Source organism: Zalophus californianus, chromosome 15 (assembly GCF_009762305.2).
Source record: "Zalophus californianus isolate mZalCal1 chromosome 15, mZalCal1.pri.v2, whole genome shotgun sequence".
Lineage (NCBI taxonomy): Eukaryota > Metazoa > Chordata > Mammalia > Carnivora > Otariidae > Zalophus > Zalophus californianus.
Genome location: NC_045609.1, coordinates 49,264,749 through 49,336,837, shown reverse-complemented (window position 1 = coordinate 49,336,837; position 72,089 = coordinate 49,264,749). Strand labels below are relative to the sequence as shown.

The window sequence follows — 72,089 nt, the reverse complement described above, 5'->3', positions numbered from 1 at the left end:
AGAGAAAGACTTATATGTGTACAAAATAACGGTTGGTACAATGAACAGATGGAATATGAATGTAAAGATGAAAATTATAAAAGATTTTATAAGAGGAATTGATAAGAGAAGAAGTTGTTTGAAAAAAAGAAAGATTTAAAAAAAAAGAAAAAGAAAAGGGAAAGACTGTGATCAGGCAGGAGACTAGAACAAAGCCATACACTAGTGATTTAGGGTATATTTTGATATGTTAGAAGAAACTGTTTCTCAAAATTTTAAAGAGAGAACAACTTATATATATATATATTCCAAAAATAGGGGTAACTACTATGAAGGGATAGAATATGACTCTAAAAATGAAAAATAAAAAAAAATTTAAAAAAAACGGGATTGATAAGATGTTGGTTGAAAAAGGGAAAAAGAAAAATTTAAAAAAAACCAGTTAAAAAAATTAACTTTGAAAGACTAATGAATCATAGTAAAAAAGCCATGAATTCTATGTGCAGTATTCCCCTAGCGCTGGAGTTCTCCCGTTCTCCTTGATCGGTAAACTTGGTCTTGGCTGGCTGTTTGTGCTGATCTTCTGGGGCGCGGCCTGTTGCCGTGGGTCCCAAATGTCTTTGCCGGAGGCGGAATTGCCTTGCCCTTGTCGTCCGGCTAAGCAATCTGTTCGGGTTTGCTCTCTGGAGCTTTTGTTCCTTGCAAGCTCTTGGTACAGCTTTGGAGGATGAGAGTGAAAATGGTGGCCTCCCAATCTCTGCCTGGAGGAGCCGAGAACTCGGGGCCCTGCTCCTCAGTGTGCCCCCAGAGAAAAGCAGTCAGTCACTCCCGTCTCCCCAGTCTCTGGCCGCACTCTGTGCTCACCCGGCCTGTGACCGAGCATTTCTATCTCTGGCACCTGACCCCGTGTGGAGTCTCCAAACCCAGCAGATCCCTGTGGTCCGCTCCCGCGCTGCTCCTCCCAGGGGGAGGAAGGGGGGTCTCCCTGGATCTGCCACTTGTGGGGTCCCTGCTGGAGGAGCCGTGGCCTGACTGTGCCGCGGATCACAGGTTATGGCAACCCCGAGCTGAGAGCCCGCGCCTTGGCTCCGTCTCTGCACCCGGCTTCCCTGCTCCGCTACCTGGGAGCTCTGCCGCACTCAGGCATCCCCCGTCCTTCTGTGACCCCGAGGGTCCTGAGACCACACTGTCCCGCGAGGGTTCCACCCCCCGCTTAGCCACTGGAATGACGTCCCTCAGCCGAGCCAACTTTTAAAAGGTCCGATTTTGTGCTCCACGGCTCTATCACTTGCCAGAAGCGGCCGACGGAGGCCCCCTCCCCCGCCGTCTCTCCTCCCGAATATCACCTCGGATTCACTTCTCCGCACGTCCTACCTTCCAGTAAGTGGTCGCTTCTCTGTTCAGAGAGTTGTTGCTACTGTCTTCTTCAATCTCCTGTTGAGTTCGTAGGTGTTCAGAATGGTTTGATCCTTATTCAGCTGAATTCCTGAGACCAGAGGAAATCCAGGTCTCCTACTCCTCCACCATCTTGCCCCCTATTTAGTGACATTTCTGTGAAGAATGTATATCAGTTACTTTTGGACCATCTACCCTTGGCACAGTATACCATAGGTGCTCAATAAATGTTGGATGAATGAATTGATAGAGCTCTGTGGCCAGGCTGAGGGCCACAGTGCCTGATGAGTCTCTTCACTGGGCATTTCATATGTTCCAGCCCAGCCCTGTAAAGGAAGAAAGGGCCTGTTTCCCAGCTTGTGGGAAATCTTCAGGTACCAGCTGGAGTCATGGCTCCCATGTTAAAGATTCTCTCCTGGGCAAAAGGCCCTTTCACCCCAATGTTTCCAAATGGAGTGTGACTCAGTCTTGGCCCCCCAGGTCTCCCAGAAAGGAGGGCCCACTCCTGGCCCACCCAGGAGAAACCTTGCTGCAATTGCAGACAATTTGCAATTCTGCCCTCCCATCCTGACTCCTGCTTATACCTTAAGGCCTATGTGCCTTTGCAGGTTGTGTTTCAATCTGAAACATCCACCCTGCATTTCCCATTGGAAAACCCTAATCTGATGTCAAGACCCACTTCCAGGTACACTTTTTCAGTGGATCTTCTCTGACCCCTTCTGGCACCTCCACTGTACTCCCCTGTACTCCTTGCACTTGGTGTAAGAAAGCATCAAACAAAAGCCTTGGCCATCTGTTGGGGAAATGTGTTCTTGGATCTGTTCTACTCATTAGACTACAGATCCCCAGCCTGACCTCAGCCCTCAGTAAATGCTCCTTGGAAGGATTAATTGGTAGGATGGGACTGGCCTGCCTCTGCAGAGGGGCAGAAGGCTTCATGTTCTCTAACCACTGGGCCATCCAAACACCCTTGGGCAGAGGTCTTCAAACCTGACAGCACCTGACCTTGCAGCTCTAGAGGTAGAGAAACAGCAGCTGCCTGGAGCGGGGCTGGTACTACCCAGGGAACATGTGCCCTTGCTTTGCTGCCTAGGATACCAGAGGGTTGCTAGAGCAGAGAGAAGACAACGATATTTTGGCATGTTTCCTAACCATGGTTTATGAAAGGGAAAGTCATCTTTATTGCATTTATTTAGAGAAGGGGGTTATAAGCACTTCATCTGGTGTGCACTTCAGAGCAGCTGTTTGGTATTACCAAGGAGAAAGACGAGTGACTTGTGCTCCTTGTTCCAAGCCAGAGAATCCAACTCAATAGACACAATGGCGTCTCTTGTGACAGGCAGGGCTCTTGGAGCTGGGCAGTTTTCTCCCAAATCCCTTCAGTCTATGTCCCAAGATCTTTTTATCTTTTAACCCTAAGGCTTCATTTAGCCAATAGCTATTTCTTGATACTGATTCTGGGGTTGGTCCAGGGCTGGACTGGAGGCTGGAACTCAGAGATGTGTCAAACAGAAGCTGCCATGTTGAAATGGATTTTCCACTATGAGAGGGCACAGGAGAAAAGGTTTAGTTACAAGCAACAGACACTGATTCTGGCTAGCATAAGCAGCAAAAGAATTTGTTGGATGTATATAGAGACACTCCCAGAATTCATGGGAAGGCTGGTGAGCAGATTTGGAGAATTGACTGGAACCAAGGGAAGCTAAGTAATAGGAAACATATCAGCCATGGGAGCCATTTTTTTTTTCATTGACACCCGTGGGCCTTTGGCTGTCCTGAATATTTTCTCAAGTGTCCCTGAGTGTTTGAGTCACTCTGTCAAGATTCAGTGTACTAAATGGAAGCAACAGATTGGCCAAATCGAGGCCATCTACCTGAACTCTAGGAGAAAGAAAGCAGGGAGGAATAGCTGGTCTTTTGGATTCCTTAGGGGGTGGCAGGGAGGAGAGCCCTGCCCACAGCTAGCATTTCTGTTGAAATTTCTTCCTTTAAAATTTTTCTTATGGTTGTAGAGGAGAGACACTTGGGATCTTCAAAAGTAAGGATGATGTTCTATTTCTTAAGCTAAATGTGAATTTTAGTAAGACACTATCCAACTCAGTCAGTGGGATAAATAAATATATTACTCCCAGGCCTCACTAGAAAGCAAGCCTTAGATGCAAGCTGTGGGAGAGTCTGTCTGTCGCAAATCCTAGATTGTGCAGATAGATGCCTTTTAAAGGTGCTTGCATTTTGAATGTTTTATTTTCCAGTGACCTCATTTCAAATTCAAATTTAAAGTTCCCAGTGGTCAAGGTTATCTGTTTTTCTGTGTACTGTTAAGGCAGAGTGTGCTCAAATCTCACAAAGAAATACTTTGACCTGCCATTAACTGGAAGAAACACATTTTTACTCTTAAGAAACCTGAAGTCAAATCTCTGTGGGTTTTCTAGCCAAGTAACAAGGATTTGAAATCCAAAAAGATGGTGGTCCTGAGCTGTCTAGTCATATCTTTCTTTAAATTACTTCTGAACCACAAAGTTACTCTGTGGAGTGGAGAATGATTGCCAAGCTTTTCATGGTGTTCTCACAGCCTTTTCTTTCATAAGTATTTGGTGAAAACACCTCAAGAGTGCACATCTGATTAATATCAGAAACATTTTCAGTGTCACTCATTGCCTTTATTAACTATCACCCATTTTCCCCACCTGGATAACCCAAACTTACAATCTGACTGAGTGTCATTAGTTTCAGTCACTGTGGCAAATATTCACTTACTCAACATATATTTTGAATGCCTACCAAGCTCCATAGCCAAGGTAATGAGGACAAATGAGACCTGATCTTTTCCTGAAGATTATGTTCTGTGCAGAAGATAGATCAGCAAAAGACAACTAAAATTCAGAGTGGTAAGAGCTCTGAATGGATTAATTACAGAGCACCACAGGAGTATGTGCCAAGGATGTCTCTACTCCAGCCTGGGAAAATTGAGGCCAGTGGCCTAGGCTGGGGTGATGAGAGTGTAAATAGAGGAGAAAGGAAGCCTGGGACAAAGTGTAGGGGGCAGAACTGTTTGGAACCTCAACTATGTGGATGTGGAGTGGCAGAGATATGGGAAGAAAAAGACACAGGGAGACCCGTTTGGACTGCCTTATAAAGAGATTCCTATCTTGACTATAAAAATAGGAAGATGAACCATTTCAGGAATCGGCATGGAAGAGAATAAGTTTAGTTTTTAAAATACTGTTTTTGTTGTTGTTGTTGTTGCCAGAGTAATGTTTAAGAGAAACTTTCCAATTGAGATCTTAAATCCTCAGAGTGCTGGGAGGGAGATTTATATTTCAAAGTCATCAGAGTATACATGACCCATGAATGGATGAGTGCATTCAGAGAGACTAGGTCCAGTGAGATGATAGTTATTTTAGGACAGGGCCAAAGGCACACCTACTGCTAGCAGATGGGTTGGGAAGGAAACATCCTCAAGGGAGGCAGAGAAGGAGTAGTCTGCCAGAGAACAGTCAATATTTTGTCAGAATTTTTAGCTCCCTGGTAAATCTCTATTTATAGAATGTGGTGGCTATTTGATCTGACTCAGAGCTCGTCTAAGCTCAGCTGGGGGTGAAAAATGGGGAAGACAAAAAGGAAACCTACTCTCAGGACAGTATTGAACCAATACCAAACTGTTGGCAACATCTCAGCTACCTAAGGCTGTGATTTCATTTAAGGAAAACTAGACCCTGATTGGGAATTTAAAAAGAAATTCTGGCAAACTAGACCACCATAGGGAATTTTGAAAAACTCTGACATATTCCTGGAGATCTAAAAGCCAGCACACATGCACAAAGGCTGAGGCAAGGAGAAGTCACCCGTCTAGTTTACAACAAAAAATTATGAGACATGTAAAGAAGCAAGAAAATATGCCACATACACAGAAAAAAAGAAAAGAAAAAAGCTGGCAACAGAAAATGTCCTTGAGAGGGCACAGATTTTGTACTTACTATGCAGAGAATTTAAATCAGTTATTATAAATATGTTCAAATAATGAAAAGAAAGCATGCACAGAGTATTAAAATAAAAGTATGACAATGATGCCTCACCAAATACAGAATGTCAATGAAGAGAGAAATTGTATATATACATAAATAGAAGTTTTGAAATTGAAGTGAAAAAGTCACTGGAGGAACTCAAGAACATATTTGAGCTGGAAAAAGAAAGATTCAGTAAGCTTAAAGATTATCCAGTCTGAGAAGCAGAAAGAACAAATAATGAAGAAAAATGAATAGAACCTCAGAGGTCTATGGGACACAAGCAAGCATACCAACATATGCAAAATAGGAGTCCCAGACAGAGATGAGGAAACAAAGAGACAGAGAATAATTTAATAAAGTATCTGAAAAGCTTTCAAATTTGATGAAAAACATTAATCTACACATCCAAATAGAACAAAATCCAAAAGATCCACCATAGACATATCACAGTCAAATTAATGAAATTCAAAGACAAAGAGAAAATATTAAAAACAGTAAAAGAGAAGCAGTTTATTAAGTACAAGGAATACTCAATAATATTAACAGCTGGCTTCTCATCAGAAAACCAGAGGTCAGAAAACAATGGGATGACATCTTCAAAGTATTGGAAGAAAAAGCCTATTAAGCAAAAATTCTTTATCTAGCTAAACTCTCCTTCAGATTGAAAGGAAAGTTAAAGCATTTCCAGATAAATGAAAACTAAGAATTTGTTGCTAGCAGACCTGAAAACAAAAACAAACACAAAACAAAACAAAACAAAACAAAAACCAAAAAACTAACCAGAATTCTTTAGGCTAAAATGAAGGGACACTAGACAATAATTCAGGCTACACAAAGGAAAAAGCAGCAGTAAAAATAAACCATGTATTATGAAAGACAATATAAACATGTTTTTGTTTGTAAATCTTTACTCCTCTGTCCTTAAAATACTGCATTAAAATAAATATGAAACTGTATCATATACATATAAAAATATAATTTTATATATAAACATAAAACATATAAATATAAACCTATATAAACATATAAAATATAATTTTTATGAAAATAATAGCAGCCAAGGATGAGGGAAGGAATGAAGTAATAGTGGAGCAAAGTTTTATATACTCTTAAAATGCTATTTGCAATCCCAGGCCAATGACTGAGAAAATAACTTGGAAAAGTCTGGTAAAAGAAATAACAAAGGAATTAAAATGCTACACTAGGAACTGTCTATTTAACACCACGAAGAGTGAGATATCAAGCCAATAGAGAAACAATAGCAAAAGATATAGGACATATATAAAAGAAATGGCAAAATAGCAAACAAGAATCTCACATTATAATCAATTACATTATTTATAATGGATTAAATGCCCAAATCAAAAGACAGAGATTGGAAGAATGTATTAAAAATTATCCAACTGTATGCTAAGAGAGACACATTTTATATTTAAAGACATAAATAAAGAATAGAAAAGATATACCACACAAAGAGCATACAAAAGAGAACTTTAAGACAAAAATCATTACTAGATACAAAGAAAGACCTTATAATAATATCAGGGTTAATCCATTCAGAAAATATAATGATTGTAAACATTTATGCATGTAATCACAAAGACTCAAAATACGCTATGCAAAAAATGACAGAATTGAAGAAAGAAATAGACAATCAACAATAATATTTGGAGACTTCAATACCCTAATATCAGTAAAGAATAAACAACTGGGCAGAAGTTCAACAACAAAATAGAACACTTGAATAACTCTATAAACCAAATAAATCCATCTTGAAAAAAACACTATAAACTATGTAATTGCATATGAATTATTCTCCATATGCCAGTCCGCAAAATATGTCTTCATAAATTTAAAAGGATTGCAACCATACATTTATTTTCTCCACTTCAAAGGAATGAAATTAGAAATGAACAACAGAAAAAATTTGAGAAATCCCAAGTTTGTCTAAATTAACCAACATATTCCTAAATAATCAATAAGTCAAAAAGGAATCACATGAGAAATTTGAAAAAACAAGTTTGAACAGCTTAAACAACCATCAAGTGATGAATGTAAACAGGTAGTATATCTACTTAAGTTCAAAATCTGCAGGGTAGGGCTGGCAGGCTGGAGACACAGGAAGAGTCAATATTGCAGTTCAAGTCTGAAGGCCTGCTGCAGAATTCCCTCTTGCTTTTAGGGAGGTCAGCTTTTTGTTCTATTAAGGCCTTCAACTAACTGGATGAGGGCAACCCACATTATGGAGCACAATTGTTTTATTCTAAGTCCACCAATTTAAATGTAAATCTCATCCTAAAACACCTAACAGAAACACCAAAACCATAAGAAACAAAGAGAAAATAAATAATAAAATGATAGAGGATTTAATTGCTAATTTATCAATACTTACCTTCAATATAAATAGTATAAACCTACCAATCAAAAGAGAGAGATTGGCAGAGTGAATAAAATAATAACTCAAGTAAATGCTGTTTCTAAGAAATGGACTTAAATTGCAATGACATGGGCAGATTGAAAGTTAAATGATAGAAAAATATGCTATGCAAATATTAATAAAAAGAGTGACTATATTAATTTCTGATAAGTAGTCTTTAGCACAAAGAAAGTACTAGAGATAGATGAATGTTACATGGTGATAAACATAGCAATCTACTAGAAAGATATAATGAAACTAAATATGTACATACCAAACAATAGAGCCTTGAAATACATAAGGGAAAAACTGATTAAACTGAAAAAAAAAAAGAGAAATCCAAATGAACAAAATTACAAGATGAAACTTGAGCTAAACCTCACATTTTATACAAAAATTAACTCAAAATGAATCTGAGTTAAATGTAAAATGTAAAACTAGAAAACTCTCTGAAATAAAATAAAACATAGGAGAAAATCTTCAGGATCTAAGAATAGAGGAATAGTTCTTAGATTTGACACCAAAGATGTGACTCATAAAAGGAGAAATCGACACACTGAACCACATCCAAAACAAAATCTTTTGCTCTGTGTGGATGAGAAGACAAACTACATACTGGAGGAAAAAATGTTTGCCAAACCACATATCTTATAAAGAACTAATATCTAGAAGAAAGCTCTCAAACCTACCAGTAAAAAAAACACAATCTAATTAGAAAATGGGCAAAGGGTATGAACAGACATTTCACTGAAGACCATATACAGATGACAAATAATCACATGAAAATATGTTCAACATCATTAGATATTAGGGAAATACAAATTAAAACCCATAATGGGATAATTACTATGTATCTATCAGAATGGTGAAAATTAAAAACAGTGATGATGATAACACCATATGCTGGTGAGGTTGTGGAGAAATTGCCTCACTCTTATATTGCTTGTAGAAATGTAAAATGTTGTAGGCACTCTGAAAAACATTTTGGCAGTTTCACATAAAATTAACCATACAATTAACGTACAACCCAGAAATTGCATTCTTGGGCATTTATTCACAGAAGTGGAAACTTATGTGCATGTAAAAATCCGTATCCAAATGTACAAAGTGGCTTTATTCATAATGGTCAAAAACTGGAAAGAGCCCAGATACCCTTCAATGGATGAATGATTAAACAAACTGTGGTTTATCCACACCGTGAATATATTACTCAGCAATAAGAAGGAAACAACTATTGACACATGCAATAGCTTGGATGGATCTCAAGAGCATTTGCTGAATGAAAAAAACCAATCTCCAAAAATTGCATACTGCATGATTCCATTTATATAACATGCTTACAATGATAAAATTATAGGGATGGAGAACAAACTGGTGGTCACAGGGAGTCAGAGACAGGGAATGGAGAAGGGAGGTGAATGTGGTCATAAAGATGGAACTGTTCTGTATTTTGACTCTGGTCATGAATAAACAAACCTACATGTGATAAAATTGTATGAAACTAAATACACACGCAAATGAGTAAAAAAAAAAAAAAAAAAAACTAGTGAAACCGAATAAGATTTGGGGCTTGTAGCAATGTCAAAATTGTGTTTATGACATTATACTGTCGTTTTGCAGAATGCTAGCATTGGGAGAAATTGTATAATAGTATTTGGGGACCTCGCTGTATTATTTCTTATCACTCCATGTAAATGTATAGTTAACTCAGTAAAAGTTTATATTAAAAACAACAGCTTCCTTTCCAACCAGGGCCCAGCAGAATGGCACCCACAAAGAAGGGTGGCAAGATGAAGTGCTGTTCTGCCATCAACCAGGTAATGACCAGAGAATACACAATTGACATTCAGAGGCACATCCATGGAGGGAGCTTCAAGAAGCGTGCCCGTTGGGCACTCAAAGAGATCTGGAAATTTGCCATGAAGGAGATGGGAACTCCAGATGTGTGCATTGATACCAGGTTCAACAAATCTGTCTGGGCCAAAGGAATAAGGAATGTTCTAAACTGTATCCATGTGTGGTTGTCCAGAAAACATAACGAGGATGAAGTTTCACCAAACAAGCTCTATACATTGGCTATCTATGTACCTGTCACCACTTTCAAAAATCTACAGGCAGTTAATGTGGATGAGAACTAATCACTGATCGTCAAATACAGGTATAAAACTGCCCAAAAGAAGCGAACAAACAAACAAACAACAACAAAAAAGACCAAGGAAAGGTGGAAAATTATAGGGAAGAATCCAGAGAATAATAATTAAAAGATGAGGAAGTCAAGAGGTTTTGATGAAAAGGACAAAATAAAATATATTTCAAGTACATTATTCCAGGAAAAAAACGGTTGTAGGCCATGCTTCCTACTTCATTTACTCTGAGCTCAGTCCCACATGCCTCTGCATGGGCCCCCCCCTCCCCATGGGCCCCATACTACCCAGAGAAGCACACCCACACCTAGCAACTATCATTTGACTATGGAGCTTTCCAGGGCCCAAGGGCCCCCTGCAAAGTTGGGAGAGAAAGTTGCTACCTAGAAATGGGGCCAAACTTGGGGACAATTCATTTCCTATACTTACCAAATTCAGTAACTGATTTCCATTATTACCTTCCATCTTTGCTTTCTTAGGATGCCCAGTTTTAGGTGAGTTACCACCAAGGTTGATCTTCTTCTGGATATTAGGAGTCAAGCCTAGATTTTCAATGGAGCAGAATGGTGTTCCTGAGCCTCCTTTCTCTCCAAAGAACTTGGGAAGGAGAGCATGATTGCCCACCTGCACTATTTGGGATCCTAGGGTCCAAAGTCTGAGTCTTGGGTGTCCATATAGCCCATGAGAGTGGCAGGGGTCGGGGGTTAGAAGACATGTTCTGATTTTCTGTCCCTTTTGGGGAATGACTTTAGTAGTGGGGTTGAGTTAGTTCTGTTTACTAGTTCCAGACAAGTTAACAGGTAAGGGGTTAGAAGGGGACATGGGAGAGGTTTCCAGGCTTGGGGCAGACAGCATAGTGAAGAGATAAGCTCACAGTTCTGGAATCTGCCCAGCTCAGCTGGAGCCTGGACTCTCACTCACAGTGTGACTTGACCTGTGAGATGGGAAGGACAATGCTTATCATGTATCAGAGCCTGGGTAAGCTTCGGGGGTGGGGGTCGGTGGGTAGTTACTTAATAATTCACTTGTGCTCCCTGAAGGAGGACAGGATCAAGGAGGCAGCTGGACCCTAAGGTTAGTTCTGTGGAAAGGCAGCCTCCAGCCAGACTGACAGCGGACGGACACAGGACCCTGGGCTCAGGATGCCCAGGCCCACAAGGCATGACTTCCTAAATCACTTGTGATGACACCCAATCTGCTGGTAAATGTAGTTTCTTGGGCTAAGGCTTATTTTCAGCATGGCCCACTTGCTCCCATCTCTTTCTGCTCTCCTCCAGCTTCTGGGGCTCAGATGGGAGGCCATTCCTAGCCCCCAGAATCGTCTGACTTGTTCCCTCTTTTACCTTCCCCCAGAGTTGTCCTCCGCGGTGCTTCCTTCACCACCCTCACCCCAGTACTCCTGCTTCTCTGTACGTCTCCTTCTAGTCTTCCCCTTTTGCCCCCACATGGTCACGGGGTCCCCGTAAGGGGAACTTCCCTCATTACAGCAGCTGCTCAGTTAAGGATGCATGTGAGAGCGTTTCCACAAGCCCTCGCGGTGGTGTGTGAGCTCCCACTGTGTGCCGGCAGAGGGCTGGGTGCTGGGGCACCTCTCCCTGATCTCCTAATCCCCGTGAGGCATTGTTTCCATGCCAGGAGTCAGGCCTGGAGGGGGTGTGCCAGGAGGACATGTGAGGTGATAACCAAAGGGGCAAACCCACATAAAGCAGAGGCATGATCCAGCTTGTATCCAGAACACAAAGGAAACACCCTGTGGTTGATTTACAAATGCCAACCCGGTGACCCCTATCAGCTGCGGACTGTGCTGGCCTCTGGGAAAGGAAAAGCTGTAGTGTTTCTGCCCAGAAACGCCTGCCATCTGGCAGAGGAGAAACGAGGGGCTTGCAGCTCTGGATTGCTCTGTTCTACTTCCTTCTGAGACAGGAGAGAGGGCTTATTGTCTTGCTTAACTTTCCATGTTTTGGAGAGGAGGACTCAGTACTTGGTTGTCTTCTGACACATGATCCTATTTTTGTCATCAAAGATGTCTTTGCATCAATTATGGACATGGGGAATGTGAATTTAGAAACATTAAATATTTCATCAAGATCACACAGCTAGAGAGCGGTGGGGCTAGGATGTGAGTCCAGGGCTTTCTGCTTCCTCTGAGATGGCCCTTTGGTGATAGGTAAGCACATACTGCCTGGGTGGAGGCAGGGAGAAGAGTTGGAGGAATGGAGGATCATGGGAGCTGCGTGGACAGGAGATGATGTGAATGTGGCTAGGACAACACCAGTGGAGGGGTGCAAGGGGGCTGAAGACAGACACAGAATGTATGAGGGCCAGCCTCCTGCAGCGGCGCACTTGAGTCGACCGAGCACCAAGCACTGAGGACACAGAGATGAACGGCCTCCGTGAGCTCACAGTCCCCTGAGCGAGGGAAATGGGAGCTGATAGCCACTGAACAGCATCACTGACACTCCGTGCGGGGAGAAGCCCCAGTACAGACAAGGCAAACTCAGAGAAGGCTGCCTGGAGGAGGTGAGCCTGGGGCTGACTCTTGAAGGAGAAGTCAGGGAGGCAGTGAGGTGAACCAGTGGAAATTGACAGCTGAATGCGCTTTCCAGAAAAAGCAAGAAGGGAGTAAAGAGAAAGAGGTGGATGGGACGCCATCTGTTTTCTAGTTGTCCTCTGGAAAACTAGAGATCTAGCTGGTTGGAGATCTGCAGGGCTCCGTCCCCCCTCCCCAGCACGGGCAGTGTTCCCGAACCTCCCCCGGTCTCTCCTCTCAGGCTCATCCATCAGGCCTGCCCTCTGGCTTCCTTCTCTGCACTCTGCCTCCTCTCCTCCAGGAGGGTCGGAACCCTCCCCACAACGTTCCTGTGAGGTCAGCGCTGACCAGACCGGGACCAGAGAATCATGGCTGGAGATTTATCTGTCTGATCCGGATATAAGCAAGAGAGGAACAGAGGATATTGTCTGTCAGAATGAAAGACAGGGTCGGCATAAAAACTGCAGAAACCTGGGTGAAGGATTTGCTGTTATCAGAGTTACCTGTTACAAGACGTCTGGTGACCCTCACGAGCTCTAGGCTCACTTAGCCAAAAATTGTGACATGCTTGGCCCAGGTGTAGGGGAAATCATAGTTGGATGGGATGTTGTTGTCTGGGACCAAGAGGAAGCTCAGGGCCTCTGTGACCCCGATGAGCTAGAGGCTCTCCGGTTAGCAAGGATTTGGGCAGGACTTTTGGGATAAGCTACTTGATGAGAAGTGGTATCCTATGGAAATATGGCTCTTTTTGGTTTTCTTCTGTTGTTTTTTTTTTTTCCCCCAGGCAACTTCCAACAGCTTTATAATAAACAGGCTGTGGCTCCCCAGTAAAGACACATAACAGACGAACAGACCGTGGCCAGAAAGCGGCCCAGGCCCAGGTCACGGGGCCCTCAGAGCCTCCTTAGAGCTGAGCATGGGGCCCGGTTGAGGCAGGCCCAGGATCGGGGGCAGACACCAGAAGAGTCCGCTGGCTGAAGCCCATCAAGAGTCTGTTGATCTGGCTCCATGGCTCCTCCAGGTGGCATGGGTCTCCTCCAGGGACTGGGTTGCCTTCTTGGGCCACTTGAGTCCCTTGGCGACTGCGTACACGTGTGTCCCCTGAGACGCCCTACTCGGGCCCAACACCTGGTGTTGCCACCAGCTGTGTTTTCCTCTATTGTGATTGCTCCTCAGTACTGCAGATCCCACAGGAGAATGGACATTTCACATCCTACCTGCAGTGCCAACCTGGAAAAGCCTCAGTCAACCGCCTCAGAAAGCATGCTGTGAGGAACAGAAGACAGATGTCCCAAATCATCGCTACGCCAGTGAAGATGGGATCTGTGAGCCACAAAGTGAGCTTGATAGGCTAACAGAGGGAGGACACACACTCGGTGGGGGAGGTTGGGTAGGCTTCATGGAGGAGGTGGTATGTGGGCAGCCCTGGGGGATGGAGGGGAGTCTGTGGGTGGTGCTGTGGGAATGGAGACAGTGTGAGTGAAGGAAGTCAGATGAGCAGGTGCTGAGGCTGCATGTGGGGGTGGACAGAGACATCGCCCCCCAGCAGGAACTTGGGGCTCTGTCACCTTGGGTGTTTGGCCTTAATTAGGGAAGACCCTTCTCGAACACCCAGAGCTGTAATCCGAGGCTGTTGTCACAGATGGAGAAGAGGAGCTGATGAGGTCTGGTCTGGGCAGTAGGAGCCAGAAGTGAGAGAGAAATGCTGCCCCTGGCACGTGGGGGTGGGGGTGGTTAGGGGCTGACGTGAAGCTGGGATTAGGGGAGAGAAGGGGAAAGAGAGCAAGGGGTGGGGTGGAGTGCGGGGTCGGTGGCTGGACCCTCTGCTGCAGCTGCCATCAGGGATGACGGAGCGTGGTGGGCATCACCCAGCCGGGGTCCACAGGGCCACCCCCCAGGAAACCCTTGCCTTGTTAGCTGCCCGACAGCAGCTCTGCCCTGCTGGAGCTCCACCGGAATAACTTGGAGCCTTCTAGAGTTTCTTCTTTCTCTTTTCAATTTCTTCTTTTTAATTTAAAAGACAATGGGATCAGGGCTAAGCAGGAGAAAGCCGGTGACTAGAAAGTGATGGACGGCTGGTATCCACCCAGGAAGCTCAGAGTCTGGCTGAGGTGGTTCCTCGAAGGTGCGGATGTCCCAGGAGCCAGCCAGGACTCCCTCGGGCAAGGTGGGAAGAGGTCCCCATGGAGGGAGAAGGAGGCATGGGCTCGCCTTCCCACAGAGACAGAGGAATTGGTCAAGAAAACAGGGCTTAGCCTCAGCGACTGGCCAGTACCTCCTGTTCCTGTGGACGCACGGCCTCCTCTGAGGGGCAGGCGGTCTGCGCCCCATGAGCCTCAGTTCCCTGGGTCCTGACCTGTCACCGAGACCTGCAAGGGTGGACCTGATACTATGTGAATATGTCATTATGTCTCAGTTAGTGCAAATAAGTGAGACTGTTTTCCCTGGTAACTTAGGAAATGGTCTCTATCTTAACCAAAAAATCACTTATTACCCCCAAAATGGAAAGACAGGAATAAGAAGACCTGGGGACAGAGCAAGTGGGTTCACAGTTTACAGGCAGCTTCGAGGGCATCTGCTTACCCATCGGCTTTTCGGGGCTGTGAGAACAGACCCCCAGAACGGTCCCTCCACAGACAGCAACTGCAGTGGGACACCAGCTGGTGAGTGGAGAGGTGGCATCAGACCCGGAACGTGCCCTGAGCCCGGCCTCTCCCTTTCCCCTCCAGCAGCTGTTCTGAGGCCCCTGGCCTCCCCCAGCAGCCACAGGAAATCCTCGTCACCAGGCCTGGTCACTCAAAGCGGGAGTTCACTTCAGCCCTGAGGGTGCATAGGGGTCTGAAAGCATACATGGCGCCAGGTAATGGTCCATCACCATTCACATCGTCCTTCACATATATTCGGGCACCTACTGGAGAGACAAGGGTGAGTTTTCCCGAAGTGAACAAAACACACCCAAGATACAAGGAACAGCCAAATGATGTCATCCCCGAAATACTCAGTATGTAAGATTAACATCTCTCTTGAGGGGCCATGACAAAGGAGAGAGAACAGGTCTTCCTTGGAGAGAACACTAATCCAAATGGCTAACATTTATCAATGATTTTCTGGGTGCCAAACATTACTCAAGGTGCTTTACACGACTAACTCCTTTGCTCTATCCATCCTCCGTGGTGAGCTCCTAACTTGCTCAAGCTAGAGACCCAGTCTGACTTTCAAACCTTTGTTCTGTATGGGTCCATAAAAGATGCCGATGGTGTTTTTACGGAGAGCTTACCAGGTGCAAGGCTGAGCCCCTTACATAAGTGGTCATACTGAATCCCTAAAAAATCCTAGGAAGATGTCCCCCCATTTTACAGATGGGGAAACTAAGGCTCAGAGTGGAGATAGAATTCCAGGGAGGGTGGCATAGACACCCAGTAGATGAGAGCATCAGGTGGATGGTGGTAAGGAGATGGGGCGGCACTGAGTGGTGACATGTGTTTGGAGAGACAGTGGGTTTGGAATGTTAGGTGGGTGATATGGAACACCTCTTAGGAAAGGGATTCCCTAGGGACTCCTGGGTAGGGAGTTCACATCCTAGAAAGAGAATTTGAAAGCAGCACTTCCTCTTTCTTTATTGTTGGTGTTAGACTGGCCAGCTGTCCAGCTCTAGCCTCCTGTAATTTTCCGACATGTCCTTCTCTTTGTAAGACACAGGATTAACATTAAAAATCATAGGAGAGCAAGACTTTGCCACAGGACATTCAAAATGCATCGGACACGTGTTGCTGAGCTCTCACCGTGAGCCTGACCCCCATGTCCTGGGACCGCTTAGCGCCAACTGTCCAGGCAGCTGTGTCCCGTTCCTCGCTGGGCTCATGACGACTGCTCTGAGCGGCCTGGGAAAGAAAGGAGCAGTTTCACATGCCTTGGAATTGTTTATCGGTCGTTTTCAAGTTTAAGCCTCAGGCCTGAGTTTTGAGTGGCCAGATGTCTTAAAAAGGTCTACAGATTTCCAAACACAGGTTAAACACGGAGAAACAGAGCAGGAAAAATTCTAGATGTTTGTGCTAGGCAAAGTTGTACATCTGGATATTTAAAAAGCAAGACTTTTAATGGAGCTTTTCGGTTTTCTTGTGGATATTTGGCCTCATGTAGCTGCAAATGTGAATCAAAGTCAGGAAATAATATGTGGATTTGCACGGCAAGTTCAGTGGGCACTGAGCTGGAACTGTCAAAATGAAGGGCCCAAGTGAATGTCTTGGGTTTTGCATTATTGCGAGATGATGACAGCACGTGTGTGTTATATTACAGCAATCTGCCGTGGCATTAATAGTTTCGGTGTGTGATAAATGCAGTAGGTCCCCAAGGAAGTCCACACAGAGGTTAACTCTATCCAAATGAGTTATATATAGCTTGCCTCTCACTAAATTCTAGCAAGTCGCCCTCCACTTTCAAATAACACCACAGTTAGAGCAATATTTTGTATAAATTTTGTCCAAGTGATGAGTGTTTCCAGTGCAGGATTTCATGTTATCCTGGATAATATGTCCTGTGATGCTGAGGGTAATTAGGAGTGAATGCGGAGCAAGCCTATCTCTGGGGAGTTCCCTTGGAGATTATTACATCGAAGCTGTGGAATGGATGAGCCTAATCGGGCTGGATTTGGGAGCCAATTGTGGATCATCTCCAAGGCAGAGAGACTATAGAGTGATCCACAGAAGAAAATACACACTGAAGCCCTCAGTGCTCGTGGACTTGTGGCCATTGGGCTCAATGCCACTCGCTGAGAATAGGAAGATGAATATATTATAGAATGCAGGGCAGTGTGGGAGATCAAAGGCATGGGACAAGTCTGGAGAGGAAAGCTTGGAACTGTATGCTCCACTCTGCCCTGGCCTTGCCCAGCCATCACATACTCCTGAGAGTTACACCCAAGCACCCCCACAGAGGGGTCTGTGGGAAACATTGGAAGACTTCTTCTCGAATGCTCCTCCCTTGTGACCATAGCGTCCGTCTGCTCTGTTTGGACAAGTAAAAAAGATATTTTCTCACCCAACGGGCCTCTGGTTGGAGTTGTTCTTTAAGGTTTCCTGGACTGAGCAGATCCTGAGTGAAATGCAAGTTAGAAGATAAAGTAGTCTGCTCATTGGGTCCTGGTCTCCATGAGGTTATGTGTGCTGTCAGCGCGGAACATATGGAGAGAGCATGTTTCCCTGCAGTGTACACTTGAGACCTCCCCAGCCATCTGCATGCATACATTCACACTCTCACTTCCATCCTGAATTCTTGCTGCAACTTTTGTTCTTTAAACTATTTTTTTTAAAGATTTTATTCATTTATTTGAGAGTGAGAGAGAGAGAGAGCATGAGCAGGGGGGAGCGGCAGGCAGAGGGAGAGAGAGAAGCAGACTCCTCACTGAGCAGGGAGCCTGCTCTGGGGCTTGGTCCCAGGACCCTGGGATCATGACCTGGGCCAAAGGAGATGCTTCAACGATGGAGCCACCCAGGCGCCCCTGCAACTCTTGTACTTGAAGAGAGGAAGTTTATCAAGAGAAAGACCCAGAAATATAGTCTGTCTCAAAGAGGTTTCAGGGGAAACCAAACTAGCAGGATATTCTAATGCAAGTCCTGCAGGACATTCCTGTTGAGGGAGGGCCTAAGGGAGTGTGCCCCTCTTTTGTCCTTCATTTTAAATAGGAAAAGGAGGTTGGATGAAAGTTGAGAAGCCAAGTTCCTCAAGTTTGTTTATGGGAAGGACGCAGTTTATAGGCGAGATTAATGGGATGACTCAGAGGAAACGGATTATTTCTATATAGGTTAGTACTCTTTTTACCAAAGAAGAAATATACGTACGTGGTAATATTCAAACAATATTAAAGGTATTTAATATCTCATTCCAGATCCTCTAATCACGCTTGCCCAGGGCAGCAATTATTAATAGTTTCTTGTGTATCCTTCCAGAAATTTTCATGTACCAGCAAATACAGAGATGTAAAGGCATATGCATATGTGTGTGTATTTACATCTCTATTTTTTTCTGTACATGGGAACATATTTATGCAATTCTTCTTTGTATTTGTTTTTCTGATTTGGTCAGTCAGTTATACTATACATTGGAGAAGAAAGTGGAACTTAACCCAAAGCCATGGGCTTGTGGTGTGCCCATCCACTAGAAATGCAGAACGGAGAAGAGCCAGCCTCGCAGCTTTCCCTGTGACCTGGGGTTTCATACAGCTGTAGAGAGCTTGGTTTGACCATAGTATGTGATATAGCAGCTGCTGTTATAAATGCAAATATGGCCTTAATATTGGGTTAATACAATATGGTGTTTGGGACAGAGGAGGTGATAGTTCAAAACGTCACACTTGAGGAGCACATAGATAAATTGGAATGCATTGCGAGGAGAGCGACCAGAAGGGTAAAGGAGACTAAAAATCGTGTCCAATGAGTTCTGAGTGACAAATCAACAAAGTGCGCCAACCAGCTAACACCCTAACCTCCCAGCTGGACATCCACGAACAAAAAGATCATAAGAGTCTATTTATAATCTGGTTTTGGTCAAGGTGTGAGGGGTCTGGAAAGCTACATGAAGGTAGAAGGGAGGGGGAACATCTTCTATGGGGAATCTTTGTGAAGATTTAGGATCACCAAGAGAGGCCGCTCACGGTGAAGAACAGTCCTTCTGTGGATGGCGTCATTAGCCTTTTACGGTGCAGGTCCCATGGCCCTGAAAGTATTCAAGTGAAAGTTGGATAGTCACATGAAAGAAAGGTCATCATGCCATATTGCTCAACACAAAGAGAGAGTCAGAGCGTGCTTTATTGAAAGCTCACCAGGGGTTCCATGGGCCTTATCCTGGTCATCAGGAGGGGCAGTCAGGAGATAATGCACTGTTTGTCTCAGGACAACTTCCAAATGCTCCGGGGTACTAGAGAGCCTGCTGGGGAGTGCTTCCCACCTCAAGCCTGTCTGTTTGCATCTAGTCCTCTTCCATTGGGCCGGTCCTTGCAAATCCTACACAGACAGGTGCAGGGGTATGGCAGGTGCTCATCTTCTGACCCCATGTCCACGGGAGAAAACAGATAGCAGCCATGCCTCAGGGACTTCTGCAGGAGGCACCTGGCGCGGTAGGACAGACCAGTGAGCTGGTGTGTCTCCAGGGAGGGCAGCGCATAGTAGGAGTTCTCTCCTACAGCTGCATCCTGGGCCTCGGCTTGCTCCTAGCTCCCAGGGCCAGTCTAACGATATTTCAAGATTGGTCTTGTCCTGGGCCAGCTCGTATTAAGACCAGACTTTGTACGAGAGCCAAGAAAATGTAGATTGGCTTTACCATCCTCCCTGCAACCAATGTTTATCTTCAAGATGTAAGAGCCTGGAACATGCTCCTCTTCTCATGCTTTTCGAAAGCATTGGTGTCATTAAACATTCCCAGACTTTTGAACCTCCCAGGCCCTAACCCCGTACGCACATCGTGAAGCTCGGGGAAGGGGCACTGTCCTGCCAGGATACTGACTGATTTATCCCTCGGAGCTCAGGGGGATGGGCCAGGCTGTGACCAGCCTCTGTGCAGAGCTCCTCACTTGAATAGGAACTGTCAGGACGTGTGAATGAAACACAGAGCAGGACTCTGAAAGGCTCGTGGAGATTTATTATTTCAGACCCAAAAGCCTGTCTGAGTGAAGCAAGAAAATCAGCCTTCAGAGGCAGCTCACTGGGAACTGTGATTGATTTAAGTGTGCTGGGCAATCTCTGTTAGCCAGTGTTCTTATCACTTCTGTGCCCCCTCCCCAAGTCCAGTCCTTCAGGCAGCATAGTGATGGAGGGAGAACACAGATAACCTCTGGGCAGAGGGTCCTTCAGAGTCTATGGCACAGGTAGCAGGATTTATGGGGTGACCAGCTCCAGTGAAGGTAGAGAGAGCGGGTCAGAGGCTGCAGACCAGCCCTGAGGACTGTTGGCCTCATGTCCTACAGGTCATGATGGCTTTGATGGGGGTGCCCCTCAGACTTACCTGGAGGGAAAGTGGCCTGGACCCCAGGGGCAAGGGGTTTCTGTAGTGCCCCGTGGATGGACTGGTCACAGGCTCTACGCTCACTGGAGGACTAGTTTTTTATCAGTACTCCCTGAGCTGCAGAAAGATGAGAAGGTCATCATCAAACATTGGTGGTGCCCCCTGGAGGAAGACATGAGTGCACCCACATTCACTCGGCTCCTTGCCCTGATGGGGATTCCTCAGGGCAGGCTCCTTGAGGGTGCTGAAGAAAGAAGCAATAAGCCCAAGAAGACCCGTTGTTCCATAACAAGCTTCCCCAAAACTTGGGCTTAAGATAACAACCACTTTATAATATCTCATGATGTTGCAAGTTGGAATTTGGTCAGAGCGTAACTGACAATTTTACCTCATGTGGTGTGGACTGGATTTACTCGGTGGTCATCAGCAGATGGCTAGATTGTCTGAAGGGCTCCAAATGTCTTTACTCACATGCCTTGTGCCTTGAAGGGGACGGAGGGAAGGGTAAGTCCAGCTGGGACCCTCTCCCTCTCCAACAGTGTAGATGGATTTCTCACACGGTGGTTTAGGGCTCCCAGAGCTGGTGTGTGTCACTTACACCATACTCTGTTGGTCAAAGGGGTCACAGGCTAGCCCACTTCAACGGGAGGGGACAGAGAGCTCCCTTTCCGAAGGAGGGATGTCAGAGAACTCGCGGGCCTCCTGAACCTAATGCACCCACCTTCCCACCGACTATTTATTTGTTCATTCAGGATTTATTGAGTCCTTACAATATATCAGATGCTGAACTGGATGATAAGGGAAAATTACGATAATACTAATATATACCAAGTGTTTATTATATGCCAGGCACTGATCTAAGTACTTTACATATACGGACTCATTTTCATTCTTGCAATAACTATTGTACAGATGAAGAAACTTCTGTACAGAGAAGTGAAAAGACTTGCCCAAGTTCCATAGCTGGGAAATGGGAGAATCCAAGTCTGACCCCGCTCATCTCAAAGCCTGTACTCTTTCCCACTGTCCTGTAGTGCCTCCATTATCTAATCTGACATAGGTCTTGCTCCAAGCAGCTCCGGTTTTATGACTGAAGTAGGGCCTTCACCTGACACCATTTCCAGCAGAGAGAGCAGCCTACTGCTGCTGGGCGGTCAGGGAGGGGATTCTCCACCCAGAGTGCTGCTGCTGTGGGCTGCATGGAGGTGGTGTTGATCCACCTTTTACTTAATTTCGTTATTCTTTTTTTTTTTAAGATTTATTTATTTATTTGAGAAAGAGAGAGAGAGAGAGCGTGCGCAAGTACAGGGGGAGGGGCAGAGGGAAAGGGAGAGATTCTCAAGCATACTCCTTGCTGAGGGGGGGCGCCTGACACAGCAAGATCTGAGGACCGTGCGATCATGATCTGAGCTGAAATCAAGGGTCAGACAACTTAACCGACTGAGCTACCCAGGCACCCCTTAACTTCATTAATCTTAACATTTGTATCTTCTTTTGTCATGCTAAAATTCTCAGTTCCTTGCAACTCCAAAAAAATTACTTGCGTGCTTTATCTTACAATTAAAGACATAAAAAACAGTCTCAACAACAATCCCAAAACTATCTCCAACAATATACTCATTGAAAATATTTCTATTTTCACAGTTTTTATGTGTGCTTATGCCATAAGTCAATAGAGTTAGGTGTATTATTTCTTTCAACTGGCTTTTGTTTTTTAAGGATTTCATATTTTAAATTTAATTGTGTTATAATTCTATAAAAGATTTACAAGGTTGCACCCGCCAAAAGAAAGCCTACTGTGCAAAGTCCAGGTTTATCGCTGTTCCTTCCATCATGTTCTCTTCCTCCCCAAATGTAATTTTGTCATTGTTGCTGCTTTTCTCTGTTAGAGGTTCTTGCCTTTTATTGGTAAAACGGATGCAACATAAACTTGATCACTTTAACCATTTTTAAATGCACAGTTCATTGACATTAATTACATAAACCCTGTTTTGCAACCATCACCGTGACCCATCTCCAGCAGCACTTCATCATCCTGCACTGGAAGTATACCTGTTAAGCCTAAATTCCTCATTGCCCCCCTCCCCCACATCTGGTAATCATTGTTCTCCTTTTAGTCTCTATGAATTTGACTACTTGATGCCCTTATGTAAGTGGGATCATGCAGTGTCTGTCTTTTTGTGTGTGGCTTATTTTACTTTGTGGAATGTCTTCAAGTTTCAGGCATGTGAGAGCAGACATAAGGATTTCATTCCTTTTTTCACGCCGAATAATATTTCATTGTATGAGTATACCACATTTTGTTTATCCATTCATCCACCAATGGACATTTGTATTGTTTCATTCTTCTGCTGTTGTGAATATTAAACTTTCTGTTTAAGATAGTTGCAGATTCCCATGTAGTTCTAAGAAATCCTGGGTACTCTTTCTTCAGGTTTTTCCAGAGGGAACATCTAAATCAAAACCAGGATCCACTACAGTCCAATAGACACTATGTTGTACTATAATGTAAAATATAATATAGCAGGTAAAATGCAGTATTCTACATACAGTATCACAAACTAGATACTGACACCGATTGAGTCAAGATACTCTCTTGGGCCCACCCCTCCTATATTCTTAATATAACAATTGTCTATCTCCTTTCCATTCCTATAATTTTGTCTTTATTTTGCCTATATTCCTAATATGGAGATCTAATTTTGCCTATATTCCTAATGTAGGAATCTCCTAATTTCCTTTCCATCCCTATAATCTTGTCATTTCAAGATATTACATAAATGGAATTCAACTGCATATAAGCTTTTGGGATTGACTTCTCTAGTTCAGCATAACAACTTTGAGATTCATTCAAATTGTTGTATGTATCAGTGGTAGTTTTCTGTGTTTGTTTGTTTTAATTGCTGAGTAGTACTCCATGGCATGGATATACCACTATTTTTTCAACCATTTACTTACTGAAAGGTATCTGGGCATTTCCAGTTTTTTTGGCTGTTATACTGCAATGAAAATCTATATACCAGTTTTGAATGCACATAAATTTCTGTTTCTCTGGGATAAATGCCCAAGAGAATGATTTCTGCATTGTATGGTATTGCATGTTTTGTTTTATAAGAAACTAACAACATGTTTTCCAAAAGAACTGTGTAATCTTTTATTCTAGAAGCAATGTATGAGTAGTCCAATTTCTCTGCATTCTCACGGACATATGGTGTTGTCATTATTTTTTATTTCAGCTAATCTGATAGGAGTGTGGTGATATCTCATTGAGATTTTAATTTGCATATTTTAATGGCTAATGATGTTGAATATATTTTCATGTGCTTATTTTCCATCTGTTTATTCTCTTTAGTAAAATGTTCATTTTTTTTGCTCGTCTTCTAATTAGATTTTTTTAATGTTGAATTTTAGAGTCCAGATATTAGTCCTTTGTCAGATATGTGATTTTCAAATATGTTATTCCAGTCTATAGCTTGTCTTTTTATATTCTAAAAGGCTTTTTCACAGAGCAAACTTTTTTTTTAATTTTTATGAGGTCCAGTTTATTAATTATTCCTTTTATGAATTGTGCTTTTGGTATCAAATCTTTGCCTAGTAGTAGATTTTAAATCTTTTCAATTTTGGGGGGAAATGTTATAGTTGTACATTTTAAATTGAAGTCTGTGATCCATGTTGAGTTAATCTTTTTATAAGGTATGAGGTTTACATTAAGGTTCATTTTTTACCTATATGTCACCTCTTCCAACACCGTTTGTTAAAAAGGCTATCTTTTCTCCATGTAATTGCTTTTGCACCTTTGTCAAAAATCAATTGGGCATATTTGTGTGCACATATTTCTGACTTACCGCTTCTGGTCCATCGATCTATGTACCTGTTTCTCGGATATTACCAGAGTCTTGATCGCTGTCAGCTATATAAGTCTTAAAGAGTAAGTAGGTAGGCAGATTCCTCCCACTTTATTCTTTTTTTTTTCAAAATTATTTCAGCTCTTCTAGTTTCCTTGCCTTTCCAAATAAATTCTATGATAAGCTTTCTTATATCTAAAATTCTTGTGGTTTTGATAAGAATGGTTTTATTTTATTTTTTTATTTTTTAAAGTTTTTATTTATTTATTTGAGAGCAAGCAAGAGAGTCAGTGAGAGAGAAAGAGAGTGCATGAGCAGGGGGTCGGGCAGAGGCAGAGGCAGAATCAGGCTCCCTGCTCAGCGGGGAGCCCGATGCGGGGCTTGATCCCAGGACCCTGGGATCATGACCTGAGCCAAAGGCAGACGTTTAACGGACAGAGCCACCCAGGTGCCGAAGAATGGTTGTAAAACTATATATTGGTTTGAGGGGGATTGACATTTTTACTATGAAAATCTTCAATCCAGGAACATTATATGGCTCTCTATTTACTTAAAACTTTGATTTCTTTCACCAGAGTTTTGTGGTTTTCAGAGTATAAGCTCCTTACATATTTCACTGAATTTATCCCTATGTATTTTTTGAGCAATTGTAAGTGGTATTGTATTTTTAATTTTGGCGTTCACATGTTAACTGGTAGGATATAGAAATATAATTGATTTTTGTATGTTTCTCTCATACCCTGTGAACTTGCTGAACTCATTTATTAATTCTAGGAATTTTCTTCTTTTAAAAACATTTCATTTAGGTAATCATGCTATCTGCAAATCCTGTTTATTCTGTTAAAATCAGCATTCCTTTTACTTTCTTTTCTTACTTTCTTTCTATTCCACTAGCCAGAACTTCTATATATGCAACATCCTTGCCTCATCTCCACACTTACAGGGACAGTATTTAGTCTTTCATCATTAATATGAAATTAGCAGTGGGGTTTTTGTAGACACTCTTCATCAAGTTGAAGAAGTTCAGTATTCCTAGTTTTTTGAGAACTTTTAGATTAACAAATGCTACATATTTGCAAATAATTTTTCTACATTAACATAATCATGTGATTTTTTTTCTACTTCAGCCTAATGATATGGTAGATCACATTTATTGATTTTTAATATTGAACCAACCAGGCATCTTTGATATAAGCCTTGTTTGGCTGTGGTGTATAATTTTTCTTCATATATTGCTGGATTTTATTTGCTAATATTTTGTTAATGATCTTTTCACATCTATATTAATGAGCGATATTGGTCTGTAATTTTATTTTTTATATTGTATATGTCTGATTTGGGTATCTAGATAATGCAGCTTCATAAAATAAATTGGGAAGTGTCCTTCATCTAACATTTCTGGAACAAATTGTGTAGAATTGGTGTCAATTCTTTAGAAATTTGATAGAATCCTCCAGGGAAACCATCTGAGTCTGGCAATTTCTCTTTAGGGGAGTATTAATTATGAATTTAATTTCCTTAATAATTTTAGAGCTATTAAATGATTGATTTCCCATTTGATGAGTTGTAGTAGTTCTTCCTTTCCAAGGAGTTGGTGTAATTCATCTATGTTTTTCAGTTCATATATATAGGGTTCCTCCTAACATTTTCACATTACTTTTTCTTTTGTATGCAGTGTCAAGTCATATTCCTTGACTAATTCCTAATACTGCTACTTTGTACCATGTGTCTTTTTACTTTGCCGGTCTTATTAGAAGTTTGTTAATTTCACTGATCTTTTCGAACAACAAGCGTTTTGAGTTACTGATTTTATTTATTTTCTGTTTTCTTTTCCTAAAATTTCTATTCTGATCCTTATGATTTGTCCCCTTCTAATTGTTTTTGGCTTATATTTGTCTTGTATTTCTAGATCCTTGAAGTGGAACCTTAGTTTATTGACTTGAGTTTTTTCCTCTTTTCTAATGTGTTATAGTGCTATATATTTCCAACACAGTACTGTGTCAATGGCGCCCCCTGAATTTTAATAATGTTACATCCTAATTTTCATTCAATTTGACACATTTTAAAAATTTTTCCTTAGGTTGCCGCCATTAGGACGAGAGCTGGCTGTGACGGTCGGTGAAGAATGGCTGCCTCGCACCGCTTCATCTTGTGCAAGCTGGCGGGAACGATCAGATAAGGCCTTTTTCACACAACGTGACACAGCCTCTGCGTGGACTACTGCTTTGGGGTCCGGGCCTTCGGTGCGACGCTGAGCGGGAAAGAACCGTTTTTTTCCTCTTCTTCCCTCCCCCATCAACACTGTGCAACCGGCGAGGCCATTGGGGAGGCCATCCCCGTGCGTGCCCTGCTGCCCAGGACATGTACTTATAGGCAACATTAAAATATCAGGATTTGACCCTGTTGACAATGTCTTTGTCAAGTCGACAAACAGCTATTGTTAACCCTCCACCACCAGAATATATAAATACTAAGTAGAATGGGCGATTGACAAATCAACTGCAGTATCTACAAAACGTTGTCCTGAAGGCTTTATGGAAGCATAGTTTTTCCTGGCCTTTTCAGCAGCCTGTGGATGCTGTGAAACTAAAGTTGCCAGATTATTACACCATTATAAAGACCCCAATGGATTTAAATACAATTAAGAAGCGCTTAGAACATAAGTATTATGTGAAGGCTTCAGAATGTATAGCAGACTTCAACATAATGTTCTCAAAATGTGATTTATACAACAAGCCTGGAGATGACATTGTTCTTATGGCACAAGCTCTAGAGAAGTTGTTTAGGCAGAGATTATCTCACATGCCACAAGAAGAACAAATTGTGGGTGATAAGGAAAGAATAAAGAAAGGCATTCAACATAATGTAGCAGTTCCTTCTGTTAAAGAAAAACAATCCCCCAAAGCACTGGAAAAAGTATTTAAGCCGCAAGTGATTCCCTCTGTATTTCCTGAGACATCAATTTCTCCTTCAAACATGGCACAAGGTACTCCACTCGACTCTACCTCACAAACAGTGGCCCAAGTTACAAGAGGTGTGAAGAGGAAAGCAAATACCACAACTCCTACAACTTTAGTAGTTAAAGCAAGTGGTGAATCTTCCCCAACGCTTGCAGAAAAAAAGTCAGTGAAAATGCCACCTATAAATGTGCTGAAGACTGTTTTGCCACATTCTCAGCAACAATGTAAAGTTGTAAAGAATGTTAAAGTGACCGAACAGTTAAGGCACTGTAGTGAGATTCTTAAAGAAATGCTTGCAAAGAAACACTTATCCTATGCCTGGCCCTCTTATAACCTTGTTGATGTTAATGCTTTGGGGCTCCATAACTACTATGATATTGTGAAAAATCCAATGGATCTTGGGGAATTAAGGGAAAAATGGACAACCAAGAATATAAAGATGCATATGAATTTGCTGCAGATGTTAGATTAATGTTCATGAATTGCTACAAATACAATCCTCCAGATCATGAAATAGTGACAATGGCAAGAATGCTCCAGGATGTTTTTGAAATGCATTTTGCGAAAATCCCAGATGAACCTGTTGAGAGTATGCCTGTCTGCTCCGTCAAAACAGATACCACAAAAATCCTTGGTAGAGAAAGCAGTAGTGAAGCTTCCTCTGAAGATAACTCTTCTGGTGATTCTGAAGATGAACGAGTTCAACGTCTTGCAAAGCTTCAGGAGCAGCTGAAAGCTGTTCAATCAACAGCTACAGGTTCTCTCCCAAGTCCCTCTCTGTAAGCTAAAGAAAAAGAATAAGTCTAAAAGGGAAAAGAAGAAAGAAAAGGCTAATAACAGAGATGAAAATCCAAGAAAAAAGTTTAAGCAAGTGAAATTAAAGGGAAAGTCCAAAAACAATCAGCCAAAGAAGAGGAAACAACAGGTGTTTGCTCTGAAACCTGAAGCTGAGGCTAGTGCTAAGCCTATGAACTATGATGAGAAAAGGCAGCTAAGCTTGGATATAAACAAACTCCCTGGAGAAAAACTTGGGCGAGTCGTTCATATAATACAATCAAGAGAGACTTCTCTGAGAAATTCCAACCATGACGAGCTAGAGATAGACTTTGAAACACTGAAAGCATCAACACTGAGAGAACTAGAAAAGTATGTTGCCACACGTCTACAAAAAAGACTGCTAAAACCTCATGGTAAGAAAATAACGAAGTCCAAAGAAGAATTTCATTCACAGAAAAAACAGGAGTTGGAAAAGTGGTTACTAGATGTCAATAATCAATTAAATTCTAGAAAATGTCAAACAAAACCTGAGAAAGCTCAGCGCCCCGCCCCCGGCTGTTGGAAGTGGTTCCCAGCTGAGCGAGAGCAGCAGCAGCAGCAGCAGCAGCAGCGGCAGCTCATCAGAGATCAAGAGCAGTAGCAGCGATTCAGGCTCGTCCGACAGCAGTGATTCTGAATCAGAAATGTTTCCTAAATTTACTGGAGTAAAACAGAATGATTCTCCTAAAGAACAAGTAAAGATACAGTCTTCTGTGCAAGATAAAGCATCTGCAAAAACCACCCTTGTTTGTCAGACTTCATATTCATGTGAAACACCACCAAATCACCACCAGTTACCATTTAATCATCAAGAAGTAGAACATTTAGAGTGTGAAAAACATTTCACCTTTACAAATTCTGCCTCCCTCAGGTGATTCTGAACAACGTTTGAATGGCCTAACTGTGACTCATCAGTCTGGTGATAATGACACAGCGGTGTTAGAATCTGAACGTCAAGTACCTGTGCAGAAGCATATAAGATCAACAATGCAGACTCTTGGAAAAGCTTAGGCAAACCAGTCAAAACATCTGGTGTACTGAAATCCTCAGATGAGCTCTTCAACCAATTTAGAAAAGCAGCAATAGAAAAAGAAGTAAAAGCTCGAACACAGGAACTAATACGGAAACATCTGGAACAGAATACAAAGGAACCAAAAATATTTCAAGAAAATCAGAGGGAACTTGGCTTCACTCAAGAATCTTTTTCAAATAAGACACAAAACCAGTACCTTGGAGAAGAACAGAAAGAACATCAGCAGTCTTCGGAAGCTCAAGATAAATGCAAACTCTGGCTTCTCAAAGACCGTAATTTAGCAAGGGAGAAAGAGCAAGAGCGGAGGAGGAGAGAAGCAATGGCTGGTACCATTGATATGACTCTTCAAAGTGACATTATGACAATGTTTGAAAACAACTTTGATTAAAACTTACTAAATTAACCATCAACTTAAAATGAATGATATAAAAGATTAAAATGCGTATGGTAAAATGATTGCTTTCAAACACCAAGATACCAATCTTATATTGTATTTTGACTGCTCTAAAATCATTAAACAATTTTCACATATATTTTTAATAGCTATATGTTCATTTTCTAAATGGTATAATTTACAGGAAATTTCATAATTTTGGATCCTAAAAATTGAATAAGTTCCCAGATGCTATTCATTTTATAAATAATTGTCTGCTATGTATTATAGGCCCTGTCAAAGCAGTGAAAATCCAAAAGAGATAGCCCCTTCTTGTTTAAAAACGAAATATATATAAAAGTGTATCAAAAACAGCCCCTGTTGAGTTTTTAACTTTTAAAACAAATACCTATCTGCCTTAAAATATTTAGAATCTCTAACAAATAATACTTGTTTTTTTCTGTCAGGTTACGTAAGATTTTCTGCTGATTCTGTATGCAAAATTTATATTGAAATTTAGTTTAAAGAGAATGTTACCTATGGTTTGGTTGATGTTAAATTTGACCAAAATAATAGTAAATATTATGATGTAAGTTTCTATAGGAACTTATACAATTCTTATATGCATATGTGATAGCATTGAATGTTTACATTTTTACTTAACTGTGTAGTCTTTAAATCTGTAAATTATTTTTGTTTCATCATTCTCAAGCTGCAATTATGTATAAATCATGTGTGTCCACTTCATATATTTTAACATTTTGGACTCTTGAAGTGTAACATGATTCAGGCCCCTTTATAATACCATCTAAAGTAAAAATTCAAAGTGAGTGCGTATTATAGAGAGAAAGAGAAAAAGTTTTCTTGACTTCATTTGTTTTTATAATCAATATAATTTTTTTGAAATATCTAAACGACAGCCATTTTAAAAATATGATCAACTAGTGGCTAAAATGGTGGTGAAACCTTCATGAAACATAGCTAGAATTAAAGTGGTAGTCATACCCGTTCAACTATAGCTCTTTTTTTTTTTTTTTAGATTTTATTTATTTATTTGAGAGAGAGAGAGCACAAGCCAGGGGAAAGAGGCAGAGGGAGAAGTAGACTCCCCACTCAGCAGGGAGCCTGATGTGGGGCTCGATATGGGGCTTGATCCCAGGACCCTGGGAGCATGACCTGACCGGAAGGCAGATGATTAACGGACTGAGCCACCCAGGCGCCCTTCAACTATGGCTATTTTTAAGCAAGGATTTAGTATGTATATACTAAGTAGTTTGCGTTGTTATTTTCCTAAAAGATCATCATAGATTAGATTTATCTCTATATATTTTAGCATATATATATTTTTAGGACGATACATCAGATACACATAGTGGTTAGCTCTAGGTGATGGAATTACAGTGTGTTTGTGTTTTTCATTTAAGACATTTCAGTATTTTCTGGTTCTTTTTAATATGATGTAATACTTTTAAGATCTGTGGGAAATTTTCCATTTTGAAGAGAGAATGAAAATAGTAAGGATTTACTTCTGTCAAATACACATTAAATCTTTCAACGGCTGCCTTTTGAACAACTAATAAAACTGATGAATCAATAAAAAAAAATTTCCTTAATATTATTTTTGACCCATGCATTATTTTAAAGTGCTTTGTTTAGTTTTCAACTACTTGAAAATTTTCAAAATCTTCTTTTGTTGATTTTTAATTTGATTCCATTGGAGTCAGAGAACAATTGCTGCAATTTCAGTTCTTTTAGTTCTTGTTGGTTTTGTTTTATTGCCCAGGTTATGGCCTCCCTTGGTCTATGTTCTGTGAATCCTTGAAAAAACATGTATTCTGCTGCTCTTGGGTGAAATGTTTTATACATGTCCAGTATAACCTTTTGGTTAATATTGTCACCAAGGTTTTCAGTATTCCCCTGATTTTCTGTCTAGCTTTTCTAGGAATTGTGAGAGAGATGTCGAAAACTCCAACTGTAATTATGGATTTGCATATTTCTCCTTTCAGTTCTATCAGATTTGCTTCACATAACTTGCAGATTTATTGTTTGTTCCATACATGTTATGATTGTTATATCTTCTTGATGGATTGACTCTTTAATCATTATATGTCTCTTTCCATCTGTAGCAATTTTCTTTGCTAATCTCTGTCTTTTAAATGGTACATTTAGACCACTTAATAGAGTTATTGATGTGTTAGGGATTAAACCTGCAATTTTGTTTTTTATTTTGTTTATTGTCTTTGTGTGTGTGTGTGTGTGTGTGTGTGTGTGTGTGTGTGTGTTTTCTACCTTCCTGTGGGTTCTTTGAATATGTTTTTAGACTTTTATTTTGATTTGTTTATAGTGTTTGTGAGTACATATCTTTATATAACTGTTTTAATGGTTGATCTACATAATATATAAATCACAGTCTCCTGATGTCATATTTACCAATTCAAGTGAAATGTAATTTCTTTATGTTCCTCTATTCTTCCCCCATTTATACACTTAAAACCATTATCAGGTAGTGTTAAATTTTTTTTCAACCATCAGTCGTCATTTAGGAAAGCCAAGAATATTACAGAATATTACAGTACTATGGTACTCTAGAGTATCACTATTTAATTTACCAATAGTTTCTCTTATGCATTCATTTTTCCTTCCTAATGTTCTGAGGTTCCTTCTTCCTTTCTCTTTTGAGACCTTCCTTTAGCCATTCTTTTAGGTTAGGTCTGCTGGTGATAAACCCTTAGTTTTCCTCTGTCTGAGAATATCTTGCTTTCCCCTCATTCCTGAAAGATATGTTCACTGGGTATAGGATTCTGGGTTGACAGTTCTTTTCTTTCAGCATTTAAAAAATGTTCCACTTCCTTCTGACCGCCATGGTTTTTGATGAGAAATCCACTGTCCCCTGAATTGCTTTTCCCTATAAGTAATGTAATACTCTTGTTTTTTTTCGTGATATTTTCTTTGTCTTTAGTTTCTAAAAGTTTAACTATGAAGTGTCACAGTGTATATTCTGAGGGCTTATCTTGTTTGGGGTTTGCTCTGATTCTTGAATCTCTAGATTTATACCTTTCCCCCGCAAGCTTGGGATGTTTCAGCCACTATTCTCTTGAGGACTTTTGTAGCCATGTCCTTTTCCTCCTCTCCTTCTAGGACTCCAATGACACAAATGTTAGAATTTTTGTTATAGGCCCTGAGGCTAGGCTCTATTAATCTTTGTCAGCCTATGTTATTTCCGTTGTAAAGACTGGATAATTTCTATTTGTCCATTCACTGATTCTCGCCTGTGATTCTCCATTCTGCTGTTGAGCCCATTCCATTGAGTTTGTTTGCTTGTTTTTAATTTGGGTTATTGTATTTTTTAGTTAGGAAACATCCATTCTGTTTGGTTTTTCTTTATGTCTTCCGTTTCTTTGCTAAACGTTTTCTTTTATCATTTGTTTTAAGCACATTCATAATTGCTCATTGAAGCATTTCTGTGATGACTGATTTAAAAATCTTTTTTAGATAACTCTAATATTTCTGTCATCTCAGTTTTGGCATCTTTTGATTACCTTTTTCCATTCAGTTTAAGATCCTCCTGGTTTTCAGTATGATGAGTGATTTTTTTATTGAATTCTTGTCACTTTGCGTATTATGTTTTGAGATTTTGCATCTTATCTAAACCATCTGTTTTAGCTGGCTTTTTCTGATAGTGCTCCACCAAGGAAAGGGAGATTTGTTGTGTCATTATGGCCAGATGGATTTAAGAATCCAGTTTTCCCACTTGGCTTCCATTGGTACCCAAGATGGGAGGAGCTTCTCATTACTGCTGGGCAGGGACAGGAGTTCTATCTCCCCACCAAGCCTCCACTGGTACCTCTCTCTCTGGGAATGATAGATATACCTTGTAACTTCTCTCCACATGGATCCACTGATGTCACAGATACTGTGACCTCATTATTACTGAGTGGTGGTGAGGGTCCCGACTTTCCTCTATCACCTCCTTTGTCACCACCCCAGTGGGGAAGGAAAGGTGCCTTATTACTTCACGGTAAAAATGGAAGTCCAGGCTCCACATATGGTGTCCATGACACTGTGCATAGAGAGAAGCTCTATAATTTGGTAGAGATGAAAGTCCTGGCTCCCCACTCAGGCTTCTCTGATACTGCATCAACAAGAGTGTTGGGCTACCTCCTGACAGAGTGATGAAGCCTAGGATCGTCACTCAGCTTTTGCTGCCATGGAAGTAGGTGGGGTCACTTTTTTTATCTGGGGTGTTTGATTGGAGTAGAGTCATTATTTTATCTTGCTGGGCTGCTTCTTTCATAGTCCTCTGGCTTAGGAGAGTAGGCTCTTGTTTAGTGGTCTTTTGTTTTGTTTTATCCATAACCATTGGTACTTCTAGGTAGCTGTCTTCTTCAGCTCCATGTTTGGAAAATATGAGGAAAAAGAAGACCCACAGAACTAACCAAAATGTGGGCCTTCGTTCCCAAGGTTCTTTGGTGGTCTTCCTTCTCTCTACTTTATAGTCCATCTAATGTTTGCTCTATATGTACTGTCGAGTATTTTAGTTGTACTTAGCAAGAAGAATAAGAAAAAAATACATCTACTCCATTTTTCCAAAAGTGGAAGTCTCTTGTACTTTTTTAATATGGAAAATATCTACATACATGTTTATTCCTTTTGTTCATAAGTATATGGTAGCATAATATACATACTTTCTTGCCCATCTTGCTTTGTTTACTTCAAACTGTATCCTGAAGAGCACTCAAGGGAATATGTAGAGCTATTCCTTATTTCTTTTTATTTCTTCAGATTAATCCTTTGTGTGACTGAACTAAAGTTTATTCTACCAGCTCCTTATTGATACCCATGGGTGTTTGTTCCAATCTTTTTTATACTATTATGAAAAATAGTCCCATAATGAATTACTTTGTACCTACACCTACATCTTATCATATTTTTACCCTCTTTGGGATGGATTATCAAAGCATATGTAAGTTTGATACCTCTTCATAATATTTTTTTAATAGTTGAAACTGACATACTGAGGAAGTTTTGGACTTCAGCCTTAATAAAGACACTGCTTGTACCAGCAACTTATTTTCAGTATATTTTCGACCAAGCTAAACTATCCCTCTAGACTCCAGTTTTCTCAAATCTATTGTAATAATAGCAACCCTGTGCGGGGTTTTTCTTGTGTGTGTGTCCCATTAAGTTTTGGACATTGTTTCAATTGCTTCACTTACTTCACAACAGTTCAGTGAAGTCATTATCAAAACTTTCATTTCATAATCAGCGACTTGGAAGGATGTAGGAGAAACTCAAGATTTTCCTTTTATTCCTGCCTTCTGTGTAAAAAAGTAAAGAACTACTGCCTATGTTTCAGAGTGTTGCAAGGATCAAATGAGATAATAGCTATAAAGCATTTTTAAAGCATGACTTGTAAAGTACACATCCATTTTTACAATCATTTTACTTTCCTTGGGGAGATTTCATGGAAACCAATGTCTATTTTCATCATGGTATTTAGTAACTTTCGTTTAGGACAATCTCTTGTGTGGGTGGTTAAAGTCACTTATTTCACGGCAACTCCATGCCTCACTTCCTTTTTAGAGGTGGTCCTCTCAACACGTTTCATTCCTCTGAGGACATTGTCCCCATTCACTATGCAAACCCTGTGTCCTGACAGAAGTTCCCTGTGCAGCACTATCTCCTTAGAGGTCTTCTCATGTCAGTCTGACTTGCATGTGTCTGAGACCCTTCCCCTGCCAACACACACATTTCCAGGGAGCCAGAGCAATGTGGGTGAAGTTCAAGGGTGCTCAAGGGAAAGGGAGAGACTATGGACGAGGGCGACAGTGCTGACTATCAAACTGATGTGAATTAGGATTGGGAGGGGCTCCCAAGCTCTTGGGACTTTTCTGGTCTTTGCTCATTCTTTGGCAATGGTACATCAAGTACCTATTTGTATCCACTCTCAATCTGACAATGAGGGGAAAAGATTATTGGTATTGGAGATAAAGTAAATCTTGTCAAAGCATGATTAAAATCTAATTTTATTATTAGCTCTACATTAATTATTTAGAATATAATGATTGTGCTCCAGATGTCATTTTCAAGTGTAAGGGAAACAAAAAGCACAACAATTTAAGCAGAAAAATTGTTACAAGTTGACGATGAAAAAATGGCAAAAGGTTAGACTCAATTAAAACAATCTGCTATTGTTTTCTGTTGTTCAGCTAAGCCTTTTATTTTAAAAATGTGAAAAATGAAACCTCCACAGCATGAGTTTGGCACTCGGTGGCCTGTCCTCCTCATCCTACAACAGGCTTGCAGATGGCCTGGTGAGTAAGGGGATGGCTTGTCATACCCTTGCCTTGTGACTTCCCGCCTCCTCATTGGCTCCTTTTCTGCTTCAAGACTTAATTTTGTTGTTGTTGTTGAAAAGATTGTAAAATAAGTAAATTAATTATTTTATTTTTTCTAACTGTAGCCTTTCTGTCCCCCCTTCCAGATTTCCTGGACCTTGCCCATTGGAGGGGTGACTGACTCAGTCTGGGTTGGGTTCAGGAATCTGCAGTTCTAACTCACAGAGATGAAACACCATGTTTTATTGATAAGTGTTTAACATTTCCTCCTTTCTCCTGTTCCTGCCTTGTTCCCATGACATGCTGATGGAACAGAAGACACTCAAGATGGTGCCTTTTGTGTAGTTCCAGAAGTTTCCTCAGATGGATGGAAATTTGCGTTTTTCTATAAATACATGGTCTATTATTATTTTTAAACAGGCACTCAGCCCCCTGCACAGTCAATTAAGGATTGATTATATTTTCCTAACATTGTTTACTCCCATATATATGAAGCAGGATGCCTTGACTGAGCTGCCTATGGCTTTTGTTTTGTTTATCTTTCTTTGGTTCTTATTGTTCATTTTGTTTTTCTTTAATGAGTATAGAACAGATAGGATCTGGGGGAAAATGCCACTTTAAACCTGGAAGTATTTTTCAGATTTTGCCAGATGTGGACAAGATGTGGACACTCAGTTCAAGAGACTGCAGGAAGGGCATGGTGGCCTGAAGTTCAGATCATGTGGAAGGAACACTGTAAACAAGGAATGGCCTAGGAGGGCAAATGTGAATTTGAAGAGTGCCTTTGCAGGTAGCACTTGGAATAATCTAAGACGTCCCAATGCATATGATCCCTGGTACAGGGAGGCAAGCTGGATGGCAGGTGGACAGTGAATGCTAGACAGGACCTAGGGACAGTGAGCCTGGGGAGGTTGGTACTAGGAAGGGCACATACAAAGTCACTCCTTGCACATGAGCTTCCTTCTACTCATGAATCTTGAGCCCAATTTTGTCAAACTCACCAAAAACATTTGCCAAGTTGCTGTAGAGAATACTAGGAATGGAGAATTAGAGGGAGGGCAGGGTCTTCTCCGGGGACTGCTGGAGGAGGTAAGGAGCACACAACTTCAAGGAGGCTGGAGGCGAGGTCTGTTGAGCAGAGATGAATAGCCCTGAGCCCACTCCAAAGACATCAAGGTGAGAGCCTTAGGGGAACTGCGGTTCTATAAGAACTGGAGGTATCTCAGAGCTCTCGAAATTTGTGGCATCAACGACAATGACCTAATTTTCACTGAGGGGTCTGTGAAAGCTGAATGTTCCTGTCACCTGTTTTGTCTAATTCTCAGAAACGCCTGTGAGGTGAGTCTTAACTCCATTTTATAGATGGGTAAACTGACAACCAGAGAAATTGATTGGTTTTTCCCAAAGTCATTGACCTAGTAAGTGGTGGAGCTCAGATTCAAATCTGTACTTATGAGCAGGGTGAGGTTTTCCTCTCTCCATCAGTCCTTCATAGAGAGAAAAGTGGGAGATAAAAGACACAAAAATAGCAAAGAATGTCCCAAAGTAGGTTGAATAAGCTTTCCATATTGTCAAGGGAAAGTTTCCTTGACTGTAGAGAGCATTTTCTATAGAAGATCCAGAAGACCAAACTCTCTGCATCTAGTTTCACCAAGGAAAAAATTGGAAGAAGTAGACTATCCAACCCTAGGGGGAGGCAGACAGGTACACATATTCTGGGGTTTGTGATGGGGAGAAATAGGAATGGAAACCACAGAGAAAACATATCTCATGGCTGCCCACAGAGAGCTCTGTGGTCTGATGGGAAGAAGATAGTTTATCATCTGGGGTCTCTGTGTATTTGTGACTGTCCAACAGTGATGCTTTCTCTCTGCTGCCAATGATCTTCAAGGCATTAAGCAGAGATATTTGTGGTGATGTTACCTGGGCTGTTGAATGGCCATTTCTCAGTATTTCTTAGAGCTTAATGGAGCTGAGTGATTTTCTACCATGACCGAATAGCTCCAGCAAAAGCAATGACTTTTAGTGGGAGGGAACTTGGTGGAGAAGACTATGACCTCTTTCCTGGGGTGGAGTTATACTGAGAGTGCCTGGTTTGGACAGAAAGGTGGAGTTACACTTGACCGTAGGAATTTACAAAACAGACTTCTTTGAAGGTGATACTGAGTGTGGGAGCCCTAAGCAATGGTGTGTTCTAATTAAGACTTTGAAAAGATAAGGTTGGGTTGACCCCGTAGAAGGAAGGATGATCCATAAGAAATATGTAAAGCTACAAAGACCTAAGCTTGGCAGCCCATGAAGGGCACCAGAACAGGGTAGAGAAAGCCGAGAGAGAACACATGCCAGGGGAGAAAGGATTTAACCATGGGTTAGAGAAACATGCAGGGTTGAAGGGACATGGGCAGAGCTGCAGGCAGGATGGGAAGGCATAGGGGCCTGGAGGACATGTCTGACTGCTGGCTTTTCTTTAACTCTTTGGCAGGGTAGACTTACTAAGAAAACACCTGCTAAGTTTTTATCCTTGAGCCTGAGAGAGGATGAGAATAAAAAGACTCCCCATTTTGTGAGGTGATTAAAGACCTCTTTACTTAAACCAGTGGGGAGAGAATGGAGTAATGGGTGAGAAAGAGAGACAAGAATCCTACTTGCTGGTGGGAAATGCTTTCAGGCAATCTCCATAGCAAATGTTAGTTGGCTGGAGGGCCCTAAGGACACCTGGTTTCCATATTTTATTTCAGTTAATTTGGTAGAAAAGGAGAACATCACTGCTATTGAAAATCAGAAGGAAAAAAATATATAGTGTAGGGTGTGGGGTGGCTTCAATGACTTCTCCCATTCAAGCCTACCACCTCGACATTGGGCTACAGTGGCAAGCGCTGGGGCCTGACATGGGATTACTACAAAAGTGAGAAGTACCAGTTGGACACAGTCTGTGTGAAAAGGCATCATGTTTTATCACAGCCCTGTCAGACTCCTCAACAGTGTGTTGGGTGCAGCTGGAGGCCACAATTGGAGCCATGAGGACAACACATGCGAGCTAACCTCAGGCATCTGAGAACTGCCAAAGAAGGTGACTGAGGGCACCCCTCTCCCCCCCGAGTGCCAACGTCCATAACCGTGCCTGGATAATCTAGAAACGCATCAGCTGGGGCCGAAAGGGTGTCTGCACTCCCCTCCCAGGAGATACAAAATGAGCAGGAAGAAGGTAAGACCTCTGGAAAGTAAGGATCGAGCGACGTGGAGCCCAAGGTGGTATTCACAACCGCCCAGGCACAGAGTGTTCTATTTCCTTCAGTAGATCTTAGCAGCCCAAGTCTGGGAGCCAGACATATATTCAAAATGAACATAGAACTGCAGAACTGAGAAAGGAGCAGTGATACCTACCACCAGTGTGTGTGCATGTGTGGACATGCACGTGTGAGGTGGGGGTCGGGGTTACAATCTCAACATCTGGACAAGAAAATCAGAGAGCTCTAGACAGCCTGCTCCAGATCAGAGCTGACATGGAGTAGAGGAGAAGTCTCTGTACGGTGGGCCTTGGGGCAGCCACCCCTTCTCCCCTAGGCTAGGGGTGAGGAAACAGTGCTTCCCTGGGGGACACTGTGGCAGTGTCTGCTTCTCCCCTCCCCGTGGCTGCTCTTTGGCAATATGGAGATTAGAGACTGAAACCATGTCCACAAGGTACAAAGGGAGAGCTGATAGTGAACACACAAGCCTTGCTTTCCTTCCTGTAGAGGATTCCCTCTGAATTCATCCTCACCTACCGTTTGGTGGGAAGGAGCACTAGCCTGGCCCTGATCTACAGGGAGAGGGGATGCTCAGAGAACTTTCTTCCTTATTGAGGGAGGGGACCTGGGACATAAACAAAGAGAAGGACCAGAGAGAAGTGATTCCCAGCTGTCCATCCTGGGAGACTCTCCAGAACAAGAGGCAATTTATTGGGCAAAGTGAGAACTCTCACTCAGCTTTGTCTTCTGAACCTCCCATAAATGTATGGTCTTTCCTCAGTAGGGCTTTCTTTCTGGTAACATCCATCCCTTAGGGATGCAGGCTTCTCTGATTACGGAGCTGTAGTCTTTGTGCTTCCGCTTGGAATGGGAAAGGAAACCCGAGCAAGCCCCTCCGCGAAGGAGGGAGAGGAGACTCAGCCCTGGGTTTGTGATTTGGCCGGGGCTGGGCTGGTGCGAGCGCCCCCTTCAGGAGCGCGGCCTAAGTCCGGTCCTCTTTCCCGGGAGGCCCCGGGCGTCCGCTGTGCCTGCTGACAGTACCTGGGGACAGGCTGGACCGACCCGCGCGGTTTGCTCCCTCCCACAATGTATTTTTTTCCCCTTCTTCCCAAGTGTGAATTTAAACAAATTTTAGACCTTGAAATCAGACTCAGAATGGCCGTGATGTGCCTATTTAGAAACGGGGATATTACAGGAAAATGTCATTCTCAGCACGGTTTCCAGCCCAGATCGCAATTTTTTCCAGATGTCTACAGGCAGAGGGAGAAACAGGCTCCCCGCTGAGCAGGGATCCCGATGGGGAGCTCGATCCCAGGACGCTGGGATCATGATCCCAGCCGAAGGCAGACGCTTAACCGACTGACCCACCCAGGTGCCCCTGAGCAGAGCATGTCTTATCCAGGATGTGCCCAAGGGGCACCTGCGGTCTTGTTTAAATGCCCCCCTCCAGGCCAGTGTGCGGCACGCAGTGTGGGCTCAGAGCTCCGGGGTGGGTGAGGCACCCCTCACCGAGGCTCTGTGGGTGTACTCCGAGGCTTACTCTTGAGTGTCTCGTGCTCTGTTCACCAGCCTGTTGCTGATGGAGGTTTTCTTTGTCCTAACCACCTCCCCCACTAATTGTACCAGTGTACTCTAGGGCAAATTCTACAGCCTGGGTGAGCCCCATACAGCTGGCCCCGTGGTTCATGCAGGCCTGGGTTCCCTCAGCACAGAGCATTCAGCCTGGCCCCAGGGGGCCTTGCCAGTCTCTGTTGGTGCTGTTGGGTGTGCCATGTTTGTGAAAGGCTGGCTACAGGATGCCTGGAACTAAGAGTGTGGCCAACCCTCCTTAGAGAGTGGATGCAACCCAGGACCATGACATTCCCGGACCAGCTCCGGGCTACGTGAGGCTGGTCTGGCATGCTCCCCACCGGCGCAATTCGAGTGGCACCTGTCCGTGGTCTCTGGGAGAAGCTGTACCACATCTGAGCCATAACTCAGAGTTCTACTATCCCAGGAACCCTTCCTCTTCAAAGCACATGCTCAGAACAAGGATGAAACAATTCAGAAGGGACATGGTCCTTATTCCTCTATAAACATTTATTCCTGTCAGAACCCAATTGCCTCATCAAAGAGAAACCACTGATAGTTACATTAACCACACCCAAAGTTTCAATTACCGATTATCAGGGGCCCAGCACCCAGTCACTTTCTGGCCCTAGAAAATGATATTAGAATAGCCAAGTAAATATGCCTCCAGATTCCCCTCACAGGACTTGAGGTTTTCCATTTATTTCAAATATCCAAGGCAGCCGAGCTTATGGCCAGAGGTATGGCCAGTGGACCTTAGGTGGGACTCACACTAAGCCAGGTTAGCCACGATGTTACGCCGCTCACCTAGGGGGCCCCCAGCCCCTATCTGGGGACCAATTCTGCCTAGTGCTAGGGAAGGACAGTGGCCAGGGGTAACTGATCCTGGCCGAGAAGGTAAAATTCAGGCTCAGGGAGCCAAGCACAGTGATTTGAATTGAAAGTATCAGATGGCACAGAAGCCCATGGGGAATGCAACTTTAACAGCAGTGATCTAGTGGATAAACCCCCAAATTTCAGTACCTGAACACAAACTTCATTTCTTGTTCATATAAAGTCCAAAATGTGGGCATTTGGCTCACACCTCAGGGGACCATTTGGGGACTCAGTCTCCTTTGATCATGTGCAATCCTCTTGCCCCCTACCCCCATTCAACACCTGGTTTCCAAGGACATCACCTTAGTCTGTAGCAAGCCAGCAGAAGGAAGAGCTTTAGGAGGGCACATGAGGGGGTCTTCATGTGCCAATCTGGAAATGATGCTTGCATTTCATCAGCCAGAACCATCTCATGACCACAGAAATACAGTATAGTTGTGGACTCAGGGAGAAGAGCAACTGGGTATGAGGTCTGAGTAGAAAGCGAGAGTAGGCTGTGAATTTGGTCATGAGGACATCACTGGTCACTGGTGATTTTGGTGGGCAGAACTTCTAGGGACTGGTGGCTCAAAGCTGATGGCGGTGGGCTGAATGGAGAGGAAGGGGATGATGAGTGTCGTCTAGGCGGCCAGACTGATAAGTACAGGACAGGTGGATCCTGTCTGCGGTCAGGAGGCAAGAACATTACAGGGGAGGCCCTGACCTGGGCCAGCCTCAATACACGGAGCCTTGGTGCAGTGGAGGGTGCAGGTCGGAGTGAGTGAGGTCTTTCAGCTCCCACAGCTGGACGGAGTTCACTGTGCTTTTGCAACTCATCCTCCATGAGGGGATGTGAGGAATCTAGGACTTGTTTGGGTTTGTCTTTAACAAGCCTACCTCAATTTCTGCTATGAAGATGGCAATGAGCTCTAGACGAGGTTCCTGAGTGCTCTCTGCATTGAGAAACCCAGTGAACAAAGGTTGGGGAGCACTGCCAGGTGGTAGAGCCTTCTACTGGAAGGAGGAAGGTGGGAAGGAGAGCCAACTCTGAAGGTCTTTCCATGTTATAGTCACTTGGATGGCCTGACACAGATGGATAGTATCAGGCCAGTGCTGGAACTGAGGTGAGAACAGGTGAATTCACAGGAATATCATGGCCTGAGACTCCCTGCTCTGGATTTTGTAGCAAATGGGAGCTCCTGCTTTTGAAGTCACCCTCCCGTGAATCTGGGTTCAATCTTCATGAAGACACTATGAGGACAAGGTAGTGTCAAGTTAATGGATCTCAGGGTTGGAAGGAAGTGACCTTGAAAACCTTTACTACCCTTCCTCCTCTGCATTCACATATTCAGGGGTTGCCGTTCCTCACTCCTTGTCCAGCTTCTGCTCAATCCCTTTACAGAAACGGACTTAGTGCCCTCCCGAAAGAACCACTAAAACACAAGAAGTGGAGTCAATGTTTATCTTATCTTGAGAGTTGACTCTTGGAGTGGCACAATGAAGTGATTAGAGTCCTTTGAAATATCAAAGACAGTTACTTTAGGAGCACCTTATCACAAACTCAATAAACTTAAATATTGACTGAAGGGACTTTCATGCGAAGCTACTCTCATAATACTGTGGAATATTATATTACAATGGACCATTGATTCCACCATTTACCAAAGCGCACACCACCAACAGGGTTCTAGGCTACACCAGCTGGTATACCAGTAAATAAGGAACATCCCTTCCTGAGGGGCTCACTCATCCCAAGGGGACGTTGACATGTACCCAAATGATTACAAAAATAATAGAGCACAAGGAGGGAAGGACTTTCTTATGGCAAAGTCAGGAGGACTGACTGTCTGGTGTGACAGAGAACCATGAACACTGCCGTGCTGGAACATAGAGTGTGTGGCTAGGGGTTCTGGACGTTATACCTGGTCTCTCAGAAGTGGATGTGACATTCGGTCTGGATTGTTTTCCCACAGAGGGGAGAAATCCGATGCCCAGAAAGGACAAGGCCCTTGCCTGCCATTAGATCAGTAGGCAGCACAACCAGAACTCCAGCCCAGCTCCGCCACGCCCACTGGGCTTTCCCGCCCTTTCAGTTACCCGCGCTACCAAGACCTGACCCGTCCACACTCAAGTTCCTCAAGTAAGGATGGTGGTCTTAGGAACTTTACATCCCATCCTTGCCCAGGCCAGCAGTGACTGCTCACAACCACTGGTAAGGAGCATGTGCTCCAGCACCACATGTGTTCAGTATTTAATCATGGCAACACCCCTAAGAGCAGGTACGAAATAAGGAGAAGGAGTGCAAGTGCTCGAGTCCTGCTGGTTGGTTAATCTGGAGCTGAGATGCCACCTCAGGCTGTCTCGCACCTGAGCCCCCACCTTCTTTCCCCTTAAATGCACAGCTGGCCAGGCACGGGGCCCCCCCAGGGCCTCCCTGCCTGTCACTGCTCACGCCAGCCATGACCGAGTCCTCCCTGCTCCATGCCCCTCTCCACATCTGTTCCCCAACTGCCTCCCTCAACCCTGTGGCAGATTGATTGTTTCTTCTCTTTTTTATAGGATGTCAGGTCACATTGTGAGGGCCCTCAAACTAAAGAGGATAGAATTTGCATGTAGGAAGTAAAATTAGATTTTCAGGACTATTATCCTAGGGGTGACATGAAGGACGCATTCAAGGGGCGTGAGGGTCAGCGAGGAGGCAGTTGCTTTTTCTGGGAGAGGAAACACAGGGAAGGTCGGTTCTGGGGTGGACTCCGGCCTTTGAGGCGCAGCGTGGGGCGAGTTTGAGCACCCCCCTTCCTCTGCAGGAAAAAACCTGTTTTTAGCAATAATCATGTGATAATTAGTGATACTCATTCTTTTCTTACTCTAGTCTTTAGTTTTCAAACAATTAACAATTTAAAAATAATATCTGTCCATTTTAAATACGTTTTCCCAAATGCAATAAAATACTTGATGAACTAAAATTTGCACTTATCAAACAAAAATGTTAAGCCTCGCACTTCATACTCCTGCTTCATTGTTTTAAATTTTATGAACAAGTAAACATTCCCAGTGACCACATCAAGGACACAAATGACAGAAATGAAATAGCTCAAGTTCTGTTTCCTCTGGCCTAACATCACTGGGCTATCATCATGTGCTTTGAACCTATCATTCAGGTTCAGGGGTATGTATTGAAACGACATTTGAGAAACAGACAGGAAGTCAGTTCAGATGGTTTTAAATTGTTACAAGCCTTCTCTTGAAATGGACCCATGTGGCCAACTGAGTCTAGCTGGTCAAAGACCAACTGTATAACTGGAAGTTTCCAAACTAAGTTCCATAGAAAATATGATAGCTATAAAAACATATGTAATAAAATTGCTATTTTGAAACCTGCAAATATATTGTTAAAATCAAAAGTGACTGCCCCAAGTTTTTAGAACATAAACTAATGAAAGATTTTGTGGGGAGAGGAGTGTTTTATCACTGACCTCTAGAATTGCTGGTGACTATAAGCTTGTTTTATTCTTTTTTTTAAAAAGATTTTATTTATTTATTTGACACAGACAGACACAACAAGAGAGGGGCCACAAGCAGGGGGAGTGGGAGAGGGAGAAGCAGGCTTCTCATGGAGCAGGGGGTCCTATGCCGGGCTCTATCCCAGGACCCTGGGATCATGACCTGAGTCAAAGGCAGACGCTTAACGACTGAGCCACCCAGGCGCCCCTAAGCTTGTTTTATTCTTGTTTTTAAATTCATCAGGCTGTCTTATAGCCTGCACCAGGCCGACCACTTCCACCACTGGGCTTGAGGGTAGGGGTGCAGAGGGAGTGGGATGGTTTGGGGAGCCACTTGGGGGCTAGATTGTACAGGATTTGGTCATGACTGAGAGTGGGCAGTGGTAGAGGGGGAAGAAAGGAAACGTAACTCTTGTTGAATGTGGACCACTTGCTAAGAACCACCTGGATGTGTTCAACTGTCTCAGGATAACTTCAAGCTCTCTGTGGTGAGGCCATCCCTCGGGACCATCCCTGAAAGGGAAGGACCAGATCTGCAAGGGAAAGCAGGATTGCTGAGCACAGGAGTTCTCGTGCATCCTCAAGGCACCTCACATTCACACACTGGAACTCAGAGAAGATGGGGCATGCCACAGATTTGGGGGGCAGGGTGCAGAGCCAGGAGGGTACCCACAGGAGTGGCTCAGGAGAGGAAGAGAGGTCCAGGGCCTGGGAGCTCCTTCTCCCATCACTTCCTGGTCCTCGAACTCTTCGGGACACAGAGATTGGAAGATACATTAGAGAACATTCTGATTTCTCCCTTCCTTCAGAGTAAAACCTGAAGATACTTTGCCTTCATAGAGAAAGTTTTAAAAGCATCATTCAAGAAAATCCTATCCCTCAAGATGAAATATGGGATTCTTAAGACAAAAAGAAGGTACCTCTTCTTCCTCCAGTGCATGTGGGAAGTCGCCCCGACCTTATTATTTCTGCTGTTGACATGTTAACCCCTCTCTGTTATCAGCCAACACCACCCATCTGAGCCTCTAGGCCAAGTGGACCTACTAGAGAATACTGGATGCCTAAGAAAGCAGGGACTTTGAGGCCCGGAGCAAGATGGAGAAGTAGGAGAACTGGATTTCCTCTGGTCTCAGGAATTCAGCTGAATAGGGATCAAACCATTCTAAACACCTACGAACTCAACAGGAGATCGAAGAAGAGAGTAGCAACAACTCTCTGAACAGAGAAGCGACCACTTACTGGAAGGTAGGACGTGCGGAGAAGTGAATCTGAGGCGATATTCGGGAGGATAGACAGTTGGGGAGGGGGCCTCCGTTGGCCGCTCCTGGTAAGGGCTAGAGCCGCGGAGCACAAAATCAGAACTTTTAGAAGTCGGTTCCGCTGAGGGACGTCGCTCCGGTGGCTAAGCGGGGGGGGGGGGGGGGGGGGGGGGGGGAATCCTCCCGGGACAGTGTGGTCTCAGGACCCTTGGTGTTACAGAAAAACCGGGGGTGCCTGAGTGCAGCAGAGCTCCCAGCAGGGACCCAACAAGCAGCAGAGCCGGGGAGACTCCCCTTCCTCCCCGGGGAGGAGCGGCGCAGGAGCACACCACAGGGATCTGCTGGGTTTGGAGACTCCATACGGGGTCAGGTGCCAGAGATAGAAATGCTTGGTCACAGGCTGGGTGAGCACGGAGTGCGGACGGAGACCGGGACACAGGAGTGACTGACTGCTTTTCTCTGGGGGCGCATTGAGGATCAGGGCCCCGAGTTCTCGGCTCCTCTGGGGTGGAGATTGGGAGGCTACCATTTTCACTGACGTCCTCCAAAGCTGTACTGAGAGCTTGCAGGGAACAAAAACTCCTGAGAGCAAACCCGAGCAGCTTTCTTAGCCCAGACCGACAAGGGCGGGGCAATTCCGTCTCTGGCAAAGACATTTGGAAATCAGGGCAACAGGCCCCTCCCCCAGAAGATCAGCACGAACAGCCAGCAAGCCAAGACCAAGTTTACCGATCAAGGAGAACGGGAGAACTCCAGCGCTAGGGGAATACGGCACATAGAATTCATGGCTTTTTTTTACCATGATTCATTAGTTTTTCAAAGTTAATTTTTTAACTGTTTTTTTTTAATTTTTCTTTTTCCCTTTTTAACCAACATCTTATCAATCCCTTTTTAAAAAAACATTTTTTGTTTTTCATTTTTAGAGTCATATTTTATCCCTTCATAGTAGTTACCCTTATTTTTGGCATATATACATAAGTTGTTCTCTCTTTAAAATTTTGAGATACAGTTTCTTTTAACAAATCAAAATATACCCTAAATCACTAGTGTATGGCTTTGTTCTAGTCTCCTGCCTGATCACATTCTCTCCCTTTTTTTCTCTCTCTTTTTTTTTTTAAATCTTCTTTCTTTTTTCAAACAACTTCTTATCTTATCAATTCCTCTTATAAAATCTTTTATAATTTTGATCTTTACAGTCATCTTCCATCCCTTCATTGTATCAACCCTTATTTTGTACATATATAAGTCTTTCTTCCTTTAAAATTTTAGGAGGCACTTTCTTCTAACAGACCAAAATATGCCCAAAATCTAGTGTGTGGCACTGATCTATGCGCTAGCCTGATCATATTTGATCATATTCTGTTTTTTTTTTTGTATTGTTCTGTTTTTATTTTTATCTTTTTCTTTTTTTTTCTCTTTCTTTTTTCTTTCTTTCCCTTTCTTTTCTCCTGGTTTCAGGTCTTTTCTGATTTGTATAGAGTATATTTGCTGGGGACGTTGTTAACCTGTTAACATTTTGTTCTCTCATTCATCTATTCTCCTCTGGACAAAATGACAAGATGAAAAAATCACCTCAGCAAAAAGAACAAGAGGTAGTACCGTCAGCCAGGGACCTACTCAATACGGCCATTAGTTCGATGTCGGACCTAGAGTTCAGAATCATGACTTTAAAGATGCTAGCTGGGCTTGAGAAAAGGGTGGAAGTTATTAGAGAAACCCTTTCTGGAGAAATAAAAGAACTAAAATCTAACCAAGTCGAAATCAAAAAGGCTATTAATGAGGTGCAATAAAAAATGGGGGCACTAACTGCTAGGATAAATGAGGCAGAAGAGAGAATCAGCGATATAGAAGACCAAATGATGGAAAATAAAGAGGCTGAGAAAAAGAGAGAAACAACTACAGGATCACGAGGGCAGAATTTGAGAGATAAGTGATACGATAAGACAAAACAACATTAGAATAATTGGAATCCCAGAAGAAGAAGAAAGAGAGAGAGGGGCAGAAGGTATATTGGACCAAATAATAGCAGAGAACTTCCCTAATGTGAGGAAGGAAACAGGCATCAAAATCCAGGAGGCACAGAGAACCCCTCTCAAAATCAATAAAAATAGGTCAACACCCCAACATCTAACAGGAAAACTTACTAGTCTCAGAGACAAAGGGAAAATCCTGAAAGCAGCTCAGGAGAAGAGATATATAACCTACAATGGTAGAAATATTAGATTGGCAAGCGACCTATCCACAGAGACCTGGCAGGCCAGAAAGGACTGGCATGAGATATTCAGAGCACTAAACGAGAAAAATATGCAGCCAATAATACTATATCCAGCTAGGCTGTCATTGAAAATAGAAGGAGAGATTAAAAGCTTCCAGGACAAACAAAAACTAAAGGAATTTGCAAACACGAAACCAGCCCTACAAGAAATATTGAAAGGAGTCCTCTAAGCAAAGAGAGAGCCTAAAGGCAGCATAGACCAGAAAGGAACACAGACAACATACAGTCACAGTCACCTGACAGGCAATACAATGGCACTAAATTCATATCTTTCAATAGTTACCCTGAATGTAAATGGGCTAAATGCCCCAATCAAAAGACACAGGCTATCAGATTGGATTAAAAAACAAGATCCATCAATATGCTGTCTGCAAGAGACTCATTTTAAACCTAAAGGCACCCCCAGATTGAAAGTGAGGGGGTGGAAAACCATTTGCCATTCTAATGGACACCGAAAGAAACCTGAGGTGGCAATTCTTATATCAGACAAATTAGATTTTAAGACAAAGACTGTATAAGAGATGAAGAAGGACACTATATCCTACTTAAAGGGTCTATCCAACAAGAAGATCTAACAATTGTAAATATCTATGCCCCTAACATGGGAGCAGCCAATTATATAAGGCAATTAATAACAAAAGCAAAGAAACACATTGACAACAATACAGTAATAGTGGGGGACTTTAACACCCCCCTGACTGAAATGGACAGATCATCTAAGCAAAAGATCAACAAGGAAATAAAGACTTTAAATGACACACTGGACCAAATGGACTTCACAGACATATTCAGAACGTTCCATCCCAAAGCAACGGAATACACATTCTTCTCTAGTGCCCATGGAACATTCTCCAGAATTGATCACATCCTAGGTCACAAATCAGGTCTCAACCGGTTGCAAAATATTGGGATTATTCCCTGCATATTTTCAGACCACAATGCTTTGAAACTAGAAATCAATCACAAGAGGAAAGTCGGAAAGAACTCAAATACATGGAAGCTAAAGAGCATCCTACTAAAGAATGAATGGGTCAACCAGGAAATTAAAGAAGAATTAAAAAAATTCATGGAAACCAATGAAAATGAAAACCCAACTGTTCAAAATCTTTGGGATACAGTAAAGGCAGTCCTAAGAGGAAAGTATATAGCAATACAATTACAAGCCTTTCTCAAGAAACAAGAAAGATCTCAAATACACAACCTATCCCTACACCTAAAGGAGCTGGAGAAAGAACAGCAAATAAAGCCTAAACCCAGCAGGAGAAGAGAAATAATAAAGTTCAGAGCAGAAAACAATGAAATAGAAACCAAAAGAACAATAGAACAGATCAACGAAACTAAGAGCTGGTTCTTTGAATGAATTAACAAGATTGATAAACCCCTGGCGAGACTTATCAAAAAGAAAAGAGAAATGACCCAAATCAACAAAATCATGAATGAAAGAGGAGAGATCACAACCAACACCAAAGAAATACAATTATAAGAACATATTATGAGCAACTCTATGCCAGCAAATTAGATAACCTGGAAGAAATGGATGCATTCCTAGAGATGTATCAACTACCAAAATTGAACCAGGAAGAAATAGAAAACCTGAACAGACCTATAACCACTAAGGAAATTGAAGCAGTCATCAAAAATCTCCCAACAAACAAAAGCCCAGGGCCAGACGGCTTCCCAGGGGAATTCTATCAGACATTTCAAGAAGAATTAATACCTATTCTCCTGAAACTGATCCAAAAAATAAAAATGGAAGGAAACTTCCAAACTCATTTTATGAGGCCACCAGTACCCTGATCCCAAAACCAGACAAAGACCCCATCAAAAAGGAGAATTACAGACCAATATCCTTGATGAACATGGATGCAAAAATTCTCACCAAAATACTAGCCAACATGATCCAACAGTACATTAAAAGAATTATTCACCATGACCAAGTGGGATTTATCCCTGTGCTACAAGGTTGGTTCAACATCTGCAAATCAATCAATGTGATACAATACATTAACAAAAGAAAGAACAAGAATCATATGATCCTCTCAATAGATGCAGAAAAAGCATTTGACAAAGTACAGCATCCTTTCTTGATCAAAACTCTTCAGAGTATAGGGATAGAAGGTACATACCTCAATATCATAAAAGCCATCTATGAAAAACCTACAGCGAATATCATTCTCAATGGGGAAAAGCTGAGAGCTTTTCCCCTAAGGTCAGGAACGCTGCAGGGATGTCCACTATCACCAGTGTTATTCAACATAGTATTAGACGTCCTAGCCACAGCAATCAGACAACAAAAAGAAATCAAAGGCATCCAAATCAGCAAAGCAGAAGTCAAACTTGCACTCTTTGCAGATGATATGATACTGTATGTGGAAAACCCAAAAGACTCCACCCCAAAACTGCTAGAACTCATACAGGAATTCAGTAAAGTAGCAGGATATAAAATCAATGCACAGAAATCAGTGGCATTCCTATACACCAACAACAAGACAGAAGAGAGACAAATCAACGACTTGATCCCATTTACAATTGCACCCAAAACCATAAGATACCTAGGAATAAATTTAACCAAAGAGGCAAAGGATCTGTACTCAGAAAACTATAAAATACTCATGAAAGAAATTGAAGAAGACACAAAGAAATGGAAAAATGTTCCATGCTCATGGATTGGAAGAACAAACCCTGTGAAGATGTCAATGCTACCTAGAACAATCTACACATTCAATGCAATCCCCATCAAAATACCAACCACTTTTTTCAAAGAAATGGAATAAGTAATCCTAAAATTTGTATGGAACCAGAAGAGACCCCGAATAGCCAGAGGAATATTGAAAAAGAAAAGCAAAGCTGGCGGCATTACAATTCCGGACTTCCAGCTCTATTACAAAGCTGTCATCATCAGGACCGTATGGTACTGGCACAAAAACAGACACATAGATCAATGGAACAGAATCGAGAGCCCAGAAATGGAACCTCAACTCTATGGTCAACTCATCTTTGACAAAGCAGGAAAGAATATCCAATGGAAAAAAGACAGTCTCTTCAACAAATGGTGTTGGGAAAACTGGACACCCACATGCAGAAGAATGAAACTGGACCATTTCCTTACACCACACACAAAAATAGACTCCAAATGGTTGAAAGACCTAAGCGTGAGACAGGAGTCCATCAAAATCCTAAAGGAGAGCACAGGCAGCAACCTCTTCGACCTCAACCGCAGCAACTTCTTCCTAGAAACATGGCCAAAGGCACGGGAAGCCAGGGCAAAAATGAACTACTGGGATTTCATCAAGATAAAAAGCCTTTGCACAGCAAAAGAAACAGTCCACAAAACCAAAAGACAACCGACAGAATGGGAGAAGATATTGGCAAATGACATATCAGATAAAGAGCTAGTATCCAAAATCTATAAAGAACTTATCAAACTCAACACCCAAAGAACAAATAATCCAATCAAGAAATGGGCAGAAGACATGAACAGACATTTTTCCAAAGAAGACATCTAAATGGCCAACATACACATGAAAAAGTGCTCAACATCGCTCGGCATCAGAGAAATCCAAATCAAAACCTCAATGAGATACCACCTCATACCAGTCAGAATGGCTAAAATTATCAAGTCAGGAAACGACAGATGTTGGCGGGGATGTGGAGAAAGGGGAACCCTCCTACACTGTTGGTGGGAATGCAAGCTGGTGCAACCACTCTGGAAAACTGTATGGAGGTTCCTCAAACAGTTGAAAATAGAGATACCCTACGATCCAGCAATTGCACTCCTGGGTATTTACCCCAAAGATACAAATGTAGAGACCCGAAGGGGTACGTGTACCCCAATGTTTATAGCAGCAATGTCCACAATAACCAAACTGTGGAAAGAGCCAAGATGTCTATCGACAGATGAATGGATAAAGAAGAGGTGGTATATATACACAATGGAATTTTATGCAGCCATCAAAAGGAATGAGATCTTGCCATCTGCAACAATGTGGATGGAACTGGAGGGTGTTATGCTGAGTGAAATAAGTCAATCAGAGAAAGACATGTATCATATGACCTCACTGATAGGAGGAATTCTTAATCTCAGGAAACAAACTGAGGGTTGTTGGAGTGGTGGGGGTGGGAGGGATGGGGTGGCTGGGTGATAGGCATTGGGGAGGGTATGTGTTATGGTGAGCTCTGTGAATTGTGCAAGACTGTTGAATCACAAATCTGTACTTCTGAAACAAATAATGCAAGATATGTTAAGAAAAAAGAAAAAGAAGAAGATAGCAGGAGGGGAAGAATGAAGGGGAGTAAGTCGGAGGGGGAGACGAACCATGAGTGACTATCGACTCTGAGAAACAAACTGAGGGTTCTAGAGGGGAGGGGGGTGGGGGGATGGGTTAGCCTGGTGATGGGTATTAAAGAGGGCACGTTCTGCCTGGAGCACTGGGTGTTATGCACAAACAATGAATCATGGGACACTACATCAAAAACTAATGATGTAATGTATGGTGATTAACATAACAATAAAAAAGTAAAAAAAAAAAAAAGAAAGCAGGGACTTCGCATTACAATTGCTCCCCTGGTGGGCAGGTAGCTGGGAGTGCAGATCCCCTCTTTGATCTTGATCCCCTCTTTGCCAGAATGCAATAAAGAAGGTTAAAAAAAAAAACAAAGACAATCAAGTGATCTGAAAAATCCTCAAAGACAAAGAGCACTTGTCAGGCTGCTGGAAGCTCAGTTGGTGAGAGGTTTTCATCTTGGGAACATGTTAAAATCACCTAGCCAACAACAACCGAAACAACAACCAAAAACATGCATCCTGGGGCCCAGTCCAGACCAATGAGGCCAGAGTTTCTGGGAGTAGGGCCCAGGCATAAGAATCGTTTACCTATAAATGCTGTTAAGTGACTCTAATGTGTAGCTGGTGCTGCTCAGGGAGACACCTGTAAAATGCAGAAGAGTCAGGAAACCTAGCTTTGGTTGTGGTTGCTTCAGTGCCTATGGACCTTCATTGGCTTCTCACTGTTTTGAGAATAAATTCAAACTTTTCACCAGGCCCAGGGCATATTACTTGTGCAGCCCCAGTCATACTCACCCCTGGGTATCTTGTCTTTTTACCTTTGCTTATGATGTTGTCCCTCATCTTGGTAAAGATTAGCATTAGACTTATCCATCTTTCTTGTTATTGCTTCAGGATTTTGAACCATACGTATTTAGAAATGTTCTCTCCACTTAAAAGTGACAAAGTGATTTACCTATGCTTTTTTTAGTACTTGTGTCATGGCTTTACCTCTCCCAAACACTAACCATTCACACTCTTTCCCTTTCCTCAATTCCCGTGCACTCCTCATATCAAGTCGGTCAGGTTTCCTGGCTTCCCCTGCCCAGCCCCCATGCCTGCCTCAGGGGGTCTCTCCACTGTGCCCCACTTGCCACTATCACTCCATTACTACTCTGTTTTATTTCCAGTTTATTTTTTTCTTTTCCTCCTCCTTAAAGGCAGGATTCCACTTTGCATCTCTGAATTCCTGGTGCCTTGTGTTATATTTAGTTTATAGTAGGTGTTCAGTGAAAGCTGTTGAATGCACAGATACATGAGTGGTGGTTATTTACTTGTTGAAAGTGCTAAGAGCTTGCAACAGTTTCTTTAGTGCTATTCCAAGCATGATGGCTTCTATTCCTGCTTCTGCCAGGAAATAGGCATTTAACCCTCAACCTTGAACATTTAACTCCTCTCCGTTCATGCCTAAGGATCCTTAGATGTAGAATGAAGTCACTGAGCTAAGTCATGTTTTGGAGTCCTAAAAATCTGCTATTCTGGGCTCCCTGTCAAATGATCTCAACTCTGTCCATCCACAAAGTACATTTCAGCTAATTTCTGTGGGAGGAAATAACCTGACCTTCTTGTCTGAATCTTTGAACTATTTTTCTGAATGACTTGAGACAATAAGAACATCTGCCTGGAGTAAGCAAGACTTGGGCAAAAAGAAGCCGTGCATGCATTTCCAGTTAATTGTGACTTGATTGTCTTCAGCAGCAAGGCTTTTGTTCTGCTGCCTGGTACGCACAGCTGGTAGAAACACAGTGTAAGCACATGCACTGGCATCTGTAGAATGTAGATTCCATTCACAAATCACCGAATCGGACATCCTGGCTCATGCCCCGAAAAAAAAATTTTAACTTTGCCAAGCCCAAGCTCTGGTGGCTTGGTCTGCAGCACTTCAAGGCATAAAAGAAAGGGGTGCCAGCCAGCCCAGCATTCTAGGGCCTCTGCCCGGGGATGCAGGTTACTCGCGCCAAGATGTGGGGAGCAGGGGAGTGTGGCCCAGCTCCCAGAGGGGCCTTGCTGCTGCCACAAGGGTAGCGAGCTCCACTCCCCTTCAGACGTGAGTCATTCTCTATCTCAGGAGGTTCACAGACCCTGTGACCTAAGAATTTCCAGGAAGACAGTGATCTATTTCACTTGCCCCATTCAGTTGATGAGTGAGGTTACTATGATCTGCGGACTTACTACGTGTGAGATTCTGTTTTGGAAGTGGGGATACAATGGTGGACAGATAGACTTGGAAACTTTAGAACAGTGCTTCTCAAAATTGGCTACACAAAGGAATCACCTGGGGGAGCTTTTAAATATTCCAATGCCTAGGCTACTCATGGGACCACTTAAACCAGAAAAAAATCTGGTGGCAGGACAAGACATTACTATTTTTTAAAGCTCTCCAGGTGATTCCTATGTGTAGCCAAGGCTGAGACTCTTGGCTTTAGGATTTACATTCTAGAGAACAAAGAGATGTGTGAAATGAAATGGGATAGCACCTTTGCCAGGATGTATAGTGTAGCTGGTAGCACATGGTGACAAAAGGGACTCAAATGTGGCAGGCAGAAAAGACAGCTAGGTGGAGATCCGAGAGGGAAGTAGGAGTTACAGAGATGAAATATGTGATTAGGGAGTGAGAGATGGGTTTAGAGGTGTAAGGACAAATGTGAGGCACGGGGAGATGATTAATTAGAGCATAGGAGGACGCATATGGAAGGAAACTTTTCCTAGAGTAGTGACAAAGGCAAGGTGACACCCCCAGTTAATTTAGAGAAAAACAGTTGTAAAGGAAAATTTGTGGAAGAAGAGGAGTTCCGTTACTAACATCATAAACTTGAAATGTTTGTCTTTTCAGATGGGAATATCCAGTTGACTACTGGATTCACCTAGTCTGAGGAAAGAGGGGATAAGCCTGGGAAGAAGGAATAGAACTAAGTTAAGCAGATACCTTTGGTTGCGCACCCCATATCCACCCTCCCTTCTTCCTTGATTTTGGAGCCCTTGTTTTGCGTGACCATGTTCTCATGCGAGGAGATTGAATCTCAGCTCAGGGCCAAATCCTGAATACTCAGCCAATTATTACAGATTCATTCTTTTTGCTACTGACTAATTTTTAATTAACATTTTATTTTGAGATAATTATAGATCCACATGCAGTTGTAAGAAATAATACAGAAAGATGCTGTATACTCTTCACCCAGTTTCCTCCAATGATTCACATCTTGCAAAATCATAGTGTGATATCAAAATTATGATTTTAGCATTGACACAATACACCAGTCCTACTCAGATTGCTATTTTACTTGTACCCATGTGTGTCTGGGGAGGGAGTATTTAGTTCAATGCAATTTTATCACAGATGTAGGTTCCTGTAACCATCATGACAGTCAAGATCCAAAAGTCTGATCGGAGACAGACATCTTTTGAATTACTCATTTATAACTACACCCGTTCTCTCTTGTCCCCAGCACCAACTGATCTTAACCCCTGGCAACCACTCATCTGTTCTACATCTGTAGAATTTTGTCACTTCAAGAATGTTGAATGAATGGAATCATATAGTATGTAATGTTTTGTGACTGTGTTTTGTTTCACTCGGCATAATTCCCTTGAGCTTCACCCAAGCTGTTATGTATGAATAGTTCTTTTCCTTGCTGAGGAGTTTTCCATGGTGTGATGGTTACCTTTCTGTGTCAACTTGACTGTGCCCTGGGGCACCCAAATATTTGGTCAAACATTATTCAGGGTGTGTCTGTGAGGGTGTTTTTAGATGAGATTAACATTAAAATTGGTAGACTCAGTAAAGCAGACTGCCCTCCATAGTGTGGGTGTGCCCCATCCAATCAGTTGAAGATCTGAATAGAATGAAAAGCCTGACACTTCCCCAAGTAAGAGGGAAATCCTTCTGCCTGATGGTCTTCAAACTGGGACAATGGCTTTTTTCCTGCTTTTGGACTTAAACAGAGAAACATCAGCTCTTGCTGGGTTTAGAGACTGCTGATTTTTGAACTGGGACTGCAACATCAGATCCCCTGAGTTTGAGGCCTTCAGACTTGGAGTTCAACCATCAGCTCTCCTGGGTTTCCAGCTTGCCGAAGGTACCTACAGATCTTGGGACTTGTCAACCTCTATAATCACATGGGACAATTCCTTAGAATAATTTCTCTCTCTCTGTCTTTTCATGTATATATTATATAGCATGTATTATTATATATCATACATTATATATATTATAAAAATATATATGTATATACTATATGTTATAGATATTATCATATTGTATTGTATTATTGTATGTTATTGTCTATATACAATTATTTCTCTGGAGACCCCTGCCTAATACACACAGTATGGGTGTACTGCGATTTGTTTGACCATTCACCCATTGAAGGGGGTCATCTGGGCTGTTTTGAACTTTTGGCTATTACGAAAAAAGCTGCTATGAACACTCATGTGTAGGTTTTTGCATGCACTTAGCTTTTCATTTTTCTGGGATAAATGTTCAAGGGTTCAGTTGCTGGGTTGTATGGTAGTTGCATGCTTAGTTTTGTAAGAAACTTTCATACTTCTTTCCTGAGCGGCTGTGTGTTTTACATTCCTGCCAACAAGGAAAGAGTGAACTAGTTTCTCTATGCTTTTACCAACGTTAGGTAACACCGTTACTTTTTATTTTACCATTATGATAGGTATGTAGTCACATCTCATTTCTGTTTCTCTTTGCATTTTTCTAATGGCTACCAAAGTTGAACATCTTTTCATTTTGTGTTGATTTCTAGGGCTTATAGTTGCATTTGGCAGGGAAAAGCAGAGAGAGATGAGTCTACCCCATCCTTGAAGCAGGGCAATAACAAGGTTTGATTTGAATTTTGGAAATGAGAGGCAGTGGTCGGGAGTCAGTTGGGTTTGCATTCTACACCAGCCTTTCTGCTCACTCAATGTCACCCAGGCTATTGTGGAAACCACTCTAAGAGTGTTTCTTATCTGTAAAATAGGGAGAATAGGACTATTTACCTTGTAGGATCTTTGTGGGGAATAAATGAGATCATAGGTCTAAAGTGCTCACTGCAGTGCTTGACACAACAGTTATTGTTAATACAATCATGATTCCAGAAAGATGTGGGCAAGAAAGATTGGAGCAGGATAAGATTTAGAACAGAAAAACTACTAGGAAAATCTCTAATCATCTAAGCAGAAATGATGAATGCCTGAATGGGGCCAATGATGGCAGGAAATTTCCTCCCTTAAAGGTCATATGCCAAGAATACTGGTTTGGTCAAATCACATTTGCAGGATTCTTAGGCAATCAAGAGCTCTGAGCACACATGCCTCCCTTGTAAAAAAGCACAGCACTTGGGACAAATGCTCAGGAAATGCCTGATTGCTTACTATTTTATGACAAGCCTCTCTAGGATCTCTGCGGGGGTGGCTGAGCTGGAATCCAGAATTGAGACCTCCGTGAGGCCTTCTTGAAACTACAACCACAGAAGTGCCCACACCGTGAGGCCATGGTTGTCCCAGACGGGACAGGAGAACTTGCTGTTGAAAGTCAGCCCTTGCTCCCCTCTCCTGCTTGGTGGAGCCGCCCCAGGGGCTGCTGGGCAAGGGGCGGACCCTCCCCAGAGGAGGACTAAAGACAGGACAGCATGGCCTCACAATGGCAGTTGTGTTGCTTTCAGAGAAATCAACTTCTTTGAGAATTTTCATTGCACTTCTGAGATCTCTCTGCTGAATTGCTTCCTGTCCCTAAAGGGGAGCGATCCTCAGAGCAATCTAGTACATTCAATTGGAGCCATGGCCCACCTTCACATGCCACTCATTACCTGTGTGACCTGGAGCAAGTCCCATCATCTCCCTGAACATTAACTTTTCATCTTTGAATAGGGAATACTATGTCAATGAAATCGTGTAGTATATGATCTTACTATACTGGCCTTTCTGCCATGCTGGTTACATGATTCTACACAGGTGACAAATTGCCACAGGACTACACAGGCACACTTTATGCTAATGTCAGTTGTCAGTTTCCTAGTTTTGATATTGTCCTATAGTTACATAAGTTGTAACCAGTAGGGGAAACTGGGTGAAGGGTACAGGGGACCTCTCTGTACTATCCTTGAAACTTCCTATGACTCTATAATTATCTCAAAATAAAAGCTTAAAATTTTTTTTAAAGCGATGGCATTCCCTTAATAATTGATGTGAGGATTAGATGTGATAACAGATGTGAAAGGGTTCTGTAAGCTGAAAGGCGCTACACACTCCGTGTGTGTATTGGCTTTCTCCCTCCTTCTATGTGTGGGGGTGTGTGCGTGCACATGCACACATGTACCTGGGTAAATGAATGTGCTCAGAAGTTGGACAGTTGAAGGAACACCTGCTTTGGTTCATCTTTGCTGGAGAAACTTGATCTCCAGTTTGGTAAAGAGAAAAGGAATAGAGTAGAGCAGGTGTGGATCCTGCACCCAAAGTAACTTTACCAAAGCAGTGAGTCCCCAAAGATTTGGATACAGTGATGTTTTCTTTTCCAAAGCATGTAGGTGGTGTGGTAGACATAGACCTTTGGGGCAGTAGGAAGAATATGGATTTTGGAGTAGATCTGAATTCAAATCCATATTCTATCACATTCTAGCTATCTGTCTTGGGACAAATCACTTAGGGCTCCTCAGTTTCCTCCTCAGTGTGGGGACCACATGCATGATCGAGAATACCATGTCTAGCATAGCACCTGACACAGAGTAATAAATGTCCATTTCCTTGGTGCTCCACTGGCTTCTTCCTTTAGCATATGAGGTGGCCAAGAGGGTTACAAATGTACCGAGCAACTGTGCTCTCCAGGGAAAAACATTTGGCCTGAGCTCCAGGAGTGTTTTTTAATTCCTGGAGATCACTGGCAAAGCTATCCATGGGGACCAGAGACACCAAAAGATCATCTGACATATTCTGTAAAGATAAGGGGTCTTGGGCACCTGGGTGGCTCAGTTGGTTAAGCGACTGCCTTTGGCGCAGGTCATGATCCTGGAGTCCCTGGATCGAGTCCCACATCAGGCTCCCTGCTCAGCAGGGAGTCTGCTTCTCCCTCTGACCCTCCCCCCTCTCATGTGCTCTCTCTCTCTCATTCTCTCTCTCTCAAATAAATAAATAAAATCTTAAAAAAAAATAAGGGGTCTTACAGGAAACCAGAGTGGCTGAGGTTTGCTATGTGGTTAGAATAATTATGACTGGTTTGAGCAAGGGAAGGAAAATTCTTTTGCTCAGAGCAAGTGTTCTGGTTGCACATGACCTCTGAATAACAAGTGCTTATTCATGCTTGAGGCAGGGGGTAGCCTGTCTCCTTGATGCTCCTGCTTTCCAGTTCTGTGGCAGCAGGTGATTGGTAACATCTAATTTGGCACAAAGCCTAGGCCTCTGGTACTGAAAGAGTCGATTGTGGAACCGCAGAATAAGGAGGGAAGGATGCTCAGCCTCCTCCCTGCAGAGGAGAGGACATAAGGCTAGAGAAGCAAAGTGACTTGTTCAAGGCCATGAGCACAGGCCAGAGCTGGGGCTGCCTTCCTGACTCCAACACCAAGGTCCTGTTTTCAAAGTAGTGGCCTCACTGGGACACACAGAGGCCTCCAGACAGAGGGCCCCACTACAGCTGACTGCAAGCCTGCCCTAAAGTGAACCATGGACCCCAGGTTATCTTCGATCTACACTGAGAGGCCAAGGGGAGAGGGACCAGGGAGAGGAGAGGAGTGGGGAAGATGGTGTTGTCTTCTGGCTCATTTGTGGACCCCACCCCTGAGCCTGCGCCCCTCCCCCAGGGTGGTGACTCCAACTCCACAGGCTCCCACAAGCACTCTGTGTACGTGCTTGTCTTCCCTCTGCAGGAACCATTCGCTGATCACACCCCCTCCTCCCACCACCATGGGATTAAGTCCCTCTTTTGCACTCCCACAGGGTTCTGCTCTGAACACTGCACAAACGGTTTCTCCATTGGTTACTATCAGTTGGAGGGGCAAAGACTGCATGGCTGCTTTGTGTGCCCTTGGTACTTGAAAAGTGCCCCTGGTAGCCATGTAAATGTTTCCTGAAGAGAGGATAGTTGGTTCCAGTTCTTTCTAGTCAGGCCCCAGCCCTAGAGCCCTTTCACATGTGAGATTTGGGAGTCCTCTTCCCAACTCTGTGGCTCAGGGCATCTGAGTCTGGCGTTCCTGCTGGAAGAAGCTAACACACACACACACACACACACACACACACACACACACACACACACACACACACACACCCCTCCTCAGGTTGCCAGTGAAGAGGGTATTCTTGTTAAGGATGGCTATCCTTCCTTTTAAGGCTTCCTCCAAACAGCTCTGAGTCATGACTAGAAGGGTCCACAGGCAACCCCTCCGGGCTCTTGGTTCTGTACACCCTGGCATGAGTGAATTTAACATCTGTTCTACTATTCCCAAGAGACCCCCAAATTCCATGGTACATAATAGTTTGTCATTTCAAGGCTTGTGTGTGGAGATGCTATCCCATGGGAGCAAGAAATGTAAATAGTAAATGGCCTGGATGGGGGTTCATCAACGCACCAGCTCCTCTCTGGGCTCTGACTTACCATCACAGGGAAGAGGCGGAAGGTCTCCTGGTGAGACATAAAGCTTTGCCTGGACAGTAGAAACCACAGGGCCCATGAAGGATGTGACTTTTGGGATCATGTCGGAAGCCTCTACATATATGTCTGCCATCCCAAATGTGAGTGGCTATTAAGATCCAACTGTCTTTTGAGGGCTTGATTGACTAGCATGCCTTCCCTGCTCATGCACCTACATGGATTGAGGCAGGAGAATGGGTGTGGACACAGGAAAGAAGGCTCTTTTTTCCCCCTCTATTTATCAAAATAAGGCATATTGGTACCAGAAAAACTTTACAAATCTAACATATTTAATCCAGTATATCTGTGTGAAAGGCTATAGTATCCTGGTTAATGGGGATGGAGCAGCAAATAAGATGTGATTCTAGCTGCAAAATAGTTCATGGTCCTGTGTATTTGATTTGCCTAAAATAAGCCCAAAGTTTATAAATGCCATTAGGAGCTGAAAGCAAAGAGATCAGGAAGAAAGAGATTAAGCTTTGGCTCAGTGGAAAGAGCAGGGTATTAAAGTAGTCAAGGATTCAAAGCTCCCTTGGTCTGTGAAGGGATGGGAATTCCCAGGATGCATATGGTGGCCATTTGTTTCATTTGCCTAGAGCTCATTATCTTCCCTTTTGGGAATAGCATCTTAGTTTTCCTTTGAAGAAGTACTTTCTTTCTTTTTTTTTTTTTTTTAAAGATTTTATTTATTTATTTGACAGAGAGACGCAGCCAGAGAGGGAACACAAGCAGGGGGAGTGGGGGAGGGAGAAGCAGGCTTCCTGCTGAGCAGGGAGCCCGATGCGGGGCTCGATCCCAGGACCCAGGGATCATGACCTGAGCCGAAGGCAGACGCTTAACGACTGAGCCACCCAGGCGCCCCGAAGAAGTACTTTCTTTCTTAATCTCTATCCACATGGGCTTCTTGCCTCCCTCCCCTCCCCTTCTACTTGTCCCCCAGCTCCAGTAGTAACTAATCAGTATAGTTCACGCCTCTGATCACACTGACTTATTTAGGAATGGAGTCATGGTTATATTGATGGAATGAGATTCAACATGGCACTTTTATGAGAATTCTTAGAAGAGAAGTTCTTATTAGCTATTGTTGCTAAATCAGTTAGAGATAAGTCTGAAGTCCTTGATTCTGGAAACATAGAGAGTGAAAGCAGAATTGAGAGGGAGATTCATGATGACATTGTTTGAGTGCCTGGATCCAGCTATGCCTAAAGTCTAATTTTTCATGTTAGAGGGGACACTACATTCCTTTTGTGATTCAGCCATTTTGATTTAAGATTCTGACACTTGTCAGTAAAAGAATCCTGACTAAGGGCACCAGCTCCAACTCAAGAAAGAGAAGAAACATCACAGTGGCAAGTCCCTGTGCTGGGAAGTTTGGCAGAAATGTGGTCTCTCAAGCAGCATTTCTTTCTGGTCTCAAAGAAACCATTGCTACCTGGAAAAAGAATATTCTCCAGGTCTGGTTTCTATGTGGAGACTCTGGTCATTCCACCAAGAGACACATCGTATTGTCCTCTGAGATGTTCAGCAAATATGGAATTTTCACATAACCCACATCTCCACCAAGCAGCCTCCAAAGTGGAAAGGAGAGGAGGTGCCAACATTCTCAAGGTAGTGCCCTGTCGAAGGGTGGTTTGGATGTGTGGCTCTGTCTAAATGAGCAGGAAGTATCAGTGGTCTCTAGTGTGTGTCCCCTGAACTGTTGCACGAGACTCATAAACGAATCTGCTCTGGTCTCCCTTTTCCCTCACCCCCAGCTCATCACTGCCATAGACCTTTGCTCCAGACGGTCTTTCCAAATAGGAGATGTGATCAGGCAGCTTCTCTTTTTAAAAGTCTCTGGTGCTTGGCCAACAGAACAGAGCTCACATTCTGAGCACGGCCTTCACCACCTGGCCTCCGGGTGCCTCTGCTCCCAACGCTGGGCCTGCTGCTCCATCTCAGAAGATCCAGCACCCCCGACCACATGCTTTTCTGTTGCTCCTGCCCTGCTGTGCTATCTGACCCACTCTGGTTACCAGCTTTGGTGGCTGTCTTGCCATGGACATCAGGAAAGGGGGCCTAGAGGCCCTAAAGAGCTGTACCACATAGAGAAATCATCCCCGAGTTTCCACTGAAGCTACCCCCGGGTTTCCACTGAAGCTACCCCCGGGTTTCCACTGAAGCCATCCCCGGGTTTCCGTTGGGTTGTGCAAGACAAGCTCTGCAAGGTGGCTCCTAAGTTCACAGAGATACATCTTTCTGCAGAAACGTCATGTCCCGTTTATCATTCTGACTCCAGGAGGATGGGTGCAAGCAGCTTTGATGCTCTCTCAGGTCCCCAGGATGGGGAGAACACACAGCACCGGGTGGTTCTCCTTCAGCCATCTAGGGGCGTCATGCTAGAGATTGGCGGAGGAGAATAGCAGGACCACTGGTGCCGAGGCTCCTCCCAGAACTGTCCAGGTGGAGAGACTGGCCCCGAAGGAGCCTGATGTCTGCTCCAAGGCCAGGGCTGGAGGGGAGTCAGTAAGCTCTTGAGTACGATGCTCAACATTTTGGGAATAGAGAGAAGACAAGACTTCTTTCTCATTCTGTCCCTTAGTTCCCTTTCCTCTGGATCAGGAACTCTGTTCTCTCTTGTGGTTCTAGACAAACTAATGAAAAGATGTTTGTCCTGGACCAGGCCTTGTGGAGATACTGGTCAAAGGGCACAAACTTTCAGTTATAGGATGCTAAGTTCTGGAGTTCTAACATGCCTCATGGCATCAGGGTCTGGACACAGACCTGGGCAGGAGGCTTTGGGGGATAGCTTGGGAGTGAGAGAAGCTAGACTGGGCAGAGGTATAAATTGCGAAGCAGCAGGGGACTTGCTGAGCCCACAGGGAGCCCTGGAACCAGTATGGCCTTTGAAAGTTGCCCCACCTTGAGCACAGGGATTGGGTCTCAGTACCTCTGACTGGGTAACCAGGCAGTAAAGGCGAGTGCATGACCTTGGGACAGACAGTTGCTTTCGTCACGTGGAGCTGTGAGTTTGGGCCAGCAGCATCCAGGCAGCTGAGGAGCGGGCACCTCATTCTTGAAGGGGTGTCTCAGCAGGGCACCCCGGCACCCACCAAGACCCTTCTGGAGCCCCAAAGCCAGCAGCATCTGGAGTCCACACCCTCATTTGGTGACTGCACAGGGAGGTGCTCTCCATGGACCCCCACTTTTCTGGTTTGCACGTGCACCCTGGCTTCGTCTCAGATGTAGTTGCAAGGAGACAGAGAATCAACAAAAGGTCCAGGGACAGCTTGAGAAGGGCCAGGTGGGGCACACACAAGTGCTGGGGCTGGGGTGGGCCCTATCCACGGGGTCACTTGGAGGTAATGAACGAGAGGGTTTATGCTGGGTGGCTCCAGGCCAGTCACTTATCACTCCAAGATTTGGGTTTCCTTTTCCTTGTAAAAAGGGATTCCTTCACCTAATAATATGAATCTCTGCCCTAGGTCCTCCCAGTATTGTGAGAGAAAAAAATGATGCACAGCCGGATGCTTTCCTGCACCAGGCGGAGCTCTGCAAATGTTAGTCATTCCTAGGACATGGCAACACAGCTATGAAATGGTGAGGTTTGGCCTCAACCCTAAATTCTGGAACTCTCTTTCTAAAATTTCACTTTGACACAGATGGAAGCACAATTTTTGTTTAAGTGAAGGAATAACGAAAAAAAGTGGAGAGAACACGTCCGCCTCCTGATTTGTGAGCGCCTGCTGGAGATCTGCGGCGCCCTGTCGGTTCTGAACATGAATATGGATTGCGCCTATACTTATCCTGTTCAGCAAATTCAATCTTTTTAGATTTCATTCCGACAGTGATTATCAATTTGCTAACTTGGTTTCGGTTCCCCGGCTTTGGGGAACTATGTGGGCTATAACTGCAGGAACCTGCTGCCGTGCAGACATCTTGAGCACATCCGACTCCAAGCAGCTTATGAGGAGCCGGGGAGCTGTGAGCTCCACAGGAGCTATTCTGGTCAACAGGGCAGCTGATGGAAGTGTGGGGTTGTCAAGCAGATTCAGGTGTGACGTTCTCAGAAAAAGAGTTGTGGGAAAGGGGGGGCAAATCTAGACCTCTCTCTGCACCTTTGGTATATAGACAAGGACCTGGCAAAAAGCCTTTGCCCAAAGTCCCAAAGAGCCTGGAAGGCCCTGCCAGAATCTTCTTGAGTTAAATCTTGTGGTTCAGCTGCACCATGTCAACTTAACCCCCTTGCTGTGTTCTGGGGAAGGAAGGAGCCCCCTTGACTTCTTAGGTGGGGTTTCCCATCATGAGCACTGAGCAAAGCACTGGAGGTCTAGGTTTCTTGACGCCGTCCGCCAGGTGACATCTCTTTGAGGAGAGTTGACTGTTTTATCTTGTCTAGACTTTGTCTTGGATCAAGATTATAGTTTAACACTCTGTAATTATTTAATTTGTCTTGAACCCCGTTATAACTTATATACAACTTGCTGCTTTAACCCCACAAGGGTTTTCTGGCATTTTCAGTATCAATGTCTCTGAGCATCAGCTGAGAAAAATGTGGTCATAGTCTAGGGCACGGATGAGAGTAAGTTTTTACTCATTCATTTATTTACTCTTTTCTTTATTCTACAAAAACTAGGCAGTGTTTGTATGTTCCAAACCCTGCCTTAGGCACTGGAGCTTCAACAATGACACTAACTGGCAAAGAAATATCCAGCCAAGTAGAGCTCACTTCCCAGAGAGGACAGACAGACCACAGGTAAGCAAAATATGTAGAGTATGCTACAGTGATGAATGCTATTGAAGAAATACAGCAGAGAAAGGGGTAGGGGAGTGTCTGGAGTAGGGTTTGCTATTTTAGGGAAGAGGGTCAGTGAAGCCTTTCCTGAGAGGTTGATACTGAGCACTCCAGCGGTGAGGGACAAGCCATGCAGGTTATGCAGGCGGGCTAATTTGCTGGTATTCCAGGGGCTTTTTTAATGATGCTGTCTGTGTTGGACATTACTCTATAAAAATGGGACCGAGAGGAATGATCTGGAGCCTGTGCTTTGTGAGCATACAAAGGCCCCATGTGATCTTGTGCCACACTGGGCACCCACAGCAGGGCTGATCAATACCCAGAGTTGATGTTTGGGCAGCATCTTCTAAGTTTCCAGAGCTACAAAGGGCTTCTGGGACAGGGAGAATGTATCCCTGACACTCTGGGGATATCCCGGCAGGACTCCAAAGGCTCAACTGTTAAATCTGTGGCCAGTTTCATTATCAGGTGATGTATGTTACCAAAGCTCATTTTCTTTCCTGATATTTTTCTGTCCCTCACCCTACCTGGGAGGTGAAGCTCAGGGACTCGGCAAGGTCAGCGATGAGCTGGGGAGGGGGGCAGGGTGGGTGGAAAGCAGCATCGCCAAGTGGGGCTCTGCGCTGGCTGAGAGTCTGGGATAGGCGACCTTAGGACCACAGCACGTGGGGAGGGCTGGCTCTGGGGGAAACGGGAGCTATTTTAAAGAGACCTGTGGGCATGTGCAGAACCTCAGGATGTTAAGAATGAAGGCATGCCAGGAACTGGCTACTTTCTCCATTAAATTTTCTTTTCTTTTGCATCATTGACCTGAACCACTTCACCGTATAGTCTGTAGACAATTTGGCAGAAGTTGGTTGGGGAATGTTTAATGAGTGCTTTTGCTGACGCAAAGATCTCTCATAAAATGGGGAATTAAACTTTTGAAAAAGCCACCCTGGGAATGCCGGTTGTAGCAGACGATTTGATTTCGTTGCTGCTATGCATCTCCTGGGTTCATCTCTGGCAATGGCTCCCATTCATGAAGTGACTCCCACATAATGGTGCGGCTTTCCCTGGAGAGCCTCTGGTGCCAAGGTCCTGGGCACTCCACCTGCCTGTCGGTAGCACATACAGAATGAAGAAGCTGGATTTCATGCCCCTAGAGCAGCCTCAAGCAGTGAGCACCCAACCTGCTTCTCCATCTCTCTGCAGGACCCTTCCCAGGAATGTTCTACATGTTTCTGAGAGGGCTCCCAGGCGGATGAAGTGCCCTGGTTGTCCACACCAATATCCGAAGCCTTAGTTCCCCCCCCTTCCCTGGTTTTTTTGCTTTCCCTATCGCCCAATCTCTGAGTCCTGCCTCTGCTACCTGGGGTGATGTCTAAGATACCTTTTTTTTTTTTTAAAGATTTATTATTTATCTGAGAGATAGAGAGAGAGAGCACAGGGTGAGGGGCTGAGGGAGAGATTCTTTCAAGCGCAGCGCAGAGCCTGCTTTGGGGGATCTCACAACCCATGAGATCATGACCTTAGCCAAAACCAAGAGTAGGCTGCTTCACTGACTGAGCCACCCAGGCACTGCCTCCGACGACACCTTACCTACAGCCAAATCCTCAACTCAGGGTCTGCTTTCAGGAGTTCAAATAAGGACAGTGACCATGTCTGTATTATGAGAATGTGCCCCTAACAAACAAACCCTATAAAATTCATATATGACTCATAAGCCAAGAAGTCATACTAACATTACCGAGAAATAAATGATAAAAGTCCATTAGTATCTTTTTGCTGTACTTTGTACAGACAGTATGGGGATCTATGGTAGTTTCAGACATAGTTCATGATTTTCATGTGTCTACTAGAGATGCAAACAATCTTAACAAAAAAATAAAATAACTTGAATCCTACAGTATATGACATTTATCATTCACCAGGACCAAGCATGATGTATCCCAAGAACAAAAGGTTAATATCAAGATGTAAAAAACTTAATGTAAATAAACAAAGAGATGCTGAAATAATATGATGAAAACCTACAAACATTTTTCATTCTAAAAAAAAAAAAGTCCTAGAAAAAAAAATCCTAGAAAGGTAGGAAGGAAGTAATTTTTTGGTCATTCACTCTAGTAAACATTACATTTTTACGAGTGAATTATTATATAGTTCTTAAAACAAAAATAAGGAAAGAGACTAGGAGAGGTACCTATCACCACTATGATTTTACGTTTTCTTGGAAGTCAATCAAATAGGATATGAATTATAAATAAAAGGATCATCTTGGAATAGAGCACTCAAATACTTATTATTTGAAGGCAGCATGGAGCTCAGCTCAAGACCGTCAAATCTCTGAGAATATTATTTTTATTAAACCATTGTTGAAAATTATAGCTTTTCCACACAAAAGTGGTGCTTGATTAGGAAATGCAGTGGAAGGGCACAGGTCATCTGCCTTATCAGGCAGGCAGGCAAGTACTTTAGGTTCTCGAAGTCTCCAGAGAACTTGTTGGAAATGCACGTTGTCAGATGCTCACCCAGACCTACTGAGTCAGAATCCCTGGGGGTGGGTCCTAGCCGTGAGTCCTTTAACAAGCCCCCTGGGTGATTTAAATGAATGCTAACGTTTGAGCACCACTGTTGAGGGGTGCTCCGTGACTCTCACCAGCACCGATGGAAGCCCTGCCACGCGGCCCACTAGACGTTATGATCAGTCCTGCCACCAGGTGCCCTTTCCAACCTTCTCCTTACCTCCTTCCAGGTGCTGCTGTTTGGGGTTCACCAAACACGGCTCATACACATCTTCTTAGTTGTCAATGCAAATTTCCACGAAGGTGTCATTATCCCCCCTGGAGTCCCCGGAAGCTAAGCAGCTACCCAAGATGTCACAGCTAGGGAGGAAGTGTAGAGCTAGACCCGCATTCCTGCCAACAGACCCCAATTCTCACAGGGGCACTTAAGGGTCAGCTGGGTCCCCTGCCCCAGCCTAGTTCCCACAGCCTAGCTGCACCCCCCACAATACTCGCTGCTCAGAACAGGCTGAGCTAAGGTGGCAAAGACGCTATTCTCTTTCCCCGTCCCACTGTGGGATTGCAAAGATACTTTTTTTTCTCCAAAATCATTCTCATAGATGCTAAACCTGAACTAATTTACTGATAGATATTTTGATGGGAGAATTCTGGGTGAATTTAAGTTCTACTCCTCTGTCTCTCTCTCTCTCTCTTCTCTGCTGTGCCCCCTGCCCACACATCATTAGCACTTTGAGTAGCCAGAGTCAGGAAGGGGCCTGGAGGGCTGGGTCATTTCCAGGGGAGAGGACAGTTGGAGACATGGTGACCATCACTATGTGACTACCCAGGTGTGCTGTCAGCATGGACCACTCCCCTTCTCAGGACGGTTAGGAGGGGCGGAGACAGTCCTGAGGAGGTGTCCCTTGTCTCTAGATTCATGGTCAAGCTTCCTAGTATAGCGAGGCGGGGGGAGTGTGGTGACCATCTTATACACAGCCTCCCTATCTCTCAACTCCCCACCCCTACTTCTGCTGGTGCAGTCTAGCATTGGCTCTATGGTGATAGTTCATTCTGGTTTTTTTTTTTAATTATTTTTTAAATTTTTTTATTATTAACATATAATGTATTATTTGTTTCAGGGGTACAGGACTATGATTCATCAGTCTTACACAATACACAGCAGTCGCCACATAACACATATCCTCCACAATGTCCATGATTCTGTTTTAACTCTGTGTGAGGAGAGGGGATAAACTTGTACCAAGGGTCCCTTCTGCGTCCCCCACCCCCTCACTGCCATGCTCTGTCCTTTCCTACCATCCATCCATTCTTGCTCAGGCCTTGGAGGCCCAGCTCACATGGTTCCCATGCCCTGCACTCTGAGGCACAGGCATGCGGGACTGAAACCATCCACTGGTCTGTGTTCCCACCAGATGAGGGGCAGAGCTCCCGCGGCCCCGGGAGCTCTAGGTATGAGGAGCGCAGGTGGAGACACATCCCAACGTGCAGACGGAGCCCGGAGCAGAACGGGCCATCCACAAAAGATGGCTCTTGCAGGGAGGGCTGCTGTCAAGGCAGAGGGGGGCAGACGCTGTCCAGGCATCCTTTGGGGGTTGTTTCCTTAGGAAGCTCTCAATGCAGAGTGGGCGGGCTTCTTCAAGCCCTTGCAATGTCCGGTCATCCCTGGGCGAACATTTTTCTGACGCTGCCGCTCTGGGCGGCTCTTCCTCTCCTCGGGACAGACAGAGTTGGCTGGCAGGCTGGAGATCAGCAGGCAACTAATCACCTGTTGTAAGAACATGTCCAAAAATAAGAAGGAAAGGAGGGGAGATAGAGTTTATCATCTTAGAAAAACACGCTAAGTGCTGTGGCAGAGGTCTGGGTTTGAATATATGAAGTGACCCCCGAAGTGGGTCAGGATGGGAAAGGTTCAGTCTATACCCCATAAAGAGCTGCCGGGGGACCGAGGGGGAAGGACCGCCGCGTGGTGAAGCGATCATCCGGGAGGGAAAAGCCTCCGGAACCTCAGACCACAAACACAGGAAGGCCTAGAGGCATAGGGGCAGACTTAGATCTTTTCAGATGGAGAGTCTGCAGGTCCCCAGGGAAACGGAGCTGCCTGTGTGGCTGACCGCCCCCCCCCTCCCCATCCAGATAGATGCAAGAGCTAGCATGGACAGGATGGCCGTGGTCTCAGGACTATCTGTGTCTGTGATGTCACACGTGGGGCCCACGGCAGTTGCCGGTGCCACGGACGGGCCAACTGTGGCCTTCTCACATCACTGCCCTGGTGGTCAAAAGCAAACCCATCCCCTAGACTTCTTTTTCAGAGAAAAAAAACCCATGTTTTAAAAACTCAAATATTGATAAAGACAGCAAAGGGCAAGAGATATTTCACAGCCAGGTGAAATGGATGCCAAACTTCTTAACAGACTCAGGCTGTCGACATGGGTTACTTGAATTTAAAAAGAAGTAAAAGGAAAAGAGTGATTTGCCCTGAGGATTCAATTTTTAAATATTTATGTGAACTGTTTGGGGCAATCGCTTCGGTGCATGGCAAGTCCCCTCTGCCTCCTTCTGTTAATGGAAGCTGAAGATGGGAGCCTCGGCTGGCTCACTCCAAAGTGATCTCCACGGCCATGGCAGGCATTTCAAATGTGCTAATGTTTTTCTAAAGAGATAAAACTGGGTGGTCTGGAGGAGAAGTTAAGCTCTAGTTTACATAACTCTCCAGAGTGCAAACAAGAGCCTTTCCTACCTTTCCTCCCCCTCCTCCATGGCCCTTCAGCGAAGGGCCCTCCAGTTCCTTTTCACATTTTCTCCAGCCTGGGGGGTGTCCTCCTAGCAAAACGGAGTTACTTTCTTGTAGGCAAGATTCAACCTTAACCCAGTTACCTGTAGAATTCCAATGGTTTCATTCGGGGGACCTGTTGGAGTGAAGAGGACCTGTGAAAACAGCCTTGGAGAAAGCCCATTTAGACTGACCCAGAAATAAATGCACAGAAGCCAACCCCACACCGGGCCGAGCGCGCCCCAGTGACGGATGCAACACACAGCACATTGTGTGTGGCGCTCGGGGTAGCGTTCAAGTGTGGGCGCCTTCGGCCCCATCACCGAAAGGGCTCTGAGACTCTGGTGTCTATTTTGGTTCCTACGTCGCAATTAAAACATAATGCATTGTCCCATTTTTTTTTCAGTCGATTGTTTAATCGTGAGATTATGGGCTATCATAAAACCTTCATTACTCTCATATTTCTTTTTGGCAGGGTATAGAAAAGTTAATTTGGGATTGGCTCCAGAAGCATTTTGACCAAGCCTTCCCGCTATTTATCATTCCAAAGGCACTGACAGTGCTAATGAATGTCTGGGGCTGTATATCAT

The 72,089-nt window shown here is 43.6% G+C and overlaps 1 protein-coding gene across 1 annotated transcript; it reads left to right on the top strand.

The window, feature by feature from the left end:
* Positions 1-26,773: 26,773 nt before the first annotated feature.
* Positions 26,774-29,614, top strand: LOC113919751 (bromodomain testis-specific protein-like). Its single transcript, XM_027589395.2, is given in 6 exon segments — positions 26,774-27,672; positions 27,675-28,012; positions 28,014-28,592; positions 28,594-28,916; positions 28,918-29,057; positions 29,060-29,614. Coding segments are annotated over 6 exon segments (2,565 nt in total). The 5' UTR covers positions 26,774-26,936; the 3' UTR covers positions 29,509-29,614.
* The last annotated feature ends 42,475 nt before the right edge of the window (positions 29,615-72,089 follow it).